Source organism: Mustela putorius, unplaced genomic scaffold (genome assembly GCF_011764305.1).
Source record: "Mustela putorius furo isolate JIRA1106 unplaced genomic scaffold, ASM1176430v1.1 tig00000450_pilon_pilon_pilon, whole genome shotgun sequence".
In the NCBI taxonomy this organism is placed as follows: domain Eukaryota; kingdom Metazoa; phylum Chordata; class Mammalia; order Carnivora; family Mustelidae; genus Mustela; species Mustela putorius.
The window spans coordinates 16,255,903-16,327,498 of record NW_025421385.1 but is presented as its reverse complement, the minus strand read 5'-3'; the positions used below and the strand labels follow the sequence as shown (position 1 = coordinate 16,327,498).

General features: G+C 45.9%; 2 protein-coding genes across 2 annotated transcripts; both read right to left on the bottom strand.

Moving 5' to 3' along the window:
• Positions 1-35,603: 35,603 nt before the first annotated feature.
• LOC101676594 (retinoic acid early transcript 1E-like) lies at positions 35,604-52,473 on the bottom strand. Its single transcript, XM_045080275.1, is given in 5 exon segments — positions 35,604-35,884; positions 36,064-36,233; positions 36,235-36,279; positions 36,915-37,077; positions 52,464-52,473. Coding segments are annotated over 5 exon segments (669 nt in total).
• LOC101676888 (UL16-binding protein 1) lies at positions 52,307-55,296 on the bottom strand. The gene is made up of 5 exons (XM_045080273.1): positions 55,158-55,296; positions 54,209-54,303; positions 53,814-54,138; positions 53,298-53,573; positions 52,307-52,642 (listed from the first exon to the last, which is right to left on the bottom strand). Exons 1-5 carry the CDS (start codon positions 55,294-55,296, stop codon positions 52,518-52,520), a joined length of 960 nt encoding a protein of 319 aa, XP_044936208.1. The 3' UTR covers positions 52,307-52,517.
• Between the last annotated feature and the right edge of the window lie 16,300 nt (positions 55,297-71,596).

Genomic DNA, 71,596 nt, shown 5'->3' with positions numbered 1-71,596 from the left:
ACCAGACTCCTAGAGGAGAATATAGGCAGTAACCTCTTCGATATCAGCCACAGCAACTTCTTTCAAGATATGTCTCCAAGGCAAAGGAAACAAAAGCAAAAATGAACTTTTGGTACTTCATCAAGATCAAAAGCTTCTGCACAGCAAAGGAAACAGTCAACAAAACAAAGAGGCAACCCACAGAATGGGAGAAGATATATGCAAATGACTTTATTTATTTGTTAAAGAGAATGAGAGAAAGAGCACGAAACAGTCTCACTGTAAGAAGACTCGATTCCAGGGCCTCAGGATCATGACCCAAGCTGAAGGAAGATTCTTAACTGACTGCGCCAAGGCATCCCTTTCCTCATCTCTTATTGCAGTCTTTGGTTCAAAATCGAATTTGTCTGATATAAGGATTGCTACCCCAGCTTTCTTCTGATGTCCATTATCATAATGGTAATTCTCCACACCCTCACTTTCAATCTGGAAGTGTCTTTGGTTGTAAAATGAGTCTCTTGTAGACCGCATATCGATGGATCTTTGATACCCTGTGTCTTTTGTTTGGGGCATTTAGCTCATTTACATTCAGAGTAGCTATGGAAAGTTACAAGTTTAGTGCCATTGTATTACCTATAAGTCACCATTTTTGTATATTGTCTCTTTTCCCTTATGGTCTATGCTATTTTGGGGCTCTCTCTTTGCTTAAAAATCCCTTTTAATTTTTTTGCAGGGCTGGTTTAGTGATCACAAAATCCCTTAGTTTCTCTTTTTTTTGGAAGCTTTTCATCTCTCCATCTATTTCAAATGACGGTCTTCCTGGGTAAAGTATGCTTGGCTGTATACTTTTCTCATTTACTACCCCGAATATTTCTTGCCTGTCCATTCTGGCCTGCCAGGTCTCTGTGGCTAGGTCGGCTATCAGTCTAATGTTTCTACTGTACATTAGGGACCTCTTGTCCTGAGTTGCTTTCAGGATTTTCTGTTGGTCTCTGAGATTTGCACGTTTCAGTATTATATGTCGAGGTGTTGATCTATTTTTATTGATTTTGAGGGGTGTTCTCTGTGCCTTCCGGACTTGAATGGCTGTTTCCTTCCCCAGATTAGGGAAGTTGTCCACTCTAATTTCCTCCAATATACCTTCTGCCTCTCTCTCTCTCTTCTCTTCTTCTGGGATCCCAATTATTCTAATATTATTTTGCTTTATGGTATCACTTATCTCTCAAATCCTCCCCTCATGATGCAATAGTTGTTTATCTCTCTTTTTCTTAGCTTTCTTTTTCTCCATCATTTTGTCTTCAATGTTGCTAATTGTCTCTTTTGCCACATTTGTCCTTACAGTAGATCCTCCATCTTTGATTGCTCCTCATTAATAGCCTTTTAAAAATTTCAATATGATTAGATTTTAGTTCTTTTATTAATCCAGAAAGGGATTCTCTAGTGTCTTCTCTGCTTTTTTCAAGCCCAGTTAGCATCCTTATAATCATTCCTCTGAACTCTAGTTCTGACACCTTACTTGTATCCATGCTGGTTTCACTTATACTCCTACAAACACATAGGAGAGCTTCTGTTATTCCATTTCCAGTCCACCCCTTTCCATAGATACCTTTAAAATGCTGTCAGTTTGATGCATATATAAGGCAAGCCCATTGTTCTTCATGTTATCTTGATTACTTGGGATGTGTTTAATGATTTAATAGGCTTATTAATAGTCAAAATAAATGAATAAATCCTTTATAAAAAGGGGGTGTGTCTCTGCGTGGCTCAGTCCATTAAGCATCTGCCTTTGGCTCAGGTCATGGTCCTGGGATCCTGGAATTGAGACCCACATCGGGGTCCCTGTTAAGTGGGGAGCCTGGTTTGCCCTCTGCCCTTCTCCTGACATGTGCTTGCTCTTGTTATCTCTCTTTCAAATGTACATGAATAAAATCTGTACAGTCTATGACTTGTTCTAAGCATTTGCCCAAATCTTAGGAGAATAAGACGTATTCTTATACATTTGTTGGAGCTTTTGGTGTATTCTGGACATGGACCTTTTGTTCATGAGGGAATAAATAACTTTTAGAAGCAGATCTGTTTATGCTGTGAAGACTCACTGTGCTCTGAAGACTCACTGTGCTCTGAAGGAGGATGACAGGAAAGTTAGTGTTGTAGGTAGCAGATCTGGAGGATCCGGAAAGATTCTCAATTCCATCTTCCCAGAATATTTGTTTATATTTGGCCTGTCAGGATCATGTTTGAGACTGACAGATAACAGTTTGAAAGTAGATTTTTGAGTGACCCTTAAAGTCTTTATTTCCATAAGAAATCTGACAGAATCACCACATATATTTACCCCATAGAGTGGAGGAAGAGCAAAATTCCACGAGTTCTTATGGGATATATAACAAATTCCAGGTGTGCCTGGGTGGCTCTGCTGGTTAAGCATCTGCCTTCAACTCAGGTCATGATCCCAGGGTCCTGGGGTCAAGCCTCCTGCTAGTCTCCCTGCTCAGATGGGATCCTGCTTGTCCCTCTCCCTCTGCCGCTCCTCCCCAACTCGGGCAGGAGCACATGCTCTCTCTCTCTCAAATACATAGATAAAATTTTTTAAGAAAAATTTAAAAAATTCCAGGGAGCCAGGGTGGCTCAGCCAGTTAAGCATCTGCTTTTAGCTCAGGTCAGGATCTCAAGGTTCTGGGATGGAGCCCCCGAACTGACTCCCTGCTCAGTGCGGAGTTTGCTTCTCCCTCTCCCTTTGCCCCTCCCCCTGTTTGTGTTCTCTCTCTCAAATAAATAAAATCTTTGAAAAACTAGTCAATAATCAAGGAAACAAATTTCAAATTAATGAAATGTTTTATAATAGATGTATGTTTATTTAGGTATATGTACATGGTCACAATCTATTGAAGAAAACAAGCACAAATTTGTCATTTTTAAAAAAATTCAATGAGATTGTTTCCCACTACATAGAAAAAAATGCCCGAGGTTCTACAGCTTTAAACAATCTTTTTGTTGGTACTGTCTGCAAGGATATGGTCATGATGCAGAGAAGAATCTGATATTGCACAACCAAAGGACAAGATGGAAACCATTTTCTCCATTGAGATTTCTAGGTCAAGCATTTAAATATCTCAGCACAAGAATTCCATCACCTAGCACCAAATATTCCATCACCTATCACATAGAATATGCCAAGGAAAGTGCTGAACAGGAGAGCCACCAAATGCAAGAAGGGACACGGGGGGTTCCTTGTCCTGCACCACGTGGTCAGACTGAAGTTTCTGGATTTATAAGCTTGAAAGTGCTGGTGGATTGAAAATGAACAGCATCTCATCCAAAGGCAGCTGGTCCAAAGCTGGTCCTACTGTCAGGAGATTCTTGGTGGACTTGACAGCCTAAGAAAAGAACAGGTGTTTGTCTCCATGGCTGAGGGAATCCTGGGTATCCCTTGTCCCGGGGCTGCCCTTCACCAGCACTCTCCACCCCAGAGCCCAGCCCTCACCCAGGGGCATGCATTTCCCTTCCAACCATGTCCCCAGCCCTGGGTCCAGCCACCTTTATGAACCTCCTTCCTCCTGAATCAAATCACTGAGTCAGTCTCAGGCCCTGTTATCGATGGTCTGGAATCAGGACCAAAAAGATTAAGAAAACAATGTGCTCATGTGACTCAGATTCTGATGCTCCCTCTCATAGCCGGCCCTAAAGGCCCTGCTAGGGGATCTGACAGAGTACAGGGTCTGCACTTGACACCTCTAATCTTAGGGAACACTGTGGGCAAAGGTCCTTCTTTTCTCTTCCTCCTGGCGAGTAGCACGCAGAGCTCTTCGTCTGATGATCCTGCCCCCATCCCATCCATTCCTGGTCGGGCTCAGCTGGGAGCTCACAGGGGAGCTCAGTTAGCCCATCCCCCCAGGTCAGCTCTGCTCAAAGCTGGGGCTGCTCAGGGGCTCAGGATCTGAGGTATGCAGGAAGCTGGCTGCCAGGGATGGCACCAGCCTCAGTCAGGGTTCCCACTGCATGGAAAACTGACCTCCTTCTAGTTCGATCATGCATAGTCTTTACTAGGGGCTTGATGCCTTACATGAGAAGACACTAGCCACATTCTGGGGGAACATGGCCCTACTGTCCTGTCCTTTGCGATTGTCTGCAGAGGCCTTCCCACTCCCTCTTCCTGGAATTAGACACTGGCCTCTATTCTTGTAACTGCCGGGATGGAATCCCCTTCTCCTTGAGATGTCCCAATAAGCCACCATGTTGCTCATACTCAAAGGGGAGTACGTCCCATGCTGTGTGTCCCTGCTGTCCCCAAACCACCCACCCTGGGTCCAAACTGACTCTCTCCAATGGAGAACAGGGTCAGAGCCAGGCCCGACTTCTGTCAATCCCTTTAGGCAACAGGCCTTAAGTAGTGGTGTGGGCCTCTCCCCTCTCCAGTGGCCTTAACAGTGAGTGAAGTCATGTCAGAGCTCAGGGCTGAGCTTGTCCAAGCTGTTGCCAACATGTGATATGAGATCTTGAGATCTCATTCACCTGGTCCCATTGCTCTGTGAGAAGGTTCAGACAGTGGGCAGGGGTGAGGCTGGGAATTCACTGTTCCCTGTGCTCACACCAGGCCATCTGCCCCTCCATTCCCTCTCAAACTGCTCTCACTACCTGTCCTTCTAAAGAAGTTCCACACAGAGTGTCGATTTTTGATGATTATGCAAATTATGATGACAACGATGATGATGACATCGGGGTTCAAGATGACTATCCAGATGTTCATGGTCTGGGCCACATCTGGCTGCGTTGTTGGTGGCGCTGAAATGAAACTGCAAGAATCAGAGACCCAGTTGGGACCCCAAACTGGGGGAGGCTTCCTCAGCTCCTGCTGGCCCAGGTGCATCCTACCAGGCAAACAGTGTCTATCACTGTCCTTGTGGTGGCTGCTGTGACCAGTCCTGATGTCGGGAGGGAGGAGGGATGCGCCCTGTCCCCCAGGGGCTCCTCCAGCCAAAAGGGGAAGCAGGGTTTGCAATGTAAGCAGTCGCTCCTGCTGTGACAGACAGGCGGTGACGCAGGACAAGGATGGTGAAAGGGACAGTCCAGGTGGCACTGAAGGATTTCCAGCAATACACCAGGTGGCATGGAAAAGACAATGATTCTCAAGAACAGGGTCAGTAAAAACACCATTTCTGGAAAAGACTGATGCTCCCCTGTTTGGGGCAGCAAGAAATCCAAGAAATGCCTGAGTACAAAGGTACATGCAGCGAGGAAAAAATTCCAGGAGGTGGGAAGGGAAAGGAAGGATGCTAGAACATTCCTGTGGCCATTATTCTGCCAGGAACATTTGCCATGGATGGATGAATATCTCTCTCTCTCCCTCAGACACACACACACACACACACACACACATACACACACACACACAATTCCACACTGTGGGTAGGTCAAGGTAATCTCAAGAGAACCAGCACTCCATCCAGTCTTCTGAGTTACCTGTGGTCTCCGCATTTCATCCCAGTGCTCGCATACGTGCTGGAGCCAGCTCTTACAGTCTCCGTTTGATGTCTGCGCAAGGAGCTTGGTCAGCTCCAGTCATTGTCCAATATACCCTTGAACTGTTTGCCTCCAGGGGGAGCCCTGTCCACTTTCCGTTCTTGGGGTCAAAGAGGTAGGTTAACCGCTCATTGAAGACAAACCGCCAGGATCCTCTGGTGTGTCTGTGGGCTCCAGGCTCACGCATCAGGCTGCCCTGCATGGTGAGAGAATCTGCCCCCGCCCCCACCAGGGAAAGCAGGTCAGCCTCTGGTCTTGAGCAATCCTTTGCCCCACCTGCTGCACACTCCTCAGCTCCCCTTCACCCTCCTGGTCCTGCTCTTGCTTCCTTGTCTTCCCTGGCTTCTGGGCCACATGTATGGGACCCAATTTGAAGTTTTACAAGAACACAATAACTCCCCAGCCCTGCCAAAGTGTTCTCCTTCTGCCCTGGGCTATGAGACTTACCACTCTTTATCAAAATCTCTGCTTTGATGTCCAGGAATTTCTTTCTGAGCTCTTCCCCCAGGACTTTTGGAGGCTCCCTCTCTGTCCCACAAATGCTGTGTCCTTCAGCTTCATCCCAAGAGAACCAACAGGTTTGACCTCCTTGCTCCCGCAGTCATAGAAAAGAAACTTGTTTCTGTTGACCTGGCCTTGAATCTCACACCATGATGGTCCAGGTGTGGGCTGAGATATGATGGAGAAATTGTAGGAAAGCAAGAGAGTAGCTGTGAAGGGAAAACAGTAGAAGCAGAGGTTGGGGCTAGAAGAAAAAGAGCAGCAGGCACCCCTCTGCCATGGAGGTGACAGCAGTGGCATCCCTGTAGGGCTGAGCTGGCAGAATAAAGACTACCCTTGCACAGCCCCCACCTCCAGCAGGAGAGGCTGGAACTCTTCCCCTGTTGGGATAGGATCAGGATGCCTCTGCCCGGCAGGAGGCCACATAGCCATTGAAATGTCCCCTGTGTCTATCAGGCTGATACTTAGCATCTCAGTCTTTCACAGAACAGGCATAGCAGGAAATGCCAAACACGAAACTAAACACATGTCCTCCAACTGTGCTCATGGACAGGTCTGGAGAACTCTTTATAGCAAAGACTTTGAGCTCATATACACAGAATAGATGCGCAGTTGGAGGAGGCAGGGTGTGAGGCATGGGTGAAACTGGTGAAGTGGGTCAAAGATAACAAACCCTCAGTCATAAAATAAATAAGTCCTGGGATGTGCTGTACAGCACGATGACTATAGTTAATAACACTGTACTGTGTATTTGGACATCACTGAGATTAAATCTTTACAAAGAAGTTTTCAAAGCCTTCCTCAAACAAACAAACAAAAAATTCTGATCCCAAGAAACGTGTTACTATGTGAGGTAACAGATGTTAATGAGGCTTGTTGTGGTGATCATCCCACACCCACAATATGTATAGATGTTGAGTCATTATGTTGTGCTTCTGGAACTAATATAATATTTTTTATAGTTCAACTAAAAACAAAAAAACCAACCCCGAATGACTCCTGGACGTAGGCCACCAAGGGGAGAGTGACTCTTTCTCATCTGTAGAAACTCTAGATCTACCCACATAAGCCTGAGGAAAATCAGTGGGAGGCGCCTAAACAGGCACACTTCCCCTCACTTGCTGACTCAGTTATCTCACGCAGGCCTCATTGCTGGGTGAGGTGGTTGCTTTCTGGAGCGAGTGAAGAATTTGTTTATTTTATTGTTATTTTCCTCTTTATATTCCTTCAAATTTTTAAAATTTTCTACCTGCACCTTGAGCTAAGAAAAGAAATAAAAAATTTAAAAAGTAATCTGAGTCATTAAAACAAGCCCGAGTCTTTTCCCTTGAGGTGTTTTGCCAAAAAAAGCAGGAAGAACAAGAGTAAGCTTCAAAACAAAGGATCAGAATCACTGTTTACTCGGTCCGAAAGTAAATTCATATAATAAACCACTTTTTCAACCATCACTCTTGTGGTGTTCTTCTTACAACTCTTCCACCAGCTTACAGATATTTTGGGAACAGGAGTAGAAAAACATTCTGAGAGATCTCCTCATGGAAATATTTGTGGTCGTTACAGTGACATCACGAAGTACCTTCATGTCCACTGACGGGTCACCCTGCAGCAGTGTCCACTCGTACTGGATGATGGCGTGGTCATCCGTGCTCTCGCAGACGTCCAAAACGTAGGTGGTGGCAAGATCACATCCTGCCCGGCCATGCTAAGTGGGGGCTTATCCTTTTCTGTGAAAGAAAATCAACAGTTCACAAGAAAGATGATCCCCTATTTTTAAAAATAATTTATTTAAAGAAGTATCTTGTTGGGTAAAATAGATGTAGTCCGGCGAACAACTATTAAGAGATTGCATAGAAACTAGAAGTCATTTTCTTGCTGGTTTTCATCAGATTCTCTTTACATAATGAACAATAAAATAGCAACATAGTAGGAATATGGACTTTAACTATAAAGTGGAGACGAGGCAGTGTAGAGTATCAGCTAGTGGCAGTAGCTAGAACAAGGTGGTGGGTACAAGACCCAGTACTAGACTATCCAATCTGGAGTACTTTTATTCTCTAGAGTCAGATTTTCACTTAATTCATAAATAATTTAAGTTCAAAATTCTATCAAATGAATTTATCAAGAAAAGACTTCTGAAACACATCTTTTTTTTTTTAAATCCTCCTCTGATACAGATTTTTTTTTCCTTATCCTCAAGTTTTTAAAATAGAAGTGATATAAAGTGTTCAATGTGTAGAAAGTAAAGTTTGGAAAGTTAAGGCAAGTTCTTGGATTCACACAATATAAAATTCACTTAGAAAGTTTCCAGAATATAATTTTTCATCTTGGAACATAGAAAACATTCACAGGTTCTAACAACTAACCGTTATTTGTTTATTTTTTAATTCCTTTTTAGAAAGATCTTACATATTTATTTACTTGACAGAGACATAGAGAGAGAGAGAGAGAGCGCACACAAGCAGGGGAAGCGGCAGGGAGAGGGAGTAGCAGGTCCCCGGGAGCAGGCACCCTGGACAACTGATTTTTATAACAGAAACTGGCACAGAGTTTCTGTATGGCAGCAAAAGAAGTACGTATTTACCTTTGATCTGGAATGGTACTAAATAATTCAAGGCTAACTTGGAAGTAGTGTTTGCTAACCACTAATCTTTAACTGATGGCTGCTTTAGTGCTGATGGGTAGGAGAAGCTGCATACAGAAAACATATCTAAGAGCAGAGATGTGAATATTTTACTGATTTAGGCTTATTAGTAAACTTTCTCAAATGCGCTTATATCTTAAAGAAATTTAGTAATTTAGTAACTGGGAGGGAAATCTGTAGGTTCTTGTAATATATCCTTTTTGGCATCCACTATTTCCTCTCTCCTGCAGCGCTGAAGCTCTACACAGATTCTGGCCGGGATTTGTTCTTCCGAAATTTCTCTGAATGACGTTGCTGAGACACTGCTCTCTTCCTCCAGAGCCCCAAGCTGCTTCCCAAGCAAACATCTAAGGGCCAACCCAGATATCCCAGCACCTGAGGCTAGCAGCAATCCTACATGTTTCTCCCTAGGCCACAAATGTGTCACTGTGGACACACTACAGCTAAAATGACTTCTCTGAGATTCTAATCTGATTGGGTTATCTCCCTGCTTAAGAAAAACCCTTCAACACTTTACCATGACCTTTCAGATGTTTAGAGACCTGCTGGTCCAGCCCTATCTTCTCATCCACTGATCCTCCCAATACCCAGACACAGAGATTTTCTCTAAGGTGCCAGCAGCTCTTAGAACTGTGGCTTTTCTGAGTCAGAATGCTGTTGGTAGCCTCAAAGAGAGATGGCTTTTTTATGAGCCCATTTACAGGGAATAAGCACATGGGCTACTGCCAATGGTGACATTTGTCTACTGAGAAGATGAGTCCCATGTGTTGTTGTTTGTTTTTTGTTTTCATTTTTGTTTTTTAATATTTTATTTATTTATTTATTTATTTATTTATTTGAGAGAGACAGACACAAGCAGGGGGAGTGAGAGAGGGAAAAGCAGGCTTCCCACTGAGCAGGGTGCCTGAGCAGGGATCATGACCTGAGCTAAGTCAGACACTTAATGACTAAGCCACCCAGGCTCCCTGGTGTTTTTTTGTTTGTTTGTTTGTTTTTGTTTTTTTAAGATTTATTTATTTGAGAGAGAGGGGGAGGGAGATTGGTTAGGGGAAGGGTCAAAGGGAGAGGTGGAGAGGTTTATTTATTTATTTTTTTTCAGTGTAACGGAATTCATTTTTTATGCACCTCACCCAGTGCTCCATGCAATATGTGCCCTCCGTAATACCCACCACCTGGCTACCAGGACCTCCCACCCCCCCGCCCCTTCAAAACCCTCAGATTGTTTTTCAGAGTCCATAGTCTCTCATGGTTCATCTCCCCTTCCAATTTCCCTCAATTCCCTTCTCCTCTCCATCTCCCCATGTCCTCCATGCTATTTGTTATGCTCCACAAATAAGTGAAACCATATGATAATTGACTCTCTCTGCTTGACTTATTTCACTCAGCATACTCTCTGCCAGTCCGTCCATGTTGCTACAAAAGTTGGGTATTCATCCTTTCTGATGGAAGCATAATACTCCATAGTGTATATGGAACACATCTTCCTTATCCATTCGTCCGTTGAAGGGCATCTTGGTTCTTTCCACAGTTTGGTGACCATGGCCACTGCTGCTATAAACATTGGGGTACAGATGGCCCTTCTTTTCACTACATCTGTATCTTCGGGGTAAATACCCAGTAGTGCAATTGCAGGGGTCATAGGAAAGCTCTATTTTTAATTTCTTGAGGAATCTCCACACTGTTCTCCAAAGTGGCAGCACCAACTTGCATTCCCACCAACAGTGGAAGAGGGTTCCCCTTTCTCCACATCCCCTCCAACACATGTTGTTTCCTGTCTTGCTAATTTTGGCCATTCTAACTGGCGTAAGTTGTTATCTCAATGTGTGTGTGTTTTTTTTAAACACGTGCTTCTCTTGTTTCTTTCTTTTCTTTTTTTTTTCTTTTAAGATTTTATGTATTTGACAGAGATCACAAGTAGGTAGAGAGGCAGGCAGAGAGAGAGAGGAAGGGAAGCAGACTCCCCGCTGAGCAGAAAGCCCAATGCGGGGCTCGATCCCAGGACCCTAAGATCATGACCCAAGCTGAAGGCAGAGGTTTTAATCCACTGAGCCACCCAGGCGCCATCCTCAATGTGGTTTTAATTTGAATCTCCCTGATGGCTAGGGATGATGAACATTTTTTCATGTGTCTGATAGTCATTTGTATGTTTTCATTGGAGAAGTGTCTGTTCATGTCCTCTACCCATTTTTTGACATGATTATCTATTTTGTGTGTGTTGAGTTTGAGAAGTTCTTTATAGATCCTGGATATCAACCTTTTGTCTGTATTGTCATTTATGAATATCTTCTCCCGTTCTGTGGGCTGCCTCCTTGTTTTGTTGATGTTTACTTTGCTGTGCAGAAATTTTTGATCTTGATGAAGCCCCAAAAGTTCATTTTCACTTTTGTTTCCTTTGCCTTTGGAGACATATCCTGAAAGAAGTTGCTGTGGTTGATATCAAAGAGGTTACTACCTATGTTCTCCTCTAGGATTCTGAAGGATTCTTGTCTCACATTGAGGTCTTTTTTCCATTTCGAGTTTATCTTTGTGTACCGTTAAGAGAGTGGTCAAGTTTTATTCTTCTTCATATAGCTGTGCAATTTTCCCAGCACCATTTATTGAAGAGACTGTCTTTTTTCCACTGTATATTTTCTCCTGCTTTGTTGAATATTATTTGACCAGAGTTGAGGGTCCATATCTGGGCTCTCTACTCTGTTCCACTGGTCCATGTGTCTGTTTTTATGCCAGTACCATGCTGTCTTGGTCTCAAGACACTTGGTCACAGCTTTGTAGTAGAGCTTGAAATCAGGTAACGTGATGCTGCCAGTTTTGTTTTTCTTTTTCAACATTTCCTTAGCAATTTGGGGTCTCTTCTGATTCCATAAAAATTTTAGGATTATTTGCTCCAGCTCTTTGAAGAATACCGGTGGATTTTTGATCAGAATAGCATTAAAAGTATAGATTGCTCTAGGCAGTATAGACATTTTAACAATGTTTATTCTTCCGATTCAAGAGCATGGAATGGTTTTCCATCTTTTTGTGTCTTCTTCAATTTTTTCATGAGTGTTCTGTAGTTCCTCAAGTACAGATCCTTTACCTCTTTGATTAGGTTTATTCCCAGGTATCTTATGGTTCTTGGTTCTATAGTAAATGGAATCAATTCTCTAATTTCCATTTCTGTGTTTTCATTGTTAGTGTATAAGAAAGCAACTGATTTCTGTACATTGACTTTGTATCCTGCCACATTACTGAATTGCTGTGAGTTCTAGTAGTTTAGGGGTGGAGTCTTTTGGGTTTTCCATATAAAGAATCATGTCATCTGTGAAAAGAGAGAGTTTGACTTCTTCATTGCCAATTTGGATACCATTTATTTCTCTTTGTTGTCTGATTGCTGTTGCTAGGACTTTAAATACTATGTTGAACAAGAGTGGTGAGAGTGGTCATCCTTGTCGTGTTCCTGATCTCAGTGGGAAGGCTGTGAGCTTCTTCCCATTGAGGATGATATTTGCTGTGGGTTTATCATAGATAGATTTTGTGAAGTTGAGGAATGTTCTCTTTATCCCTATACGTTGAAGCGTTTTAATCAGGAACAGATGCTGGATTTTGCCAAAAGCTTTTTCTGCATCAATTGAGAGGACCATGTTGTTCTTCTCTCTTCTCTTCTTGATTTGCTCTATCACACTGATTGATTTGTGAATGTTGAACCATTCTTGTAACCCAGGGATGAATTCCACCTGGTCATGGTGGATAATCTTCTGAATGTGGTGTTGGATCCTATTTGCTAGGATTCTGTTGAGAATCTTAGCATCCATATTCATCAGTAATTATGGTCTGAAATTCTCCTTTTTGGTGGGGTCTTTGCCTGGTTTGGGGATCAGGGTAATGCTAGCTTCATAGAAAGAGTCTGGAAGTTTTCCTTCTACCTCAATTTTTTGAACCAGCTTCTGAATAGATGTTATTTCTTCTTTGAAAGTTTGGTAGAATTCCCCAGGGAATCCGTCAGGTCCTGGGCTCTTGTTTTTTGGGAGGTTTTCGATCACTGCTTCAATCTTGTTACTAGATATCGGTCTATTCAGGTTGTCGATTTTTTCCTGGTTCAATTTTGGGAGTTTATAGTTTTCCAGGAATGCATCCATTTCATCTAGGTTGCTTAGCTTATTGGCATATAACTATTGATAATAACTTCTGGTGATGGTTACTACTTCCTTGGTGTTAGTTGTGATCTCTCTTTTCATTCATAATTTTATTAATTTGAGTTTTCTCTCTTTTCTTTTGGATTAGTGTGGCTAATAGTTTATCAATCTTATTGATTCTTTCAAAAAACCAGTGTCTAGTTTCATTGATGCGTTCTATTGTATCTCTAGTTTCTATCTCATTGATCTCTGCTCTAATCTTGATTATTTCCCTTCTTGTGTGTGGAGTTGGTTTACTTTATTGTTAAATATCCAGTTCCTTAAGGTGCAGATACAGCTGGTATATTCTGGATTTTTCAATTTTTTTGAGGGAGGCTTGGATGGCTATGTATTTCCTCCTTAGGACTTCCTTTGCTGTATCCCATAGATTTTGGACCAAAGTGTCTTCATTCTCATTGGTTTCCATAAATTGTTTCAGTTCTTCTTTGATCTCCTGGTTGATCCCAGCATTCTTAAGCAAGGTGGTCTTTAGCTTCCAGGTGTTTGAGTTCCTTCCAAACTTTTCCTTGTGGTTGAGCTCCAGTTTCAAAGCATTGTGACCTGAGAGTATGCAGGGAATAATCTCAATATTTTGCTATCAGTTGAGCCCTGATTTGTGACCCAATATGTGGTCTATTCTGGAGAAGGTTCCATATGTATTTGAGAAGAATGAGTATTCTGTTGTTTTAGGGTGGAATGTTTTGTATATATCTATGAGATCTATCTGGTCCAATGTGTCATTCAATGCTCTTGTTTCTTTATTGATTTTCTGCTTGGATGATCTGTCTAATACTGAGAGAGGTGTGTTAAGATCTCTTACTATTAATGTGTTCATATCAATATGACTCTATCTTGATTAACAGTTTTCTTATGTAATTGGCTGCTCTCATATTGGGGGCATATATTTTTACAATTGTTAAATCATCTTGTTGGATAATACCTTTAAGAATGCAAGTTGGTGCAGCCACTTTGCAAAACAGTGTGAAGATTCCTCAGCAAATTAAAAATAGAGCTTCCCTATGCCCCTGCAATTGCACTACTGGGTATTTACTCCAAAGATACAGATGTAGTGAAAAGAAGGGCCATCTGTACCCCAATGTTTATAGCAGCAGTGGCCATGGTCGCCAAACTGTGGAAAGAACCAAGATGTCCTTCAACAGACGAATGGATAAGGAAGATGTGTTCCATATACACTATGGAGTATTATGCTTCCATCAGAAAGGATGAATACCCAACTTTTGTAGCAACATGGATGGGACTGGAAGAAATTATGCTGAGTGAAATAAGTCAAGCAGAGAGAGTCAATTATCATATGGTTTCACTTATTTGTGGCGCATAATAAATAGCATGGAGGACATGGGAAGATGGAGAGGAGAAGGGAGTTGAGGGAAATTGGAAGAGGAGGTGAACCATGAAAGACTATGGACTCTGAAAAACAATCTGATGGTTTTGAAGGGGCAAGGGGTGGGAGGTTGGGAGAACCAGGTGTGGGTACTAGAGGGGGCATGGATTGCATGGAGCACCGGGTGTGGCGCAAAAACAATGAATACTGTTACACTGAAAAGAAATAAAAAGAAAAGAATGATGTAGTGTCCTTCTGTATCTCTGACTAGTCTTTAGTTTATAATCTAATTTATCTGATATGAGAATCACTACCCCGGCCTTCTTTTGAGGACCATTGGCCTGAAAGATGCTGCTCCATCCCTTCACTTTCAGTTTGGGTGTATCCTTAGGTTCAAAATGGGTCTCTTGTAGACAACATATGGATGGGTCCTGTCGTTTTTATTCAATCTGCAAGCCTGTGACGTTTTATGGGTGCATTTAGGCCATTCACATTGAAAGTGATTATTGATAGATACGTTTTTATTGACATCATGTTACCTTTGAAGTATTTCTTTCTGTAGATTGTCTCCATATTTCTGTTCAAAGATATTCTCAGGATTTTTCCTCTTTTATAGAACCCCCCTTAATATTTCCTGCAGTGTTGGCTTGGTGGTCGCATACTCTTTTAAGCCTAGCCAGTCTTGGAAACTCTTTATCTCTCCATCCGTTTTGAATGTCAGTCTTGCTGGATAAAGTATTGTTGGCTGCATGTTTTTCTCATTTAGTGCCCTGAATATATCTTGCCAGTCCTTTCTGGCTTGCCAGGTTTCTGTGGACAGGTCTGACGTTGTTCGGATGGGCTTTCTTCTCTACGTAAGGTGCCTCTTTGTCCTAGTGGCTTTTAAGATATTGTATCTACAATTATGATTTCTCAATTTTACTATTAGGTGCCTTGATGTTTTTTTAGAATCTATAATCTTGTGGGGGAGGGACCGTTCTGCCTCTAATACATGAAAGCTGGTTCCATTCAGAGTTTGCAATAATTTTCATGGAGAATTTGTTCCACTATATCTTCTAGATTTCTTTCTTTCTTTTCTCCTTCAGGGATTCCAATAATTCTGAATTTGGCATGTTTCATGGCATCATTTATTTCCCTAATTTTGTTTTTGTGGTTTCTAAGCTGTTTGTTACAGGCTTCTTCCTTGTCCTTTCTCTCTATCTGTTTGTCCTCCAGATCACTAATTCTATCTTCTGTCTCAGTTACCCTAGCTTTTAGAGAATTTAGATTAGATTGGAACTCATTGAGAACATTGTGAACATCATCCCTGGTGGCTTTCAGTTCTGTCATAATCAATTCCATTTTGTCTTCCATGGCTTTCTCCAACCTAGCTATTGCCTGGGTAATTGTTAGTCTGAATTCACTTTCTGACACATTGTCTATGTTGATAGCCATTAGCTCTGTGGCAGATGGCCCAGCCTCTGAATTTTTCTTCTGTTGGGCATTCCTCCTCCTAGTCATTTTGGTGAGAGATGGCTGAATGAATGTAGCTGGATGTATTGACTGTGGTGCAGTAGAGGTGCACCCTGGAACTTCTGAGCAATCAAGAGTCCCAACCCAAATGAAAGAAAAAGGAAGGAGAGAAAAAAGGAAAAAAAAAGGGGGGGAGGGAGAGACAGACAGGAAAAAATGAGAGATAAAATAAAAGAGAAGGCCCAGTCCAAATGGGCCCCAAGATAAGATTTATGAGGTAAACAAACAAAAACAGACAAATAAAAAGACTGACAAAAGTAGATGACAAGAGAAAAAATATATATATAAAGCAAGACCAAAAAAAAAAAAAAAGAAAGAACCTCGTCAAAAAGAACCCCAAGTATAAGACCAAGTATAAGATTTATATACTACCAGGACAAACACAAATACACAGAAACACTGGTGGGAAAAAAAGATGGGAGAGTGGTTATAAATTCTCAGTGTGGGGCAGGAGGGTTATTTTGATTCTTCCTGGATGTATCTTGATATCTTTGTTAAGGGACTGAAATTTCCTAAGATAAGGGGGATTAAAAATTGGTTTACCTATAGGGGTAGCAATGATTGGGGAAAGGGGACTACCCTGAAGTTTAACTCTATATGAATATTAATTAAAAAAAGAATAAACTAAACTAAAATGAAATTAAAAAAAAATTTAAAAATAGAAAAGGAAAAGAAAAATGCGGGTACATGTATCAAAAAGTTCAGGTTAAAAGGTTATTATGGAATTTGATGTCCTGGATATATCACTATGATGGTAAATAGGTTAAAAAATTATCTATAAAAAAATGAACATTCCCAGTAGAATGTCGGACTGATATCGGAAGATAAACCATAACAACTTTTATTTTTAATTCTTTCCCACCCAGAATGGTGGGAAAGAAAATAAAAGTTGTGGGAATTAAATGGTGGGAATTAAAAATAAAAGTTGTGTCTAATAAGTAGTGGTGGTTGTCCGCTTGTCTTCCCTCCCCCCTTCTGTCTGGCTTTCTGGGGAAAGGGCCCGCCCCACGGGTTTTCAGGCAGTGTTTTCAGAGCTAAGTCCTCCCGCCCCCCTCTAGGGGGTGGGCTCTGAGGAAACCGGTTTTTCAGGCTTTTGTTCTCTGGAGGTTTTTTGTTTGTTTGTTTGTTCATTCTTCTCTCTCTCCTTGACAGCTTTTAATGGTTTTTGGAGGTTTAGAGGAAAGCAAACTGCACCCCAACCGCCGCCTCTCAGAGAGAAGTCCCAGTCTGTTCCCCTCTGGGTGCTGCAGGGCACTTAAGTTCCCCCCTCGGTCTCTGGCAGAGCATGTTCAGAGTCCTGGTCCCTGGGGACACACGAACTCCTGCTTGTACCCAAAACCACAATAGCAGGGGCTGTCCAGGCAGCTCCAGATAGCCAGGGAGGTTCCAAGCAGCGGTCACACACTGAAATATTCCCGCTGGGCGGGCAGGGAGTACTCAGCCTTTCCCAGATGGAGAGCACCAGGTTGCTGCCTGCGTGCACCTCTCTCAGGGGAGGGTGTGGGGCACATCTCAGGCTCTGATAGCACAGCATGGCACTTGCATGGGGACTGCAAAAAGGCTGTGCTTCTGCCAGCTGGAGAGGCTCCCAGCCCCTCCCAGGAGTCACACCCCACACATTCTCAGACACACTCGTGGCTCAGGGACCAAGACCTGGTTTCTTTGCCTCACTCTCTCTGGCTCAGTGCCAGGGGTGGCTGTCCTGGGTCTGGGGCCTTAATCCCCTGTCCCTAACTTCCCCAATTCCCACAATTTCCCTTCAGGATCTTTTGCTCTTTTTGAGTGCTTTCAACCAGACTCCAAGTTAATGCTGGTCCCCAGACACAAGGCACTCTCATATTGGAGTATTGCTTTCCAGTGGGTCACTTCTGGTGGCTCCCTCCCTCTTTTGTTTATCTTCCGATATCAGTCCGACATTCCCACTCTGCTTTACCTGTTCACTGGCATCTTCTGCCCCCGTAGAAATCCAGACGTGTATAATTCTAATCTCAGGCTGATTTCATGGGTGATCGGAGTTCTTTGGTAGGTAATCAGCTCACTTTAGGGTACAGGCTGAAATGGCGCTTCCTCCTAGTTCTCTGCCATCTTGTCTCCTTGAGGAAGAGAGTTTTTAAGCAGAAAGAGAGTTTTTAAGCACTGAAAGCAGAGAGTTTTTAAGCACTGAAAGCAGAGCTGGATGGAGCTGGACATAGGGCATGACCCTGAGATCACAACCTAAGCTGAAATGAAGAGTCGGATGCCTAACTGACTGCACCACCCAGGCACTCCAACCAAGTCCCATCTTTAGAGTTATTTAAAACAATGAGGAGTCATAACTCAAATTTAAATAAGCCACAAACAACCTTTGCTTAAGAAGAAATTTGTTTTGCCTTTTCCATCTCAGAGCAAAGACCTAGTGTCTGAGGTCTTTACTCTGCTTCTCCCAGGTAAGGAAAGAGGTGACAATTTCACTACTAATAGGCCATTTTACAGAGTGCAACAGAGAACTTTCTTTTGGCTCTGGAAAGGATTTACCACTTCATAATTCTGGAAATCATCTTATAATCCACAGTAATACATTATAGCTTGCAACTATATGCATGAAAATTTATTTTAAAATACTTTTTATAAGTAAACAAATGAAAATATACCTGCATGATATAAACAACAATGAATGCTATATCTTTAAGCTCTCAAAGATGTAATTTAAGCTCTCAATGAATGTTATATTTTTAAGTTCTTGAAGTCTTAAATTGGAAAAATTAGGTAAGTTCTAAAATGTCCCACATAACTACAAAACTAATTTTTCCTGCCTCTCCTGGAAGAAGTAGAAAAAAAAAATCATTCTTTTATTGTTTGCTTTTCTTTAGGTAAGCTTTAAGATATGATTTATGAGCATAGCAAAAGCCTCATTTCTTCCACACTATTGCAACCAAAGCAAGAGAGGTACATTCCCTCCTCAGTTCAAATCTGGGCAAATTATACTGCATAATGTATTCTGAAATAAGTCAGAGCTTAACTACTCAGGAACACATCTTAAAAATAAACAACGATCAGAAGAGGAAAGGAGTGTGCTATCATTTAAAAGTATTTGACTTGCTGGGTCACCTGGCTGGCTTTGTCAGTGGAGAGAGGGACTCTTGATCTCAGGGTTGTGAGCTTGAGCACCACGATGGGTGTGGAGATTACTTAAAATCTTGAAGGGCTGCCTGGGTGGCTCAGTCGGTTAAGTGTATGACTTTCGATTTTGGCTCAGGTCATGATCTCAGGGTCCTGAGATGGAGACCGGCATGGGACTCTGCACAGACCATGGAGGTTGCTTGAGATTCTCTCTCTCTGCCTCTTCCACCACCCCCACTCTCCCTGTCTCCACAAAAAAAAAAAAAAAGTCTTTAAAAACACTTGACTTGCTGATAAAAACAAGATAAAGGTAGATTTGAATTTTCATCGTAAACTGCAATAAATAAGTGTTACTACAGAAACACTGATTTCTTTTGAAAACTAAACACACTTGGTCAGAGGCAAAAAAGACTCAGACCAATTTTGAAGCATATCAAGTTAAGACATTTTATACAGATAAGAATATTTTTAAGTAATTTGATTTACAACACTCTGCTGTGAATGGAGCCTTAATATCAAGGAGGTTTTGCAATCTAGATCTGTACTGTGTGAACACAGGTGATACAGTGGAGGTTGAGAAATTAACAGAGCCTCCTGAAGTCAGGACTTAGCAGTGGGGCCAGACTAAGGGAAGAGGCTTAGACACTATGTGTCAAAAATCCATGTAGTTGGTTGGTTTCTATGATTTTCTTTTTTCAGTGTGTCTTTTTCCTAATTGTAACACTTCAGGAAAAGATTATTCACAACTGCAGTGTGACTATCATCATTTTTGGTGTTTATCGTTATGGTGTTTCTCTGTATGAGCTGATGATAATAAGTAAGAGGTGCCATTTATTGAGTGATTTCTTTGTACCAGGCATCAGGCACCATGCTCATGAACCTTAATGTCACTCAACTTAATGTCACAAATGTCAGGGGGGTATTATCATTGCATTAGACTCGTGAGGAAATGAGAGTCAGAGGCTTCGTTGCCCAAGATGATAGAAATGATCAATTTGTCAGTTTGGATGTCAGCCCAGATCTTTCTAAATATACTTTAGGGGTTCCTAAAGTATATCCAGTTATAGGAAATATAAATTTATATCTTCAATTAGTCTATGAACTTGTCAATATGTTCTACTTATTGATATTTATTAATATATTCTAGTAACATTAACATTAATAACAATAAATATTGCTATTAATAGTAAATAACAATAAATAATTACATTTACTTATTTATTCTAGTAACATACCTAGTTATGTTACCACATAAACTTCACAGTTGCCTCTTTAATTTTTAACCTCTGTTATCAGACATACACTTTATCAATTTTTTCACCATTATAAATAATGGCACGATAAATTTTCTGGCTCCTACTTTTTCTTTAGTATGGATCACTTTCCCATAAAAATATCCCAGAAGAACAAATGACCATTTTAATGGTGTCTGCTACGTATTTCTCCGAGACACTTGGACACGGCTCCATGACTCATGTGTGGCAGGGTCCTTTAGGGCAGATTGCTTCCTCTCACAGTCTTCCAGTACACTGGGGATCATAACGGAACCTAGATCTTTGGCTGGTGTGAGGAGAGTGAGTTCATGTGTCTAAGGACCTTACAATAATGCCTAACACCCAAATCAGCAGCCGCGACAAACATGGCTGATGAGTTCAGCCATAAATTTGTGCCATCTCATTCCACCTGCCCCCATCATTTCATGATGGTTTTATTCATCTCAAATGGCCCCCTGACAAATTCTCTGCAAGAGCTTTTCTAAACGATATTCATGCTCAGTTAGCCTCCAAGTCTGAATACTCACAAGATTTGGAAAAAGAGGCAGTTCTAGAAGGAAAAATATACAAGTTTCAGAAGCATAAAGAGCTTCAAGAGGTTAACCATCTAGGCAAGGCAAATTCAGGGCATGTGGGTAGATAGATCTTTGACCTGACTGCAAATGAGGGCACCTGGGGACCCGAGCTGCACCCTTCTAGTAACGTGTTGCTGGGGATGTGAGTATGACAGTGTTTTCCAGAATGAGGACCAAACTCTCCGGTCACACATTTTTATCCCTAACATCTACATAATTGGATTCCCAGACAAACATCCCCTAGGGAAGGGAAGAGCAAAGAAGGAGGAGAAAGAAAAGTGACTCAGAAACTCCTACTAGTACACTTAACTTTTTTTTTTTTTAATTTTCACTTGCTTATTATCCTTTTGATTTCCCCTAACTTACAAGAAAGCTCCTTTGGTGAGGTTGATTTCTTCCAGATGTGCTTTGAGAACAAGAGAAAGCGATTTTGTTTCTTTGATGCTGGGATTATTTTAGTCCATGTTTGAGCAAGGAGGAAGGATGTGTGTGTAATAGCCATGGAACAGGCTCTGGGATGTTGGTGGAGGTCCAAGTGAACGTGTCTCTTGCTTTTGCTTCAAGGAGAAAACTCTGGGGTTCTTTCCAATGTCTGCCTCAGGACTGAGCAGTCACAGGGTGGCTTTTGATGTCTGTTCCCCCGACAAGGGTCCTGAACTTTCTCTCAGGTGGAGGTGAGTAAGGAGATGGGCCTTTGTTGGTATGGTTTCCCAGACCCTTCTCTTTGGACCTTGAGGTCCTAGAGACTCCAGATTTCCCAAGTGGCTGAGGCTCCCCCAACTACCCCCAATGTCGCTATATCATTTTTATGTTATCATAACTCAAAGAGCAGAATGCAATGAAACACACAGCCAACCACATGTGGGCCCAAATGAGGTTTTATTGCCTCAGTAGCTTTAATCTCCAACTACCATATTTTTTGTGTGTGCCACCTGTATGGGCCTTGACTATCATTCAGAGCATCTGCCAGAAGTAAAACCACGGAATAACAAGAAAACAAAAACAAAACAAAACAAAACAAAAAAACCCCAACCCCCCCCCAAACACTTCATTATTAACTTTTTAAAAAAGAAATCTGCCTTCAACATCCTCTTTCAATTAAATCAAATCCCTTCCTATCCCCTTTTTACAAAAGGGACTGTAGTTCATGGGAATCAGCTGGACCCACTTCAAAATTTCAGACACCAAGTTTCCCTTCTCATTTTTGTCTAATGAAAGCCACTGCAGATGGAATCATGAGTCGTGAGTGCCAAGCTAAGAAAGGGTGTACCATAAGCAGTCTGGCATCTAATTAAATTTTGTTCCTGCGATTACTCGACACAAACCACTACTTATAAAAATCTGAGCGTAGAGGCTCCTGGGTGGATCAGTGGGTTGAGCCTCTGCCTTTGGCTCAGGTTATGATCTCAGGGTCCTAGGATAGGGCCCTGCATTGGGCTCTCTGCTCAGTGGAGAGCCTGCTTCCCCTTCTCTCTCTGCCTGCCTCTCTGCCTACTTGTGACCTCTGCTTGTCAAATAAATAAAGGCAATCTTTATTTAAAAAAATTGAGCCTAAAGTAAACTTATTTTTTTTCTCAGAGCTTTTCTCCTCTTTTAAATAGAATTTCTGTGAATCCTTTCAGATTAGCCTCAGGCTAGAAAATCCAAAAGCAGGCCATGGTGCCTTCTCTGCCCAACCTTCCGGGTTTCTCAGAAGCCATCTATAAAATAGGAGTTGATAAAGTTCTAGAACATAGGTGAGGTTTGGTGGGGTGAAGTCTGGAGTCGATGACCAAGAAAGAATTCTTGAGACATCTTTGGTGCAAAATGGTGGTTTATTAAAGCACGGGACAGGACCCATGGGCAGAAAGAGCTGCTGCCCCGCTATCCTGAGGAGTTGCTGATTATATACACAGGAGTTGGGTAGGTGAGGACAAAGGGATGATGTTAGTCTCTAAGGAATTTTGGAAGCAAGGTCTCCAGGACCTTGAGGGGTAGCTATTGTTGGGAGAAAGGTAATTTATTAGTAAATTAGTAATAAAAATCTTAGTAATAAAAATCTTCTCCTGAGATCCTTTAGATGCATATCAGTGGGTCATATGCTTGGGAATGATTGCTGACACTATCTAGGAGGTTTAGGGATAAAGTTTAACATTCCTCCTATCAAGTGTCCTTGTTAGTGAGATTTGGGTTTAGAAGAAATCTAACTTGATTTTCATTTCCTTCTACCTTACCTCCTTCCGTTTTATGGAGGGGAGGGTGATGTTAGGGCTTGAGGAACTGAGTTATTTGCCTCTGGAAATTGTGCTATTGTTAAGAGAGCTTCTTTGTTGTGAATCTCTAGGACACTTGTGAACCAAGGGAAACTCCTGTTTGCAGGATTGTGATCTCTGCAAGTTAACTATTTGTTTTTCTTTTAGGGCAGCCAGGGGTGCCTGAGGAATGTCACACATATTACTGAGGGGAGCGGGTGGAGAAGGGGTGCAAGGTGCCAGCTTTTGCTTTGTCCTCAGCCAGCCTCCTGCTCCCTCATCACAGTCAAAGCCACTCCTCTGGATGGCCCCGAACTAAAAATCCCTTGAAAGGAGGATGCTTCGTCTCTCACTTGGCTCTACTGCCAAAGTGTACTGCCCAAGTGGTCTCCTCCTGGGCGCCACTCAACAGGTGCCAGGGCAGCAGGACCTGGAGGTCTGGCCCGGCCTCCTCCAGCGGAGTGCTCACCCGTGTGCCGTGAGGCTCCCCGGTCTCCCCGCCGGCGGTAAAAGCGCGGCAGAGGCTGCAGCTGCTATAGCCCCGGTGCAGCGCGAACTTGCAGACGCTGCGGCCACGTGCGGTGCAGTTGACGAGGCAGCAGCCAAGCGCGGCGGCGGCGGCGGGCGACGCGGGCCGCCGAGGCAGCTCCACCACGGCCATAGAGTAGCGCGGCTCCGAGCAGCAGGCCGCCGCGCACGGCCGCCAGTCCCCCATGGTTGCCGGCGGGCTCAGGAAGCGGGCGCCGGCCGCCGCGGAGTCCTTGGTGCGGATGATGGCGTCCGGCGTGGCGCTGTAGCTCCCTCCTCCGGGAGCCAGACGCCCGCGCGCAGCTCCCGCTCCCGCTCCTCCTGCGGCCGCTCCTGCTGCAGCAGCCGGCGGAACTCCTCCAGCAGCGGCTCCACTCCCGAGAGCTGCGCCTGCAGCTCGGACGGCGGCGCGGACGGCGGGACGGCCCCACGGCCCCACGGCCCCTCGGCAGCCACCGGCAGAGCAGCCGCAGCCCGCGCAGCGCAGGGTTCCTCGGCGGCCGCCCGAGCCCGCGCTTTCCCGAGCGGCGAGGGCCACGGCAGCCGGCAGCTGAGGCAGCGGGCCTAGAGGCGGCCGCAGAGCGCGAGGAAGGCGGGCGAGCGCGGGACCCTGTGCCGCTCCGGTGTGGCCGCGGCCGCTACGCCCCGGCGCCTCACAGCGCGGCCACCTCGGGCCCCGGTTGCGCCCCCGAGCCGCGGGCGCGCGGTCGCGGGCGGGAACCACAGCCACGAGAGGCACAACCGGCCCCGCCTGGCACCGCCGCTGGTGGCTGGGGAGGCTTCCGTGAAGGCCCGCGCCTCTCCGCCGGGCCCCGGGCGGTCTCTGAGGAGACGGTCTCGGTGCGATTCAGCACCGGTCCTGTGAACAGCGGCTCCGGCGTGTTCGGAGGCGCGCCAAGCCCCGCCCAGTTCCCCCTCCCTCCGCCCACGTGCGTTCCCGCCCCCGCCTCCGACGGCCCCGCCTCCGACGGCCCCGCCTCCGACGGCCCCGCCTCCGACGGCCCCGCCTCCGACGGCCCCGCCTCCGACGGCCCCGCCTCCGACGGCCCCGCCTCCGACGGCCCCGCCTCCGACGGCCCCGCCTCCGACGGCCCCGCCCCTCTCGCGTGCAGTTTTGCTCCCAGCTGGCAAAGACCACAGGCGCACACCGCCCTCTGCAGACTCCTCCAAACCGGGAGCGCGCAGGAGGGAGACCTGCTGTGTGAGATTCTAGGGGTGCTGTGTGTACTGAGCCTGCATGGGCGACCGCGGCCCTCCGAGTCTGGACGGGGGACTGTGCCTAAATCCACTCGGCTTTATTGACATGCGACCGTGCTTGGGGAAGCTCAGATCTTTGTGACCTCAGGGTCTGCTTTAGAAAAGGGACTTGAACTGGGGAACCAGTTCAGACAGTCTTTGGTCCTTCACTTCCAATATCCCCGTCACGTTCGGGTCCCCAGATGCACTTGGGTAGCACAAGGCGGGCAACGCTGCTGAAAAATATAAAAATCAAGTAGTCACGTGCAGTCGTATTTCCACTGACATAACCGGACATCCGAACACACCCAGTTACGAGGACCTGATGATCTCTATATGGAGTGTAGAGAGGCCTTCAGCTTGGATCATGTAAGATCTCGTGAAGATGCATTTTATTTAATTAAATTTAGCAGATAACCTTTTCCTTTACGGAGATACGCTTGACATATAACAGGTTAGCTTCAGGTGTACACAATGATTCAGCACTTGTATATACCGTTCACGGATCACCACCATCTGTCACCATACACGGTTACAAAACTGAGCACTGTTCTGTTCTGTTTTTAAAGTTTTATTTATTTGAGAGAGAGAGAGAGAGAGAGAGAGAGAGAGAGCACCAGCGGGAGGGGCAAAGGGAGATGGAGGGAGAATCTCAAGCTGACAGCCCAGCTTGGTCAAGGTCTCACCGCCCACGCAGGTGGATCCCGTGACCTGGAGATCCTTACCTCAGGGGAAACCAGGGGCGAGCGGCTAATCCCACAGCGCCACCTAGGGGCGCCAGAGCAATAGTGTTTTAAATGGCTTAGTAAGGTTTATCAAAATCCCATCCCCTGGAGACCACACCTGCGTTGTAACTGCCAGCAGCTTCTACATCTCTTTTTTCAGAGTTTCTATCGATTCATTTTTCTCCTGATTATGGAGCACAATTTCTTGCTTTTTGGCATGTCCAGAAGTTTTTTTTTTTTTAAAGATTTTATTTATTTATTTGACAGAGAGAAATCACAAGTAGATGGAGAGGCAGGCAGAGAGAGGGAAGCAGGCTCCCTGCTGAGCAGAGAGCCCCATGCGGGACTCGATCCCAGGACCCCGAGATCATGACCTGAGCCTAAGGCAGCGGCTTAACCCACTGAGCCACCCAGGCATCCCCAGAAGTTTTTTTGATTGGATGCATGAACATTGTAATTTCCACATGGTTCAGTATCCTTTTTAGAGGGAAAGAGAAAATAATTGGATAGAAAATAGTTTCTGAATATATATATATATATGGTTTTAGAGTTATATTTAGGCACCCATTGCTTTCAGATCTAGAACAGAGAAGGAGATAGAACTAAAGGTAAAAATACAAAAGAAGACAAAAGAAAATAATCCATTATTTCTTGTTATTCCATGAAAAGGAAAATTCATAGAGTTCATGAGGTTGTGTACATGCATGGGTCTGAAGCTGAAATATTGACCTCTTAGCCGTACAGGGAGTGGCCCACTTTGGGTTACAGGTTCTTCCACCTCAGAGATATTCACCCCATGCAACTGAAGCCACTTAATGATGTCCTTGACAGCATAAGGATTCCTTTCACCTTAGACCTCAGAGAGCTCCAGTAGGCTTATGATAAGGAGAAACTGTCTTGGTGATAAAAAAGGATGCTGAAGGTATAAAAGTAGATCCTGAAGGTAGCATTCAAATCTTCTAAATATGAGCTGTGATAAAATAATTATTAATAAAATAGACATATATGATACTAGGCTATAGCATTAATTAACAACTGTAATTATTTCAAAGTTTGCCAAGCACTTTCAGGTACGTGATTTCATATGGCCTTCACAGAGATCTTAAGAAGAACACAGGACGGGGCGCCTGGGTGGCTCAGTGGGTTAAGGCCTCTGCCTTCGGCTCAGGTCATGATCTCAGGGTCCTGGAATCGAGTCCCGCGTCGGGCTCTCTGCTCGGCAGGGAGCCTGCTTTCTCCTCTCTGCCTACTTCTGATCTGTCTCTGTCAAAGGAATAAATAAAATTTAAAAAAAAAAAGAAGAAGAACACAGGATGTTTGCTTGTGCTATTGGGACAGTGGAAGAGAAGTCAGTACAGAATGAGACTCAGCTCATGTGCTCCACGGGGGAGATAATGAGGGACAGTGGGAGGGACAAGGTTCCTCAGGAGCATTCATTTCCAATCCTGCAAGCACTGCTAAAGTTGCCCCCTCTCTAACTTCAACAGGGTCCCTTGGAGAAAAGTGGAAATGACTTAATGTGTTTAGTATGAACCCTGGTTATTTCTGGGGTGTGAGATGGGAACAGTGGAGGGGGATAGGTACTTTTTTACTTTATAAGACTTCATATCAGTTGAAATCTTTTCAAGGAGGTTGTTGTCACAAAGCATTTTACATTTTTTAAAAAAGCAGTCCCTTTCTTCTTCTGCAGTCATAATAGAACAAAGGGGTTAGATTTAGCCTATGAAGTTAGATGAAAAATCCAGAAAAGGGGACGCCTGGTTGGCTCAGTCGGTTAAGCCGCTGTCTTAGGCTCGGGTCATGATCCCAGAGTCCTGGGATCGAGTCCTGGATCAGGCTCCTTGCTCAGAGGGGAGCCTGCTTCTTTCTCTGCCTCTGCCTGCCACTTTGCCTGCTTGTGTGCTCTCTCTCTCTCTCTGACAAATAAATAAATAAAATCTTAAAAAAAAGAAAAATCCAGAAAAAAAGGATAAAAAGTAACAATGTGCTTTGGACATCAGATGATAGGCAGCAGAGCACCCAGGAGAAGGGATACTAAGGAAGGGATCCTTTCGACTGTCCTGGCTTCCTACCCAGGGAGGGATTCCAAACTGCAGGGCTGGGCGGGGAACCCAAAGGGAGCCTGGCAGTCTCTCTGAGCAGAGCAGATGGAATTGAGAATTCAGAGGGGTTGGCCAGGTGCCTAGAATCCACGGAGCAGAGTACCGGAGGGGAGAGAACTATACAGAAAGAATTCTGGAGATGTGCAGAGGCCCCCTCCACCACCCCAAGCCTTCCCCAGAGTACTGGTCGACTACATGCATGTGAGGAGAACATCCAAGGCCAGAGAAAGAACCACTGGAAAGAAGCAGACAGAACAATTTCCCAGCTGCACAGGCCTGGGAATAGTCGATGTTCTGGGCAGCCTGAGTGGAGAAACCTGTAATTCCAGGGTGCAGGGGTGGAGGGGTGGATGTCAGGGGGAAGGATTACAAAGACGTTCAAGGACACTTGAGCTAGCAGGTGATAGACAGATGTTCATGCCTTGACTGTGGTGATGGTCTCACTGGAGCATGCGTATGTGAAGCCCCATCAGACCGTATACTTGAGTACATATAGCTTATGGTCTTCAATCACACTTTAATAAAACACTGAAAAAACAAGTATCTTTGCATGGTGTATTAGGAGGGAGGATTGGGCTGATTCTAGTTTGTGATAGAGCAAATAAATCATGTATCTCCAACTTCTGGTTTTTCTCCTTTCATTTTTATCCGAAGCAAAATATCTTTGTTTTGAAAACATAAACATCAACACCTTATCGATGAATGAAGCATTTGTATGTGAGGACACATATGTCAAAAACTACAAAAACTAGGGCTCACAGAAATGAAGGAGATTCCCCAGGATTAGAAGGCATGTGACCCTTCTGAAGCCTGACTCTCATACAGCCTATCAGCCCGACGGTCATTATACTGTGATTCCTCCTTGCCCAACACTTTCAGAGTCTGCTCTGCCCACTTCCCTGGAAGAGGCAGCCCTAGCTTCCAGGTGCCCTGCGCATGTTGGCTCAGGGAACCAGTAAGGGGCACCAGGGCCAAGCGGAGCCCCTCAGATTCTCTCTCCCAGGAGCATCCAGTACAGAATCCAGAAACATGGAGTCAGAGAGAACAGCATAACTGGAAAGCCAGGTGAGCTCCCGGGCTCTGTGGAAGGGGAGGATGGAGCCGAGAAATGGCTCAGCAGAGGATGACAAAGGGAGCAGTCTGGAGGGAGAACAGTAAGCACACAGCCCCAGACAGGAACAGAGTGAAGGCAAGAGCTGCCTGACAATGTTAAAGGCCCAGATGGCTTCGCTAAGAGCCTCCTTGCTTGGCTTTAAACTTGGGGTGCTTTTCTCCCTTGCAGGCTGAAAGGTCCCCCAATAGTGAGTCTGTGATCAAAGGAGCAAGGCCGCAACAATGTGAAGGTCAAGCAAATCTTTATTTCGTGGCCAGCATCGAGAATCAAACCGACCGACCGGTAGGGGCCACCTCTTACAGAGAGGGCGACCCCTCCCAGCCTCACAGACTAACTTTTATAGAGCAAAGGCCATGTGGTTGAGCCTGGCCACACACAGGTGGCCAATGAGATTGCAACACACAGAGAATGCTGCACAGTCATGCTAGGTCACACGCGGGTGGCCAATTGAATTACAGTTCACCCCATAGTAGCTATTTGAACTAGCCAATCACCTTGGTCAGAATTGGTGCTGAAAAGGCACCCAAAGTCAGGGCCCACACCCCTTGGTAGCTAGGGAGACAGTATGCATGCCCCACTGATTGGATGTCTCCACCTGGCCTGACCCGCCCTTGTATTTGGCTTTGGTACCTGGGACTGGTTTCCCAGACTTGCTTTTAAGAAAGTTCCCCTGGGGGAGGGGGCAGTGTCAGTTTAAGTTTTACTGCATAAACAACAAAATCACTGTTTAACCAGATGGAGCCGCTCTGGCTAAATAGGCCCTTACACAGGCAAGTGATGCAGGTCTGGCCTGATTAAATCTCTGCGAGGCTCCATGTAAAAGAGCCATTGTGCATAAACCTGCGAGATGACTCAGAGGTAGGGCAGATGGGCCCTGAAGGAGGGCCTAGACCCAAAGTCCAAGAGCTCAGAGCAACCCGGCAGCTGGTCTCCCAGGGAATATTTCTCCTTCCTAGGACCAAGCGGTCTTGGATCTCCCTCTCTGTCCGCACCCATGACTCCTGCTTCGCTCAGTCTGGCCTTTTCTGCCCTCCTTGTGCAAAGCCCGAGTTTACCTCACCTCAATTCCAGGAAAGCACAGAAACTGAGTCAGCAACAGTTGGTCCCGGGAGGGAGGTTCTGTTGAGTCTGGTTTGGCCCTTTGTCCCCGCCATCCCCCCAGGGGCCAGTGACTGAGATGCAGAGAACATGAAGGTGAAACATGGCTTCTGGCCCTGCCTTCCCTCCCCCACCGAGGACGGAGTGAGACAAAGGCAGTGGTAAGAAGCTGAGGAGTTTCTTGGAAAGTTGTCTAATCACTGACTAAGTCAATGCCCAGTGTTTGCTTGGACACTTCCTTGATTTTTATTTTAAACTTAAGAGACACTTATAAGAAGTGTTGTGTTGAACCATGAGAGACTATGGACTCTGAAAAACAATCTGAGGGTTTTGAAGAGGCAGGGGGTGGGAGGTCGGGGTACCAGGTGGTGGGTATTAGAGAGGGCACGGATTGCATGGAGCACTGGGTGTGGTGCAGAAATAATGAATACTGTTATGCTGAAAATAAATAAAAAATAAATAAATAAAAAATAAGTGTTGTGTTAGGTAGGGGCTGCCAAGAACTGTTTTGAGTTCTGCGCAAATGCTGACTTCTTGACTTACAGCTGAAAGACCCTTGATCCGCACCCAAGAAGCAGACACCAAGCCTCCACTGGATGCAAGTTGCAAGAGGTTTATTGGTTACACAGGCGCCTGTGGACACATCAGCCTTTGTGGGCTGAGCGCGCCGGGATAGATTGGGGAGCAGATTATATAGGGCAAGGGTTGGGGTGACGGGAAGCGAGCTTACAGAAGCAGATGCTTGGTTACAGGGATCTGATTGGTTAACTTAAATCAAGCATTGTCAGGCACTGGGTTTAAGGCAAGGACACAACGGTTTGTTATGGTGGGCCTTGGCTCAGCACTCTGGAAAGTCCCAGGTACACTCTATTCCTCATTTGTCTTTTCTTTTGACAGACCGGGTGATCACAGACAATAGACATCCTGGTATGTGTTGCCATCGGGCTATGGGAACAATCAAGCCTTCAGCAAGGGGATAGGGGGTGCTTTTGGGAACATCAGGTTACTTAAACAAACCTTTAGCAAGGGGAGAGGGGTCTTTCACAGCAACCTTACGCCGCATATGCCGTGACTATCCCCGAGTTATAGTGGGTGGGAATATCCTACTTCACGTAGCAAAGCCAGTCCATTTCTGGGCAACTCTATTATAGTCATTAGAAATATTTTTCCTGGGGCACCTGGGTGGCTCAGTGGCTTAAAGCATCTGCCTTCAGCTCAGGTCATGATCCCAGGGTCCTGGGATTGAGCCCTGCATTAGGCTCTCTGCTCAGCGGGGAACCTGCTTCTCCCTCTCTCTCTGTCTGCCTCTCTGCCTACTTGCGATCTCTGTCTGTCAAATTTAAAAAAAAAAGAAAAAAGAAAAAAGAAATGTTTTTCCTTATATTCAGTTCTAATCACTTTGTACTTGTCCTAGTTCATTTTCTGGGATCTCTCAGAGCAATCTCTACCTTCTGCCAAGTGGCAGTCCTTCAGATATTTAAAAACTGGCAAAGGACTGCCACTTCTCTCATGCAACTTAACCTGCTTAATATAGCACAGTCTCAAGTTCTTGGTCAGCAACACCTAGGCCAATACTTGCTGGTTGTGTGGCCTTGGGGCAAGCACCTACTCTCTTTAAAGCCCAGGTTGTTTACCTATAATATAGAAACAATGATCTAACCTTACCTCCCACACTGTGGTGAAGTGGGTAGGTAGGCCATTGGCCTCAAGGAATGGTGGGCAGGGTGTGGGGGTGGGAGGGTCTGAGGGGTTTGATGGGCAAGGGACAGGGACAGTGGGTGGGAGCTGCCTGGCTCGCAGAGGGAAACCACCAGCAAAGCCCTCTATTGCTCACTCCCTCCCCTCCCTTTTGCACAAGTTCATTTTCCTGTCAGCTCCACCATTGTAACTGGTTTACCAAGACTTCCCAGGCTGTTATTTGCAATCATCTTTTGAGAACTTAGGGATGCCTGTGCCTTTAGTTTTTGTATGTCCTGCGTGTCTATTTGCTAGGCTTGCTGCAACAAAGTTCCACTAAAAAGGTTTTGCACTCAATTCCACTGATGGAGGAAAAAAGTATGTCCCGGCCCCAACAAGCAATTCTCCAGACAGTAAGTAGGCAGGTAGCTTACAATTTAATTCCATTCTGACACGGATTATGTGGAAATGGCATTAGATCTCACAGTACAAGGGATCAATCCTACAAGGCTTCCTGCCTCAACATCCTTCAGATGCCAACTGCGAGTCCAGATTGTCACCCGTGCTCCTGACCAATGATCCCTCAGGTTAAGTGGGTTAAGCCTCTGGTTTCAGCTCAGGTGGCCTGCATCAGGCTCTCTGCTCAGCAGGGAGCCTGCTCCTGCCCCACTCTCTGCCTGTTTGTGATCTCTGTCAAATAAATAAGTAAAAAAAAATATATATATTTTAAGTTCTTTTGGGGGGCCCTGAGCCCTTCGTGGCCCTGAGCCCTGAGCCCTGTGTGGCTCTGTTGGTTGGGCGGCTGTCTTTGGCTCAGGTCATGATCCCGCGGTCCCTGGATCAGGTCCCGCATCTGGCTTCCAGCTCCACGGGGGTGTGCTTCCTCCTCTGACCTTCTTCCCTCTCATGCTCTCATTTACTTGCTCTCTTGCTCAAATAAATAAATAAAATCTTTTAAAAATATAAAAAATAAAAAAGTTTTTTTTTAAAAAATGAGAAGACTGAACATTAGTGTTCTTTTGAACAGCTCAAAGAGCTGAATCATCTCCTACAGCGGTAACATTGCTCCTTGTTGAACCATAGATGGAGTGAGTTATTTTTGTCATCAAAATCATATCTTTGGGAGGGCCTGGGTGGCTCTGTCGGTCAAGCGTCTGCCTTTGGCTTGGGTCATGATCTCAGGGCTTGGGATTGAGCCCCATGTCAGGCTCCCTGCTTCAGTGCAGAGTTTGTTTCTCTAACTGCCCCTCCCTCTGCTCCCGTGCCCGTCTGTCTCTCTCTCTCTGTCTCTCTCTCTGTCTCTCTCTCTCTCTCTCACACACACACACACATTTTCTCTCTCTCTCTCAAATAAACAAATACAATCTTTAAAAAAAAAATAAGAAAGAATCTTAACTTTGGACTCCACAGAGAGCCCCAGGAACTTTGACTTTAACCCCAGAGCTGCCATCTTTTCTAAATTGCTATACTTCGGTTTGTGAGGTCTGGGTGAACCTGGGGAGGACATTATGAGGATGATGACAGCGATGGCAGAAAGAAATAAATTTGGAAGGTTAGAGCAGTGATATAGGTAGGGGACTAGTCAGTGGGCTCTGATGCTGTCTGGCATGTTATCACATTCTCTCTGTCCATCTGAGTCTCTGTTTTTCACTGTGTATATATCTGATTCTATTCAGAAAAAAATGTATAATGTATTTATAATTTAATTCACCATTTAAAATATTCATGACAAGAAAACTACCAGCCTGTCAAGACATTAATGAAAACTGAAATATCTACTTAAAATTTAAAAAAAAATTTCTTGTTGAAATGTAATATTCTTATATGGTAAAGTGTATAAATCTTTTTAATGGTCAGCTTGATGTTTTATTAAAGTGAACTGTGTCTGCATAATCACCTGTCAGATAAGCTTATAGATCGTTTCCTGATCAGGGTCCACTATTCTGACTTCTATTATCAAGGATTAGTTTTGTTGATTTTGAAATTTACATAAATAGAAACACAGAGTATATATTCTTCAGTGTCTGACATTTTCCTCTGAATTTCCTATCTATGGGAATCATTCATGTTTTGTGTAGCAGTTCCCTCCTCATTGATTTCTCCATAGTGCTTCATTTGTAAATATGTCACATTATTATTTATCCTTGCAACTAAGCCAAGTGCTATAGGGCACATTAATATGTAAACAGATAAGTTAACTCCCACATGTCACTTTGCCATGTGGCCTTGTACCTTTGTGTTATGACATCTAGTCAGTTGGCACGGCGGACCTGTGGTTTCCGCACAGCAATAATTTATCTGCACAAGAAAATGTATGTGAACACATAAACATTTCTCATTAAGCCAAAATAAATATATCCCTAGCTCATTTTCCTCTCAACTGAATTAAAAAAAAAATGCCAGCAACCTCTCCAGGTCCACCTGACATGGGCAACATCTGATGGAAAGAGCTTCAGAGTAAAGCGAACAGGCCCAAATGATGAACAAATAGCTTCCTTTTGCCAATTCTTCAAAATGACCAAGTCAGCGCATTGCAGGGCCCCTTCAAGGGCCATAGCAGAAGGAGGCTGAGTAAAAGAAGGGTTCTTTTTTTGTCGGTTTTTTTTTTTTTTTTTCAGATTTTGTGTACTTATTTGGCAGAGAGGGAGACAGGGAGCACAAGCAGGGCGGGGGGCAGAGTGGGAGAGGGAGCAGCAGGCTCCCCACTGAGCAGGGAGCCCCATGCAGGGCTCGGTCCCAGGGCCCTGGGATCATGACCAGAGCGGAAAGCAAACTCTTAAAGAGTGAGCCACGTGGCGCCCCTAAAGGAAGGGTTCTGAAGCTGAAGACTCATCAGCTTCTCAGTAAACCCACCCGTGGTAAAAGATCATGTATTGGATTGGCAGTCAGATCAGTGTCAGTTTTTGCCAGCTAGGGTTGGTCTAATGCTGCAACTACCTCCTAGTCCAGAGAAGAAATCCCTGATTATAGAACAATTATTGTGACATTACAAAGATTGTTGAGGACATCATACTATCCTCACAGAGCAATCAATTTTTTTCATCAAAAAACTGGGGGAATCCTAGGATAGAGTGCAATAAGACAATACACTATCCAGGAAGTGGATCTGAAACCCTGCCCAACTGTAGGACTAGACACAGTTTCGCCCCTCCCCTCACTGTCCTATTGTGCCACCTGGACCAGCCTCCATCCGCCCCCACTTCAGAGTAACCCCAGCTCTAGCGTGGGTTGTGGGGCTCAACACTAAGAAAGGGCATCATTTCTGCGTGGAGATGGATCAGTGGACAAGAGCTTGGGTGAGACCCATGGTGCACCTCTCCCAAGTCTTTACTAGACTTTGTCCTCTCCCACAGCTAGAGACAGCCTGCTGCACACTTACTTTATTTCATAAAGATGCCAAAGAAGATCCAAACTGAGCTGATGAAGATTGCTAAAACAATCCTTGGAGTTTCCCAGATGGACGAAGACTTGGGTTCTGAGACATTTACTGATGCTGCTAAAACAAACAAAAAGTCAAAGTCCTGTTCAACCTAAGAAAATACCTTCCTGATGATCGCCAGAAGGGATCCTTGCAGGTAAAGGGGCTTAAGAATCTACGTATGCAAATGAGAACTGCAAAATGTATAAAATTGTTGAATCATATTATACATATGAAATTAATATATTCTGGATGTTAATTATATTTCAATAAAGATAATAAAATACCTTCCTGAGCACCTACTTGCCCCAGGCAGCCCATGTCACCTCCAAATTTATTGATTCATGATGTGGCAGCTGCTCTATCTGATCCTGGAGTCTATGGAGGAATGCAGGGCTCTGCCCTGTCCTCATGGAACTCATATTTCTACTGAGGGGACAGCTGATGTCCATCTGATTATCACAGAGTGTGAGATATACACTGTGTGCAGAGCTTTCTGAGGATGACAGAACTGGGGGTGCTTCATTCTGTCTGGGGGAGGTGGGGAGGGCTTCCTCAGATGTGGCCTTTGTACTGCTTAAAGGATAAGTAAAACAGAGGAAGAAGAGAAGGCTGTAAGCACCATGTAGCTGGTAGACTCAGGGACCACCTAGAAGTTTCGAGTGACTGGATCATTGGTTATGGGGGAAGGGGGCCCCTGCACAGAGGGAGGGGAATGGAAAGGAATGCGATAAGAGGGCCTATGGCGGTCACTGCATCTCCGGTCCACCAAGAGCTCAGTTAGTTGACTAATCCATCAAATCAGTTGCACACTCGTACTCCTATCCACACAGAGAAGGAAGGTATTTAACCTTCAAAGAGAGCAACCACCTCACCCTGCTCATTTATCTGGGGGCTCCAGCACTTTCTCCCAGTGTTCTAAGTATGCCCCGAGCCAGTGATTGCAGTCTCCCATGGAGATCCTCCTGAAATAGTCAGACAGCCCCTTGTCCTCCCACTCCTCCTTGATGCCTCTGGCTCCAGGGTTCACGACTGTCCAGGTCATGCTCATAGTGTCAAAGAGGAGGGCCGCCTGTCCATTGATGTTGAAGTGCCAGGAAACAGTGGGGCACCGTTCTGCTTCATGCTGACAACACAGCTGGTTGTCCAGGGAGGGAGGACCTGCAATCCACACACAAAGTCATCTGCTTGGACTCTTAACACCATGATCTCCTATGAGGTCCAGCGTGTCTCTGAGGTGGAGCCAGTGTTGAGTTCTTGTACAGGAGCCCCTTCCCTTCACATGCTCCTTGTCTCTCTTGCTGACTGTCTCCCTCGCCCCAGCCCCTTCCCCTACTCACCCCTAGTCATGCTGTTCTCCAGTTTTATGTCAGGCAGGATCATCCAGAGCTCTTACCCCACCTCTTCCAGTGTCTCTGTCAGTTTTGTCCATGCTTTGGTGGCATTCGCCTTCCGCGCCAGGAGACCCAAAGGTCTGAAATTGTTGTTGTCACTGTCATACTGAAGGAAGCTTTTTGTCCACTGAGCCCTGAACTTCATAGCAGCGGTGTCCAGGTCTGGATTGAGATGTGACAGTGAGGTCAAGGCAGAGAGAGTGAGAGTCTGTGAAAGAAAAAGCCTGCTGGGGCCCCAAGACTCCCTCTGAAAGGCTCACTGCAGAGGGAGGGGAAAGGCGTCTCCATCCCAGCCCCATCCACTTCTGGATCCTTAGTCCCCACCTTTTACTGTCTGAGCTTCAGGAAAGTACTTTGGTGTTACCTACCATAGACCCCTCAGGGATGCATACTATTACCAGGAGGATACATCTGACAAATACTTTTAGTGACATCTGTCAAGTTCTTAGGTAGAAAAACTACAAAACAGTGTCTGTCTTCCTGGGACTTAAAATCTAGGTCACCAGACAGGACTTTCAATAGAAAGGAAAAAAAAAAATAAAAAGACAGTATAGGACACATGCCAAACTCCTGATGGCTCCTGGGGGTAACCAGGAGAGGCTTCCTGGAATAGAAGGTGGGAACTGGCAGGAGAGGGGGAGCTGCCCTATGGAGCACCGTAAAAGGAGAGTGCCTTAGCCTGGGGTTCTGGTCCTTCAGAGCACATGGACAGGTTGGCACTTGCCTGAAATGTGGGGAAGCCCTTTTCTCCTGTCTTCCCTCAACCCAGCTAGGTCCCCAGATCTCAGGACACTCACAGCTCACTGTCTTCAGGGCTTGTACCAGCAGCGGCAATAACAAAACAGAACCTGCAGTGTAAGATACTGGCAACATTCCTGAGGAGCAGCCCCTTGGACAGCACACTACAGGACGTGGTTGTGGGGCCCTTTCCAATGTTGTCATACAAGATGGCTGACAGTCCTGCAGGAATCTGACAGAAGCAAGTGGTGCTGAGGGAGAGTTTTGTACCTTTCAAGATAAGATTATTCATTTAAGACAAGAAAGAGAGAAGACATCACAAAGCAAATTTCACTTGAAAAAAATCCCTCTCCACTCTCCTCAAAACCACTCCCAGTCTAAGTGGGGATTGTTGGCAGTGAAGTGAGTTCCTTTCCCCTCCCCCACTCCCCCATGCTGCCACCAACTTCCTGTCTTCCCACACTGCCTCTTCTTCCCTCCCTGATCTTCCCATTTCCTCCTCTGTCTTCCCACATTTTCTCCACTCTCCCCTTTCACACCCCCTTCTATGTCTACTGGATCTCATCCCTCATGTCTGATTGAGATTCACACTTACCAAGTGCACACAGGTTAATCAAAGGACCTGGAGACACAGGACACCTAGTCTATCATCAAAGACAGGTTGACAATCTTGAGTCCAGCAATGCTATTGGAGTCAACACGTGTAAACCCAAGAAAAGCAAAGTATTTTATCATTAGAGAAAATCTTGGGGTTCTGGTGTTTGAGTTGTGCAAATTAGACTAAGAACAAAGAAATCTTGGTGTCACTGTGACATTTCTCATGTCATTTTTTCTCTTGAAAGTGCCTCTGAAGACTTAATGCTTTTCAGCGCATTCCCTCCCTCACCTTTACAGCTATTCCTCCGCCCCATTTCATCCAACCATCTTAGCAAGCTCAGGCTGCTATAACAGGATAGCACATGTCAGGCAGCTGAGAAAGCAAGTGTCTATTTCTTAGAGTTCCTGAGGCTGGGGAGTTCAAGATCAAAACATCAGCAGATCCTCTGTCCAGTGAGGACCCCTTCCTAGCTCGAAGAAGGCAGTTTTCTCCTTGTGTCTTCAACCTGGTGGATTGTAGCAGGAAACAATAAGAACTTCCTTTTCTTTTTATAGGCAGCAGTGAGGGGCAGCCTCCTATCCTAATTACTTCTCAATGACTCACCTAATACCTTTATGTTAAGGATTTCAACAAGAATTTCAGAGGATAAAAATGTCAAAATGTCAAATACTATCTGTCCCTCCCACAGTTAGGTTTTTCACTGTATGCCTGGTATTCTGCTGGTTATTTAAAATGCAAGTCACTCGCATGTGGTGATATCTTGTGAGTCTGGCTTGAGGGCTCTCCTGATGCCCAGTAAGTGGGCTGCATCACTGACCTTCCTTTAACTAGATCAAATGTTTTAGAATCAGCCATCAGTTTTCAACCACCTACCTGGAGGCTACCAATCAGGAAGTCAGGGGCAGCTCTCAAGAGTTATCAGGAATGTCAGGGGCCTGCCTGGTTGCACTCCACAAGGACCCAGATCAAACCAGTCAGACCCAAGATGGCGGGTGCCAGGACAAGGAACCCTTGACCAAACAAGAAGAAAAAGCAGGAAAGCCTGTATCACCATCCCAAGTAATAAATATTCCACCCCTAGTTAACAACTGTCAATAATGATAGAAACCCAACCCCTGTGCATTCTCTCTCTCTCTTACTCTCTCTCCCGCTTTCACATTTTGAGAGAATCTCTTTAATAAACTCTCCTGCTTGTGTCATTCATCCACTGTGTTGAATGTCTGTCCTTGAATTATTCTCAAGACATGACCAAGAACCTTCAGTGACTCCTTGGGATGGGCTGGGTCAAGGTCCCTGAGGCACAGGGTCTCCCCAAGTCGCCTGGCAACAAACAAACTTCAAAGAAAGTAACCATAGACTATGTGCAGGGCTTTCTCTCTGGGAAAGGGACTTATTTGCCCAGACGACTCAGGGTCAGTGTGTCTGAAGGGGTCTGGAATTACATCTAACATTCCCGACTAGTAAAACCGGAGGAACTCTATCTGAGAACACGTTTCCACCCTGGTCCGGCAGAAGGACCACAGCTTCCTGTTGGAGCACGTTCCGCGTATGGTATGCTACTTGTGGGCAGGAAGGGTGACTCGCGCAGCTGCTAGAACACTCAGCGGGTTAGGCTCATGGACAGGCTATGTGTGACCTTGTCCATCTTAGCTTATAAAGGGGCCAGCATTTTCCACAGTCACTGAGTGAGTCTGAAGTCCCAAACCTAAGCCTAAGCTCTAGCCAGTACCTTTAATCCATATGTAGACATACATAGGACTGGTAAAAGGAGCTACATAATAAACATGACAGACACTACACATTTACTCTTATTTGTAATTAATTTTTTTAAAGATTTTATTTATTTGTCACAGAGAGTGAGAGAGCACAAGAAGGGGAAGCAGCAGGCAGAGGGAGAGGCAGACTCCGTATTGAGCAGTGAGCTTGATGCAGGGCTCAATCCCAGGACCCTGGGATCATGATCTGAGCTGAAGGAGACTCTTAACCAACTGAGCCACCCAGGCATTCCTGTAATTGTTTATTTCCTGTTGATTTTCAGAAAAATTGAGACATAATTGACATATAATACTGTATCTATTTCAGGCTTACAGCATAATGATTTGATGTCTGTATATTTGCTGTCTGATTTAAAAGACAATTGCATAAGCACCAGTGATAATCCCCTTTGGCTTAAGAGGTATGTGGATTTAAACTGTATAAAGAGGACATCAGTATAACAATGATAGCACAAAGAGGGAGAGGAAATCAAAGGATAATGGAGCAAGGCTGGTGTTACTCTGAACTAGACTTGTTTAGGTAGAGCTATTAACTCTAATCCCCAGGGCAACTACATAAGAAAAAAAATTGTAGAAGAATACAGGAAATGAAACATTTACTGCTTTGACATATTGTTTATTTTGAGAAACAGCTAATGCAGGGGGAGGCTGTCTCTGAACTCCCTTCCCACCCCCCACCCCCATTTGTCTGAAAAGAGATACTTGGAAAGGAACTCACATGTCCACAGTCTCCTGGTAACCAGGATTTACTCATCACAGGAGTGGAGACTAGAAGTCCACAACATACCCAGACAGCTTTGTCACAAACTATTATACCTCTTATCTATTCTTCCGAGGGTTCATTCATCTTTTCTAAAAAATCAGCTACTCTCTCCTAAAACGACCATAACCCTGCTCCCCATTTCTCTATTAAATATGCCACTTAATCCTTGCTTTTTAGCCCCTTCCAGGAGTCACTAATTTTTCCCTGAATATCTCCCCTGTGTACATTCAGCATATATTTTATATAAATTGTATATATTATATATGTATATGTGTATTTTTTTTAATAAACTTCAGTTTGTTGAGGGGCTGAGGGAGAGAATCTTAAGCAGGGTACCCACATCCCTGAGACCATGACCTGAGCCAAAATCAAGAGTTGGAAGCTCAACTGACAGATTCACCCAGGTGCCTCACCTTGATTCTTAATCTCCGTAGCATCTCCTGAATCTGGCAAGAAATGAAAAGGATATAATCTCCAACAGGCAGGAAACCACCTTCTTATCCACCGCCTTCTTGTCTTAACAGTATCTGGAGTTCTCCTAATGATTTTTTCTTAATTATATTTGGCAAGTAATGATTGCTGAGATTACTCCATTCACAGACCTAAGGCAGATGATGGAAGTGTGGATGGGAGTGTTGCAAAGGCAAACAGAAAATGAAAATCCTTATCTAGACTTGAGTACTACAACGAAGTTGTTCCCAGATCCTGGTGTTATCAGTTTAATGAAAACACTTTGTTCTTTCCAAATTTACTGATCCTCTATCATGAATAGTCACTAACCATTTTCTGGGACACACAAGTGGACAAGGGATGGGCCCCTTAGGAAGGAGCTCACGAATCAACAAAGGAGACAGACACATAGCCTAATTAGGACACAATGGGGCACTTTCTGGGCTCAGAGCTTTCAAAGCTCAGAAAGTGGGTGATGCATTCTATCTAGAAGACGTGGAACATTTTCATCGGAGGTGATTTTTGAGTGAGTCTTCAAGGATTATTAGAATTTGACCAAGTAGTGTGTATGGAGAAAGAGAATTCTAGGCAGGGGATGAGCATGAACAAAAGGCCAGAGGCGTAACTGTGCACTTTGATTTCATGAATTCCAGGTGACCTATCTGTCAGTTATTGGGATAGAGGATCTGCCTGCAGTGGGGGTATTGGATGGTGGGGCCTTGGGGAAGTGACTAGGCCAGGAGGACAGGCCATGAACAGGCCCCGAGTTCCCTGGATCCTTCTACAATGTGAAGACACAGTGAGAAGACAGCTCTCTACCAACCAAGCAGTAGACCCTCACCAGACACCTGCCAGAGCCTTGAGCCTGGACTTCCCAGATGCCAGAACTGTGGGAAAACTTTTTCTGTTATTTATAAGCCACCCAGTCTATGGCAGTTCGACACAGCAGCCCCATGGGATCACGAGAGGGAAGAAGGGAGTTTGAATCCTAGTGTCTGTGATACCAGGTACCATGCTTCTGGAAGGTAGGACTGGTGCGGAGGAGAAAGGCATCTTTTCCCAAGACGCTCACACAGTGTACATACTGATGCCCACACAGTAGGTCTAACAACACGTGGGGAAGGCACCGGCTATGTTGGGAGAATAGCATCAACGCAGCCAAGGCCCCCACAGTATCTGCTCCTGTCTAATAACATAGCCGAAAAAATGAAGCCCGAACCAGAAAGTACACACATATTTTTCCATAAATACCCTGGAGTTGACTGGTTTCTGGCCAGGAAGAGCCTTTCAGGAAAGCTGGGAGGCCAGCCCTGAAGTACCTGGAGGATGAATGGGCATGAGGGGGGTGTGTGGGCTGTTTTGCCTCTGATTTTCCCAGAGCTTGCCTGTGGGCAGATGCCTGGACTTGGTGTGAATAATCCTCCACAGGGTGCAGCTAGCTGGGAAAGCCATCCACCAGCGCTGGCCCAGGGCCCAGAATCCTCTCCCTGGGCCACCCACCGCTGTTGCTGCTCCAGGAGGGCGCTCCGGGATCAACATGGCCTTTAGTGTCCAAGCGTGGGGCCTGGGGGTCAGCCAGCCCTCTCCCCCAGTCCCCCTGTCACCCTTTCTCCCACAGGCAGCGCTGAGGACTAACAGGAGGCAGGAGACCTGAGCAATCCTGGGGAGGAGGAGTAAAGTGGAAAGGGAGAGGCTGGGGAGCAGGGCAGGGGCATAGGAAGGCCATGGGGACTGAAACAGGAAGTCTCCCCACGAAAGCGGGCAAACAGCAATGGGCAGGGTGGGCTTGGAGAGGGGCGAAGGCTGGAGGGCTGGGCCCCCACTGGGGTTCGGGCTGGCACCTGTCAGCTGTCCTGCCTCACTTCCAGCAGCCATTGTCCCTCTTCCTCCCCCTGCCTCCTTGCATTCCCTTAGCCCACTTCTAATTTTACACCCCCACCCTACATTTTTTTAAAATTTTTAAATTCATTTTCAGCGTAACAGTATTCATTGTTTTTGCACCACACCCAGTGCTCCATGCAATCCGTGCCCCCTCCAATACCCACCACCTTGTTCCCCCAACCTCCCACCCCCCCGCCCCTTCAAAACCCTCAGATTGTTTTTCAGAGTCCAGTCTTTCATGGTTCATCTCCCCTTCCAATTTCCCTCAACTCCCTTCTCCTCTCCATCTCCCCATGTCCTCCATGCTATTTGTTATGCTCCACAAATAAGTGAAACCATATGATAATTGACTCTCTCTGCTTGACTTATTTCACTCAGCATAATCTCTTCCAGTCCCGTCCATGTTGCTACAAAAGTTGGGTATTCGTCCTTTCTGAAGGAGGCATAATACTGCATAGTGTATATGGACCACATCTTCCTTATCCATTCGTCTGTTTAAGGGCATCTTGGTTCTTTCCACAATTTGGCGACTGTGGCTATTGCTGCTATAAACATTGGGGTACAGATGGCCCTTCTTTTCACTACATCTGAATCTTTGGGGTAAATACCCAGGAGTGCAATGGCAGGGCCATAGGGAAGCTCTATTTTTAATTTCTTGAGGAATCTCCACACTGTTCTCCAACTTGCATTGCTTGCACCAACTTGCATTCCCACCAACAGTGAAAGAGGGTTCCCCTTTCTCCACATCCTCTCCAACACATGTTGTTTCCTGTCTTGCTAATTTTGGCCATTCTAACTGGTGTAAGGAGGTATCTCAATGTAGTTTTAATTTGAATCTCCCTGATGGCTAGTGATGATGAACATTTTTTCATGTGTCTGATAGCCATTTGTATGTCTTCATTGGAGAAATGTCTGTTCATATCTTTTGCCCATTTTTTGATATGATTGTCTGTTTTGTGTGTGTTGAGTTTGAGGAGTTCTTTATAGATCCTGGATATCAACCTTTTGTCTGTACTGTCATTTGCAAATATCTTCTCCCATTCCATAGGTTGCCTCTTTGTTTTGTTGACTGTTTCTTTTGCTGTGTAGAAGCTTTTGATTTTGATGAAGTCCCCAAAGTTCATCTTCGCTTTTGTTTCCTTTGCCTTTGGAGACATATCTTGAAAGAAGTTGCTGTCCTACCCTACATTTTACACTTCAGAGAGAGAGAAAGGAGAGAGAGCAAAGGAGAGCACATGAGTGTGTATGGGGGAAAGAGGCAGAGGGAGAAGTAGGGTCCCCCTGGAACCCCAGGTGGTGGACTGATCCCAGGACCCTGGGATCATGACCTGCTGAGCCACCCAGGTGCCCCGGCCCCCCTTTACTTTCTTGTGGGGCAGGAGATGGACCCCCTTTCAGCCCCTTGGAGGGTAAGAGGATTGAGGAGTCTATCACTGCTCAGGCAACAGGCAGACTGAGGAGCAGACAGTAGCAGGGCAGACAAACCAGTTCAGTCACTGGGCATGGGTGGGACCAGCTCTGTGGGGGAGCATTGCTGAACTCCGGGGCACCACGTGGCAACTGCTCCTTCAGCCTTTGTTAGGTAGAGTTTTTTGGAAATCAAGGCAAATCACTCTCCCCCTCCTCCTCCTCCCCCCAACACACACCCACAAAGAAACCAGAAAAAAATCAAAGGAAAATGACACCCAGTTTCTCCACCATCCCTCCCCTTCATTGGCTCCATTATAATTTCACTGTGAAGCTATCCCACTTTGTTGATGATCAAGGGCAAGATGAGTCAGAGGGGGACCACCCAACACCCCATGCCTCTTTAGTAGACTTCTTTATACACTAATTGTCATCTGTAATGACCCTGCCCTTACCAAACCTGAGTCCCCTTTCCACACTTAGACCTCCTCTATCAGACACGCATGCACCCCTACCTCCTGCATTTCACACTATCACCACCCTCCACCCTGACTGTGTGACTCCACACAGCCTGCACCCCAAAGCCCCACAAAGAAACATGTCCCCCTACATAGCCTTCCTGTTTCTTACTCACCCTCCTTCGGCACACACACACAAATCACCCCTTACAATGCCTTCAGTACAGAGAGTCTCCTCATGCCCCCTCTACCGCATATCCTTTCTCCCCTACTCTCCAGCCTGCTTGCCTCACACACCCAGTCCACACCCCCTACAAACACACACTTGTTCCCCCCTCCCCACATACCTTTGCTTCCTCATACTGGGTACACACGTACACACTCCTTCTACACATTTCTTGCCCCGCCTGCCGCAAAATTCTTCCACACAAAAGATTCCAACTTACTTCCACTGCAGTCTCCAGGGACTGTTCTCTCACAGGCATTCCTCTGACACACACTTCCTGGTACACACACGGTCCTGCCCAAGTTCATCCCACTCCCCACGTGGTAGACATCTACCACACCTTCCCCTTCCATCCCATGCTGGACCTGTCCAGAGACGCAGATGCAATTTTTCAAGACACTTCTGGGAAGCACTATACACACACACATGTGCACACACACTCACACACAACAAAACTCGACAAAGTTTTCTCACATAAGTTGATAGTTGTCTCTCACACATATCCAGGGCCATATGAACTTTGAAAGTCAAAAACCAGTTATTTTATTAGCAAAACAAGTTTATTCAGGAATAGCAGAGGAATTGCAATTTGAGACAAGCAAACTGTGGTAAACCATAGACAAGCCTGAATAGAGAAAGGAAAGGTTCTTTGAGGAGGGTTGAGGAAGAATTTGGGGAGGGTTGTTTTGAACAAAGTTCATTGGAGAAGAGCATGTGTTTGGGGTTGTGGAGATTTCTTTTTGGTGCCAAGTGGTGGTTAGTGGGTTGTTGCTAGGGTCGAGGGAGATCTTCCTTCTTTTTTTTTTTTTCTTTAAGCTTTATTTATTTATTTGACAGAGAGCACAAGCAGTGGGAGCACCAGGCAGAGAGAGAGGGAGAAAGCAGGCAGCCCAACTCATAAGAGTTGTAAGAGACTCTTTTTTTTTATTAATTTATTTATTTTCAGAATAACAATATTCATTATTTTTTCACCACACCCAGTGCTCCATGCAATTCGTGCCCTCTATAATACCCTCCTGGTACCCCAACCTCAAACTCCTCAGATTGTAAGAGACTCTTAATTTCACAAAACAAACCAAGGTTTGCTGGGGGGTCGGGGTGGTAGGGATAGGTTAATGTGTAAGTCTGATGATTCACAGACCTGTACCCCTGGGCAAATAATACATTATATGCTAATAAAAGTAATTAGAAAATAATTAGAAAAAAAAAGAATGATCTTTCTGCCTTCTCTTGGTATGCAGCTTGCAAGGAATGACTTGTGTATGAGAGTGCCCCTACAGGGCTTCTGCCTCCATTTTTAAAAAATAATTTTTATTATTTTTACAGGTACCTGAATTATCAGGCTTACACATTTCACAGCACTCACAATAGCACATACACTTCCCAATGTCCATAAACCAACCACCCTCTCCAGCCCCCTCCCCCCAGCAATCCTCAGTCTGTTTTGTAAGATTAAGAGTCTCTTCTGGTTTGTCTCCCTCTGGATCCATTCTTGTTTCATTTTTTCCTTCCCTACCCTCCAACCACGCCTTCCACACTCTGCCTCTCAAATTCCTTGACTCCATTTTAAATGAGGTTGTTTTTTGTTTTTGTTTTTGTTTCTTTTCATACCCGAGACACACCCCTGGTGTTCAGTCACTCTCCTGGCTCTCACTCTTTCTCAGTCACAAGTAAATTAGTGTAACTGCCACAATACACTCACCTCTCTCCTGCCCCTCTCCCATCTGGACAATCCCTCCCCCAAAACACACAACCTGTGAGTCGGAGGGACACCATGACCCTCCCCCCATGCTTTTTTAGTAGCCTTCTTTATACACTGGTTGTCATCCCTAACGACCCTGCCCAGAGGTGGTCTCCCTCTGAGTCATCCTGGCCTTGATCAGCAACAACGTAGGATGGCTTCATACACCCTGACCAGTCCTGCCCAAGATACTGGGCCTTCAGGAGCCTCAGATCACACTCAGGTCTTCAGGTAGTTTCTTCAGGGTCTTCAGGGAGGCCAGGAGTTCTGCCCCAGGACTGACTTGGAAATCATTAAGTGTTTATTTAGAACCTACCTGGAACAATGACTGCTACTTTCGATGTTCCCACCCTATTTTTCAAGCTGCTGCCTAGGCTATTCTCTTATGGTCAGGACAGCCTTGACAGTCACCAGAGGTTGGGAAGGGCCACACCCTCCCCAACTGCCTTCTCTCACGGATTTAACTCCTTGAACTCTGGGTCACGTCTCTCCAGCTCTAGCGTTAGGTGTCTCTTCCCAATGGCGAGATCTGTAGGGTGCTACAGCTGCCCCACCCAAGTCAGAGCACGGCACACATGCCCCTGGCCTCCCTGAAGAACCTAAAGAACTTGCTCACATGCTGAGATTCTCACCACCCACCTGTGACAGGGCCCTGATGGATGCAGATGAGAGTCTGACTTTTCTTAACTCCCTCCTACACAAAAATGCAGAGTGCCTGCTCAACACACGGCCGAGCTCTGAATCAGAAAGGGCACCAAGCCTTGGTGTAGACTAATGCCCGTGGACTGTATGGACTCTTAAAACTTGTTCTACTCAAAGGACGGCCATATGAAGTAGGAGGGCTTAGTCCACTTTTCTCAGCCCTACAAGGAGAGGGCTCAGCAGAGTGTGAAAATGGAGCGTGTAGCATGGGGGCCGGGGAGGCTCAGTGGGTTAAGCCTTTGCCTTCGGCTCAGGTCATGATCCCAGGATCCTGGGATTGATTCCCTCATCAGGCTCTCTGCTCAACTGGGAGCCTGCTTCTCCGTCTCTCTCTGCTTGCCTCTCTGCCTACTTGGGTACACCGCCTGTCAAATAAATAAGTAAAATTGTAAAAAAAAAAAAAAAGGTGCGTGTAACAGACAGAGACAGAGATGGTTACTGAACCATGATGTAAAGAGGGGGGACTTCAATATAAAACAGGGACTGTAACAGGAGATGCCATATGGTAACCCAGGATCTCAGGGAAGGGGGGAGCTGAGGAAGGACATACTTAGAAGCTCCTCTACTGCTCACTCCCTGCCCATTCATTTTCCATCTGTTCCTTTATTTGTCAGTCCACTATTTTCTCCGCATGGCCCAAGAATTCCCCAGGTTGTTGTTTACAGTCATCTTTTAAGACATTTGTGATATCCAGGGGCAGCTGGGTGGCTCAGTCAGTTGAGCATCTGACTCTTGATTTCAGCTCGGGTCATGATCTCAGGGTCGTAAGACTGAGCCCCATGTCGGTCTCCACACTGAACCTGGAGCCTGCTTGAGATTCTCTCTCCCTTTCCCTCGGCCCCTCCCCCTACTTGTACTCATGGTCACACATGCTCTCTCTTAAAAAAAAAAAAGACCTTAGTGATCTCCATTAATTATTTCATCTTTAATCAACATAGAATCCATTTCTGTATTGTGTGCTAGAGATTCCCTGTGAGTTATGTGGAGAATGAGTTGTCCCTGTGTCATATGATGGTTAGCCTGTTTTTCACCCATATTTCTTGCCACTTCTATCAGATATCAAGTGTCTGCACATACTTCGGTCTTCTTCTTGGCTCCCTTTTCTGAAACTAATCTTTTGCTTTCCTTCCTGGATGCCAATCCCCTTTGCTACTGGGAATGCAGCCTAAACCCCAGACCTGCTTGGGGAAGTTAAGTCATTTTCTGTCACTTTCTATTAAAAATGACCATGAACTGGGTGGCTGAAAACAACTAAAATATATTCTTTCACAGTTGTGGAGGCTAGAAGTCTTGAAGTCAAGGTGTCAGTTGGGCAATGCTCTCTCTGAAGGCTCTAGGGGTGATCTTTCCTTGCCTCTTGCTAACTTTTGGTGGTTGCCAGAAGTCCTTGGCACTGTGTAGCTCCAAGGTCTGCCTGTGTCCTAACATGGCCTTGTTCTTGTGTATTATTGTCTGCATTCCCTTCTTTATGTGTCCAAGTTTCTCTCTCCTTAAAAGGGCTCCGGCATAGGATTAGGGCCAACCCACGTCCAATATCACTTCATCTTAATTGGTTTCCATCTCCAAACATCCTAACTCCAGGTAAGGTCTCAGAATGGTAAGGGTAGACACAATTCAGGTCTCAGCATCCATACTGTGTTGGTAGTATTCTATAGAACTATGCCCTAAAAATAAAAGAATTTTAATAAATGTTCAGGCAATTCTCATCTAAAAGAGACAGCACATGTATTTATAATTTTTTTAAAGATTTTATTTATTTATTTGACAGATAGAGATCACAAGTAGGCAGACAGGCAGGCAGAGAGAGAGGAGGAAACAGGCTCCCTGCTGAACAGAGAGCCCGATTCGGGGCTCGATCCCAGAACCCTGAGATCATGACTTGAGCTGAAGGCAGAGGCTTAACCCGCTGAGCCACCCAGGTGCCCCTGTATTTATAATTTAATTCACCGCATCATTGAGTATATTCCTGGCAGAGAAAAACTTCTGGTTTGTCTCGACAGTAGTGGAAACTGAAACCTCTACTTAAATATTTTTATTTATTTATTTTTGAAGATTTTATTTATTTATTTGAGAGAGAGAGAGAGAGAGCACAAGCAGGGTGGGGGAAGAGGGACAAAAGGAGAGTGAGAAGTAGACACTGAGCAGGGAGCCTGATGTGGGGGATTCCAGGACCCCAAAATCATGACCTGAGCCAAAGGCAGACAGTTAACCAACGGAGCCACTTAGGCACCACCCTCCCCCTCTCTCAAATATTGTTTAGAAAACTTTCTTGTTGTTGAAATCTAAAATGCCCCCACAGGGATTTGCACAAACCTTTAATAGTCAGCTTGATATATTTTTATTTTTATTTATTATTATTTATTTATGTATTTATTTTTGTGAGTAAAGCAATAGGAGTTTATTAAGTGAACATATAGAAAAAAACTCTCAAGAGTGAGAGTGGTCCCGACAGGGTTATTTAGCTTGATTTATTTTTTAAAATGGAATTTGCGGGGCACCTTGGTGGCTCAGTGGGTTAAGCCTCTGCCTTTGGCTTGGGTCATGATCTCAGGGTCCTGGGATCGAGCCCCGCCTCATGCTCTTTGCTCAGCAGGGAACCTGCTTCCCCCTCTCTCTCTGCCTCTCTGCCTACTTGTGGTATCTGTCTGTCAAATAAATAAATAAAATCTTAAAAAAAAATGGAATTCGCCTTGGGGCACCTGTGTGGCTAAGTTGGTCAGTCATCTGACTTTGGCTCAGATCACGATCTCAGGCTCCTGGGATTGCACCCCATGTCTGGCTCCTCACTCAGTGGGGAGTCTACTTGTACCTCTCCCTCTGCCCCTCACCCTGCTTGTACTCTATTTCTCCCTCTCTCCCTCTCAAACAATAAAAAATGGAGCCCACCTGTACCATCACCTATCAGATTAATTTAGAGATCATTATCAATCAGAATTCACTATTCTTGATTTCTATTACCAAAGGTCAGTCTTGTCTGTTTTTGAAACGTACATAAATGGAATCATAGACTATATATTCTTTAGTGTCTGGCATTTTCCTTTCAATATTTTGTTTAAGAATTAACCCATGGTTTTGTAGTAGTTTATTCTTTATTTCTATTTAATGATTCCTCTGTAAGTCCATCACACTTTACCCTTTCTTCTTTGTGGGGTGACAGAGAAAATTTCAATTGTTTAAACATGGACATTGATTGCCATGTTAATCCAACCTGCAGTCTCTTGCCCCATGTTGTGACATTGGTCCGTCAGCACATTTGACTCTAATTTGTGCTGGTGTACTAGTTGACTAGGTCTATAAGGGGAAACTGTTTTTCTATACTCACAATACTTCTGACACCAATTATGTTGATTTCCCACACTAAGCAATTCTCACCTCTCTGGAACTACCAACTGGGTGTCCTACAATTTAATTCAATTCTGATGCTTACTACCCAGAGTCATTGCAGATCCTACAGGTTAAGACTCACTCCCCAAATATACCCGTCCCCACCTGCTTCAAATACATTTGCAGGGAGTAGGTCTGCATATTACTCAGTTAGAACTGACTTGGGAACAAATCAAGAGTTCCCATGATTGCCACCTTGATAATTTGCTATAGAGTTTTATAGAATTTAGGCAAACAATTTACTATTTTAAATGCAAATATAATACAAATTGGCCAGCTAGATGAAAAGGTGTATAGATCTGCAGGGGTGCTGAGTGCAAAAACTGTCCCTGTGGAGCTTGGGGTGTACAACCCTCTTGGCACATGGATATGTTTGCCAATCTGGAAGCTTTTCAAACCCCTTCCATGAGGGTTTTATGGAGGTTTTTTTTTTTTTTTTAAAGATTTTATTTATTTATTTGACAGAGAGAAATCACAAGTAGTCGGAGAGGCAGGCAGAGAGAGAGAGAGAGAGGGAAGCAGGCTCCCCGCTGAGCAGAGAGCCCGATGCAGGACTCGATCCCAGGACCCTGAGATCATGACCCAAGTCGAAGGCAGCGGCCTAACCCACTCAGCCACCCAGGCGCCCCGAGGTTTTATTATGTAGATATGGTTGAGTAAATCATTGGCCATTGGTAATTAGCTCAATCTCCAACCCTTCTTCCCTCTCATGAGTGTTGCCTGTGTGTGTGTGTGTGTGTGTGTGCCCGTGCATATGTGCGTTCATGTTTGGTCTGTGTTCTACCTTTTAATCACATGGCTCCTCTGGCAACCATCTCCCATTCTCCAAGGTCAGCTCATTAGCATAAACTCAGGTGTGGTGCAAGGTGCTTATCATGAGTAACAAAAGATACTCCTCTCATACCTACCACACAGGAAGTAACAAGGATTTTAGACTCTGTGCCAAGGGAGGTCTTGCTTACTCAGTTGGTAGAGCATGTGACTCTTGATCTCAGGACTGAATTCAAGACACATGTTGGGGGTAGAGCTACTTTAAAAATTTTTTTGGAAAATAATAAATATACCTATCTTCCATAAAGAATCTGTAAAAAAATGATTTGTATATTGATTTATTTTAAAGAGGGAGAGAGAACACACAAGCAGAGGGGCAGAGAGAGAATCTAAAGCAGACTTCCTGCTGAGCACAGAGCCTGATGCAGGGGTTGATCTCACAACCCTGAGATCATGACTTGAGCCAAAATCAAGAGCTGGATGCTTAATGGACTGAGCCACCCAGGTGCTACCCCAACAATAATCTTTAAAAAAAAAAAAAAAAAAAAAAAAGAAGAAGAAATTCTGTCAGGAATTAGGACTAAGACCACATATACCTACTTTCCTTCCCTCCTTCCTTCCACATTTTTCTTTTCTTTTTCTTTCTTTCTCTCTTTCTTTCTGTCTTCTTCTTTCTTTCAATATTTATCTATTTATTGGAGAGAAAGAGAACAGCAGGAAGGGGAGAGGGAGAAAGAAACTTTAAGCAGACTCCGCACTAAGTGTGGAGCCCAACGTGAGGCTTGATATCAAGACCCTGAGAACATGACTCGAGTCTGGCATTTAACCAACTGAGCACTCATTTGCCCCTACATACATATTTCCTATTACATCACATCACTAGCTGCCAAAACAAGATACCACAGACAGGTCTACAAAAAACATTTTTTATTCGTAGTTTTTCACATTTCCTAGTTCTGGAGGCTAGAAGTCTAAGGTCAAGGTCTTGGTGGGGCAGGTTTCTTCTGAGGTCTCCTTGGCTTATACTTAGACATCTTTTCCCTATGTCTTCACAGGACCTTCCATGTGACATATTTGCTCTACTTCCTCTTCTTTTAAGGACACCAATGAGGGGCACCTGGGTGGCACAGTCAAATTGAACAGTTGACTCTTTGTTTGGGTTCAGGTGGTGATCTTGGGATCCTGGAGTTGAGCCCCATGCAGGCTCTCTTTCAAATAGACAAGCAAATCTTAAAAAAAAAAAAAAAAAAAAAAAAAAAAAAAAAGAACTAGGACTATACCATAATAGCCTCATTTTAATATAATTACCTTTTTAAAGTCCTTGTCTCTAAATATGGTCACATTCTGTGATACTGGGGAAGGTAGGGCTTTACATGTGAATGTGAGGGAACACAGTTCTGGCCACAAAAGCAATAGGACAAGGGCTGGCCATTTGCATTTCTCTGTGCTCACCTCGGGCCATCTGCCTCTCACTTCTGACTCAGTTCTGCCCACAGTACCTGTTACTCAAAGGACCATGCCTTGGACAACAAGGAGGATTGAGTGCGTGAGGACCACATGGAGGACGGAAGTGATCGGCCTGATGGCGGCGCCTTTGATCAGAGCTATAGGCAGGGTTGTGGCCGGTGCTCCTGAAATGAAAACACAGTAGTGAGAGCCCTGATTAGGGGCCCCAAACTGGAGACATGAGTCTTTAGGAGCTGCTGCCTCATGTAATCCTACAGCCCAGATGTCCTCCTGCCACTATGTTTGTGGCAGCCGCTATGACTGGTCCTGAGGATGGAAGTGGTGGATGGTTCATGCAGATCATTAACTAATGGGGGAAGCAAGGCTTTCCATATAGACAGTCACTCCTGCTGTGACAGAAGAGAAGGGGACACGTATGGATGATGACAGAGACATCTTGTCAGGAGCTGACATTTTACCTGGCACTGAAGGATTTCAAAAAAGAGACCAGGGGACACAAAAAACAACAATGAGGCTCAGAAAAGGGAGCAGTAAGAAGTAAATCTCTGGAAACAGAATGAGGCCTTCAGGTTGGGGCCAGGAAGAAATCCAGAGAGAGAACTAAAGGTATGTGCAGTAGGGAGAGATGCCAGGAGGTGAGCAGGGAAAGGAAGGACACTAGGACACACTAGTGGCCCTTGTACTACTAAGAACAACTCATCATATATGCATCATCACACACACTCACACACACACACACACATTCTCACATACACACACTATGGCGGGGTCAGCCAATCTCTTCAAGAGAACCAGCACTCCAACCAGTCTTCTAGTTACCTGTGGTCTCCTGCATCTCATTGCTGTGCTCCCGCAGTTTCTGGAGCCATCTCTTACAGTCTCCGTTTGCGATCTTCATGAGGAGCTCAGTCAACTCTCTGTCACCGTCCAACATGTCCTTAACCTGTTGGCCTCCAGGAGAAATCTCTATCCACTTTCTGTTCTCCGGGTCAAAGAGGTAGATTAACTGTTCAGTGAAGACAAACCGCCAGGATCCTCTGCTGTGTCCGTGGGCCCCACGCTCACACATCAGGCTGCCCTGCAGGGTGAGAGAATCTGCCCCCATCCCCCGCCAGGGGAAACACATCAGCCTCTGGTCTTGACCAATCAGCCTCTGGTGTTGACCAATCCTTTGCCCCACCCACTGCACACTCCTCCACTCCCCTTCACCCTCCTGGTCCTGCTCTGGCCTCCTTGTCTGCCCTGGCTGCTGGGACCCACTTTGAAGTTTTACATGAACACAATATCTCCACAACCGTGCCAAAGTGTTCTCCTGTCCTGGGCCTTCGGACTTACTGCTCTTAGTGATAAACTCTGCTTTGATGTCCAGCAGTTTCTTTCTGAGCTCTTCCCCCAGGTCCTCCAGAGGTTCCATCTGTGTGTCCCAAAATGCTGTGTCCTTCAGCTTCATCCCCCAAGGACCAACGGATATAACCCGCTTGCTTCCACAGGCATAATAAAGAAACTCGTTTCCATTGACCTGGCCTTGAATCTCACACCACGGTTGTCCAGGCCTGGCCTGAGATGTGATGGAGAAATTGTAGGAAAGCGAGAGAGCATCTGGGAAGGAAAAACACAGGTGGAACTTGGTGCTGGAAGAAAAAGAGCAGCAGGCACCCCGCTGCCATCCAGGTGACAGCAATAGAATGTGTGCAAGACAGAGCAAGGACTGTCCCCGCACAGAGGCTCACCCTAGTGTAGAGGCTGGCGCCCTTCCTCTTTTGAGATAGGATCAGGATACCTCTGCCTGGCAGGAAGCCACATATCCCCAGATGGGAATCCGCGCCTAGCAGGCCACAAGCTGCATCAGTCACTCTACCCAGTGCAGGCACAGGCCAGCCTGGCCATAGCAGAGGAGGCCTGCATGTCACAGGACTGTCAGGAGGCAGGCAAGAGTCCTGTAGGAAGATGAGGGGTGCGTGGGTGGGGGGTGGTGCTGCTGAGGAGCTAGGGCAGGGTTGGGGGACAGTGAGGATAGAATCCAAAGTCAGAGAAGGGAGAGTTCAAGACCATAGGTCACAGGATTCCTTAGGGCCCAGGAGATGGCCCTAATGGGCTCCAAGGATGAGTCCAGGCAAAGTGAAGAAAGGCCTGTCCCCTGTTGCACGGACTAGATTATCAAGAATTTTCTGAGCAGACTAGAGGAAGGGATCACAAGGCTCAGAGAAATGCACAAGTCAGAATGATGTAAAATAGAAGCAAAACAAACAAAAACTCCCCAAACAGGAAAACCCAAAAAGGTCCACAAAATATATCCAGGGGGAGCGCAGAAGGGCGGGGGTGGTGACTCATGGAGAAGTTGCTTCACTGCCAAAGTCGCAGGGCTGTGGGGGGTCCAGGCCCTGTGAGATCGCCCTGTCCTGTACGCAGGCCGGGGCTCCAGGGCTGGGCTCCTGCTCCCCGAGGGGGCAGGCGGGGCAGGCGGGGGCGGTGGCGACAGCGGCCTCCCCCCCCCCCCCCCCGCTCCACTGCCCAGAGCCGGGCAGTCCGTGGTCGCCCAGGTCCCCTCTTTTCTGTCCCACAGGGCGACAAAGTCCCGGCGGACTCCGCGGAGCGGGAAAGGAGCCCGCGGGCGGAGACCTGGCGGGAGGCGAGGGCGGCCTAAACCGGCGACAAGATTCCCAAGATCCCGGGACTCACCTGTCCCTGCTCCGCCGCGCCTCGCGCCCACGACCGACCCGGCCGGCGCCGCCGTGATCCCACGCGGCAGCCGCAGGAGAAACAGCAGGAACAGGAGCCCCGAGCACTCCGTGAGCGTGGCGGCGGCCGTGGGCTCCATCGCGACCCCGAGCCGGGGTGGGGGTGCCAGGTGAGGCGCGGAGCGGCTTCCGAAGGAGCCCGGTGGGAAGCAGACGTGCTTGCTGGGCCGGGCGGGCTGCGCGGGAGGGCGCCTGTCTCCCGCCGAGAGGGACGCGGTCTCTGTCCCGGAGAAGCTGCTCACCGTCGCCCAACTTCCCCTTCTTAACGCTTGCGGCAGAGGCGAGAGAACACGCGCGGACGGAGGCGGGAGAGGCAGAGGAAGCGGCCGAGGACCCAGCCAAAGGCGGAGCTGCCAGCTGAGCGAACTCGCTGGGCGACGCTGCCAGCTGGAGGCAGCGACGGACTGAATCATCCCCCGCGACTGCAGTCGCCTGCGTCCTGATCTCTGGGAGGGGGCGCGGATGGCCGGGGCCCGCGCCTGTGCCTATGGGTATGACAAGTTAACTGGTTCCTTTTTGGGCACTAGGTCATTTTTACCTCCTCTTTTCTAAGAATCAAGTTTGGTGAGATATAATTTATAGGCAATTCTCCCTTCTTTTTGAAGACACGTAGCTTCAAGTCCCTTATCTCTGCAAGTGTAGGAGAAGCATCTGGGCCTGTGGCCAACTTTTAATGCACATTCTCAGGCTCTGGAAGTAAAAGCAGAGGAATGCTATTCCTCCCGCTGTGCAACCTCTTAGCAACCCATACATTCTACAGAGAATCCTATTTCCAAGCAGTGCTACCTTCAGGTTTGCAGAGGAGGAAAAAAATGAGTGATTTTTTTTTTTTTTCAGTGACCACACTTCAGCTCTGAGACAAAGTGAGTGTTGGAGCGAGAGTACATCACTTTCACTCACGATCATCTTCCTATCCTATAAATTGCATAAAATCAGCCACATAATGCTCGACTTATTGTAAGTATGATAGATAATAAAGTATCCCATCCCCTTCAGTCACTGGAAACACTCTTGTTAGTTCTGGGCTTTGAGAACTAAATAGCCACGTTGTAAACAACAGCACGTGGAGGAACTCAGCTGACTGAATCAGGTGTGACCCCATGTGTGAGGGCTGTAACAGAAGCTGGATGAACTACTCTAGCCTACATTTTATTTATTTCTTTATTCATGGAACATAGATTTATCTACTTTGGTTTCCTTTTACAGAGTAACTCAGGATATGTGGGTCTGTAGGTAAGCATGTCCTGTGTCAAATTGGAAAATGTACTATGAGAAGTCACGTGTTTCTAGAAATCGTGAAAAGAATTTAAAAATCTGCAAATCAGCTAGGAATGCTGGGATAAGAGTACACTACCGTTTACTTCTCAATTTTCACCAGAAATTTAGGTTTTTAAGGGTTAACAATTCTAGTATAGAAGCTTAATGAATAATTTTAAATAGCTTAAAATACATTTAAAGAATATATCTACACTGTGTGAATTGTAGTAATACTTTGCTTGTTGAGGAGAAATCACTAATATTGTTTACTTTTTCCTTTTTTTTAAATATTTAAATTCAATTAAGTGACATATAATGTATTCCTGGCTTCCAAGGTCGAGGCTAGTGGTTCATGTCTCACATGAACAGTGCTGACTGCACCATGTGGCCTCCTCCCCCACAGTGTCCACCACCTAGTTTGTCCATCCCGTTGCCCCTCTCCCCTCCAGCAGCCCTCAGTTTGTTTTCTGTGATTAAGAGTCTCTTATGGTTTATCTCCCTCTCTGGTTTCATCTTGTTTTATTTCTCCCTCCCTTTTACCATAATCCTCTGTTTTATTTCTTAAATTCCACATATGAGTAAGACCATATGATACTTGTCTTCTCTGACCGACTTACTTCGCTTAGCAAAATAACCTCTAGTTCTGTGCTTGTTGTTGTAAAAGTCAAGATCCCATTTTTTGCTTTTAAAGATTTATTTATTTATTTATTTGACAGACAGAGATCACAAGTAGGCAGAGAAGCAGGCAGAGAGAGAGGAAGGGAAGCAGGCTCCCTGCTGAGCAGAGAGTCCGATGTGGGACTTGATCCCAGGACCCTGAGATCATGACCTGAGCTGAAGGCAGCGGCTTAACCCATTGAGCCACCCAGGCACCCAAGATCCCATTTTTTTGACGGCTGAGTATATTATACCACATCTTCATTATCCATTCATCTGTCGATGGACATCTGCACTCTTTCCATAATTTGGCTATTGTGGACATTGTTGCGACAAACACTGGAGTACAGTTACCCTGTCGGTTCACTACATTTGTATCTTTGGGGTAAATCCCCAGTAGTGCAATTGCTGGGTCATAGGGTAGCTCTATTTTCAACTTTTTGAGGAACCTCTATACTGTTTTCCCAAGAGGCTGTACCAGCTTGGATTCCCACCAACAATGTAAAAGGAACGGTTCCTCTTTCTTCACATTGTCACCAAATCTGTCCTTTCCTGACTTATTAATTTTAGCCATTCTGACTGGTGTGAGGTGTTATCTCTAGGTAGTTTTGATTTGTATTTCCCTGAAGTTGAGTGATGTAGAGCATTTTTTCATTTGTCGTTGGCCATTTGGATGTCTTCTTTGGAGACATGTCTGCTCATGTCTTCTGCTCATTTCTTGATTAGACTGTTTGTTCTTGGGTGTTGAGGTGGTAAGTTCTTTATAGATTTTGGATTATAGCCCTTTATCTGTCATTTACAATATCTCCTCCCATTCTGTAATGGTCTTTTGCTTTTGTTGACTGATCCTTTGCTATCCAAATGCTTTTTATGGAATGCCTGGGTGGCTTAATTGGTTAAGTGTCTGCCTTCTGCTCAGATAATATTCTGAGGGTCCTGGGATTGAGGCCTGCATGGGGCTCCCTGCTCAACAGGGAGTATGTTATTCCCTCCCTCTCTGTCCCTCCCCCTACTAGTGCTCTCTCTCTGAAATAAATAAATACAATCTTTAAAACAACAATAACAACAAAACCTAGAACTTTTTTATTTGCCTTTGGTTCCCTTGCTTCTGGAGACATGTCTTATAAGATGTTGTTGCAGGCGAGCTCATAGAGCTTGCTGTCTGTGTTCTCCTCTAGGATTTTGATGGATTCCTGTCTTACATTTAGGTCTTTCATCCATTTTGAGGCTGTTTTTGTGTAGGGTGTTAGAAAATGGTACAGTTTTGGGGCGCCTGGCTGGCTCAGTAGTTAAGCCTCTGCCTTCAGCTCAGGTGATGATCTCAGGATCCTGGGATCAAGCCCTGCATCGGGCACTCTGCTCAACGGGAAGCCAGCCCGCTTCTTCCTTTCTCTTTGCTTGCCTCTCTGCCTACTTGTCATCTCTCTCTGTCAAATAAATAAAGAAAATCTTTAATAAAAAATAGAAAATGGTCCAGTTTCATTCTTCTGTATGTGGCTGTCCAATATTCCCAACACCATTTATTGAAGAGACTGCCTTTTTTTTTTTTCCATTGGACATTCTATCCTGCTTTGTCAAGGATTAGTTGACCATGGAGTCAAGGGTTCATATCTGGGCTCTCTATTCTGTTCCATTGAACTATGTGTCTGTTTTTGTGCAGTACTATACTGTGTTGAGGATTACAGCTTTGTAATAGAGTCTGAAGTCCAGAATTGTGATGCCACCAGCTTTGATTTTCTTTGCCAACATTGCTTTGGCTATTTGGAGTCTTTCCTGGTTCCATACAAATTTTAGGATTACTTGTTCCAGCTGTGTGAAAAAAGGTGATAGTATTATCATAGGGACTTCACTGAATGTGTAGATTGCTCTGGGTAGCACACTTAACAGTATTTGTTCTTGCAACCCATGAGCATGGAACATTTTTCCAACTCTTTGAGTCTTCCTCAGTTTCTCTCATAAGTGTTCTGTAGTTTTGTATAGTTCTGTAGTTTGCTTCTTTGATTAGGTTTATTCCTATATATCTTAGGGTTTTACGTGCAACTATAAATGGGATCACCTTTTTTATTTCTGCTTCTTTTGTCTCATTGTTAGTGTATAGAAATACAACTCATTTCTATGCCTTGATTTTATATCCTGTCAGTTTGCTGGATTTCTGTATGAGTGCTATCAATTTTGGGGTGGAATCTTTCGGGTTTTCCATATAGAGTATCATGTCATCTGTGAAGAGTAAGAGCTTGACTTTTTCTTTGTCGATTCAGATGGCTCCTTATTTCTTTTCATTGTCAATTGCTGAGGCTACGAATTCTGGGACTATGTTGAACAACAGTGGTCAGAGTGGATATCCCTGCCTTCTTCCTGAGCTTAGGGGAAAAGCTCTCAGGTTTTGCACATTGAAAATGATATTCACTGTGAGCTTTCCATATATGTTTATGGTACTGAGGTATATTCCCTCTATCCCTACACTGTGATGAGTTTTCATCAAGAAAGGATGCTGTACCTTGTGAAATGTTTTTTCTGCATCTTTTGAGAGGATTGTATGGATCTTGTCCTTTATTTTATGAAGGTAGTGTATCACATTGTTTGGTGTGTGGATGTTGAACCACCCCTGTAGCCCAGGAATACCAACCACCTGGTCATGGTGAAAAATCCTTCTAATATACTGCTGGATCCTATTGGCTGGTATCTCAGCTGTCACACTGATGTCCTCCCAGTTTTGGTGATGTCCCCTGATGCTGACATTTTAGGATACCCCACACCAGGACATTCATTTGGGTCACCACAGGATCAACTCCTAGTAGGTCTCATGGTACCTGAGGGCCTCCTCATCCTTAGACTCTGCTTTGTATTGTTCCAGGAATGTCCATTATGGCCAAAGAGATCAACATTTTCCATTTCAATTTCCATTTCCATTTCCTGGATGTGCTGAAGATGAGGGTTAGAGTGTTTTATTTGCCTTGTTGGTATATTGGCTTAATCTGTAAATGTAGGTGAAGAGATTCAGGGGTAGGAGGCCACTGGGAGAGTATGTTGCCCATAAGTTCTCTATATTTGAAAGCTTTGTTCATCTGGTATTTTGGCTTACTTTTGTGTCATTAACTGACAAATGTTCAGATTATTTAGTCTTAAGTAGAGAGAAACAGAAATCTCCTAACACACTGCATATATTGTATCTCAGTTGGATATCATATGGCTAACTTTTTGCTATGACACATAGCACCACAGTAAACAATCCTACATCTCTATTGCTTTTTGGTCCCCATGTATTTCCGGCTTCGAATTAACACTGGCATTGCCATGCAGTGGGATGAACACACCAATCACTGTCTGGATAGGGTGAAGTATATGGCAACAGAGTGATTCCATTTAAATGCCTACCAACACACAAGAGACTGCTTGTTATTCCATTTCCTGTCCACCATTTGCTATAGCTCTCTTTAAAATCTTATCAGTTTGATGCATGTATAAAGCAAGCCCATTGTACTTCATGTTATTTTGATAACTTGGGATGTGTTCAGTGATTTCTGAGGCTGATTTATTGTCTGTGACTTGCTCTAAGCATTTGCACTGGTTTTAGGAGAGCCAGACATACACATATTTATTTGCAGGAGCTCTTTGTATATTCTGGATACCAATCCTTTGCTCATGAGGGAATAAATCAACTGTTAGAAGCAGATCTGTTTCTGCTGTGAAGACCCACTGTGCTCTGAAGAAGGTGAGTCGGTGCGGAGGGATGACAAGAGAGACAGTGGTGGGGGATCCAGGAAACTCAGAAAGATTCTCAACTGCTTCATTTCCAGAACATTTGTTTGTAGGTGGGCTGTCAGGATCATGTCTGAGATGGACGGATGGCTGCTGGAAAGCGAATTTCTGAGTGATCCTTCAATTCTCTATCTCCACAACAGATCTAGCAGAATCACACTTTTATTTACCCCATACAGTGGAGGAAGAACACAATTCCATGTGTTCTCTTGCAATATAAAAGAAATTCTGGGGCACTTGTGCGGCTCAGCCAGTTAAGTGTCTGCCTTCAGCTGAGGTCATGATCCCAGGGTCCTTGGATGGAGTCCCACAACAGCTTCCTGCTCAGTGGGGAGTCTGCTTTTCCCTCTCCCTCTGGCCTTCCCCCAGCTTGATATCTCTCTCCCTCTCTAATAAACAATATCTTTGAAAAAAATAATAATAAAATTTCAAATTAAATATATTGTATAATAAAGATAATATTTATTTAAATATACATACCTGGACATAATTTACTGAAAAAAACAGTCACAATATGTCATTCTCTTTAAAAGTCAATGAGCCTGTTTCTCAGTACATAGAAAAAAAAGTCACTGAGGTTCTAGAGCTTCAAAAAATATCTTTGTGATGATACTGTCTGCAATGACATGGTCCTCTTAGAAGAATCTGATATTGCACAACCAAAGGACAAGAAGGAAAGTGTTCTCTTTGTAGAGATTCCCCGTTCAAGTATTTAAACACTTCGGTGCAGGAATTCCATCACTTAGCACCGGGAGAAAATGGCATAGAATATGACAGTGGAAAGTGCTGAACAGGGAAGGCACGAAATGCAAGAAGGGACATGGGAGGTTCCCTGTCCTGAACCAGGTGGTTGGACTGAGGTTCTGGATTTGTAAACTTGGAAGTGCTGCTGGTCTAATGATGAACAGCAGCTCATCCAAAAGCAGCTGGCCCAGAGGCAGAGTCGCTGCGCTGGTCCCCACACTGAGGGGCTTCTTGGTGGACTTGGCAGCCTAAGAACAGAACAGGTGTTTGTTTCTGAGGCTGAAGAAATCCTGGGTCCCCTGTCCTGGGGCTGCCCTTCACCAGCACTCCCCACCCCAGAGCCCAGTCTTCACTAAGCCATGTCCCCAGCCCTGGGCCCAGACATGTTTACAAACCTCCTCCCTCCTGAACCAAATCACGGAGTCAGCCCCAGGCCCTGTTACCAGGGGTCTGGGCTCAGGACCAAAGTGAGTAAAACCAATGTGCTCACGTGACTCGGCTTTCCAGGCTCCCTCTCATGGCAAATCCTAAAGGACCTGCTGGGGGATCTGACAGAAGACAGGGGCCTGCACTTGACTCTAAGCTTGGCGACCCTGTGGCAAAAGTTCTTTTTCCTTCCTCCTGCAAGCAGCACACAGAGCTCTTAGTCTGATGATCCTTCCCCCATTCCTGGTCCAGCTCAGCTGGGAGCTCACAGGGAAGCTCAGTTAGCCCATCCCCCAGGTCAGCTCTGCTCAAAGCAGGGGCTGCTCAGGGGCTCAGGATCTGAGGTCTGCAGGAAGCTGGTTGCCAGGGACGGCACCAGCCTCAGCCAGGATTCCCACTGCTGCACGGAGAACTGGCCTCCTTCTAGTTCCATCATGCACAGTCTCTACTGCCCACATGCTGCTTCACATGCGAAGACCCAAGCCACGTTCTGGGGGAACACGGCACTACTGTCCAGTCCTTTGAGTGGGTCTGTAGAGGCCTTCCCACTCCCTCTACCTGGGATGAGACCCTGGGCCCTGTCCTTGTAACTGCCCGGATGGAGTCCCCTTCTCCTTGAGATGTCCCATGGAGCTGCCATACTGCTCTGTCTCAAAGGGGAGTACAGCCCATGCTGTGTGTCCCCGCTGTCCCCACACCACCCACCCTGGACCCAAACTGACTCTCTCCAATAGAGAACCTGGTCAGGGCCAGGCCTGACTTCCCCCAATTCCTTTAGCACCAACAGGCCTTAAGCAGTGGTCTGGGCCCCTCCCTTTCCCCAGTGGCCTTATCAGTGACTGAGGCCATATCAGACCTCAGGGTTGAGCTTGTCCAAGCTGTTGCCAACACATGATATGAGATCTCATTCATCTAGTCCCACTGCCCTCTGAGAAGCTTCAGGCAGTGGGCAGGGGTGAGGCTGGGAATTCACCATTCCCTGTGCTCACACCAGGCCATCTGCCCCTCCCTTCCGTCTCAATCTGCTCTCACTACCTGTGGATCTAGTGGTCTCCGACAAGGATGCCCATTATGACCGCACAGCTGAGCAGCAACGGGAAGATCCAGGTGCAGGGTCCGATGGCCGTGGCCTTGCCTGGGGCTGTACCTTGTCGCGTGGCTGGTGGCACTGAAATGAAAATGCAAGGATAAGAGCCTCAGTCAGGACCCCAAACTGGGGGAAGCTTCCTCAGCTCCTGCAGGTGCAACCTCCCAGGCAGACGGTGTCTATCACTGTCCTTGTGGCGGCTGCTGTGACCAGTCCTGATGTCGGGAGGGAGGAGGGATGCGCCCTGTCCCCTAGGGGCTCCTCCCACCAAAAAGGGAAGCAGGATTTGCAATGTAAGCAGTCGCTCCTGCTGTGACAGACAGGAGGTGGTGCAGGACAAGGATGGTGACAGCGACCACCTCTGAGGAGCTGACAGTCCAGGTGGCACTGAAGGATTTCTGACAATACACCAGGTGACATGAAAAAGACAGTAATTCTCAGATAAAGGAACATAAGACCATCTCTGGAAACAGACTGATGTTCCCCTGTTTGGGGCCAGTAAAAAATCTAAGAAAAACCCAAACACAAAGGTGTATGCAGCGAAGAAGTGATTCCAGTAGGTGAAAAGGGAAAGGAAGAATTCTAGAACATTCCTATAGCCTTTATTTTGCCAAGAAGAATTTCCCATGGATGGATCAACTTCTCTCTCTTCTCAGACACACACACACACACACACACACACACACACACACACACACACACACTGTGGGGTAGGTCAAGGTCATTTCAGGAGAATCAGCAACTCGGTCTTCTGAGTTACCTGTGGTCTCATGTGTTTCATCGCAGTGCTCCCATACTTGCTAATCTCCGTTTGACTTCTGCACAAGAGGCTTGGTCAGCTTTCCGTCATTGTCCAACGTGCCCTTGAACTGTTGGCCTCCAGGAGGAACCAATGTCCATTCTCTGTCCTCCAGGTCAAAGAGGTGGATTAACTGTCCATTGAAGGCATACCACCAGGATCCTCCGGTGTGTCCATCGGCCCCACGCTCACACATCAGACTGCACTGCATGGTGTCAGAATCTACCCCCACCCCCAACAGCGGAAACAGGTCTGCCTCTGGTCTTGACCAATCCTTTGTCCCACCCGTTGCACACTCTTCAGCTCCCCTTCTGCCCTCCCCGTCCTCCTCTGGCCTCCTTGCCTGCTCCGGTTGCTGGGCCATGTGTGTGGGACCCACTTCAAAGTTTTACATGAACACCATAGCGCCCCAGCCCTGCCAAAGCATTCTCCTTCTGCCCTAGGCCTTTGGACTCACTGCTCTTAGTGACAAACTCTGCTCTGATGTCCAGCGCTTTCTTTCTGAGTTCTTCCCCCAGGTCTTCCTAAGGTTCCATCTGTGTGTCCCAAAATGCTGTGTCCTTCAGCTTCATCCCCCAAGGACCAACGGGTATGACCCACTTTGTCCCACAGGCATAATAAAGAAACTTGTTTCCATTGACCTGGCCTTGAATCTCACACCACGGTTGTCCAGGTCCAGCCAAAGATGTGATGGAGAAATTGTGGTAAAGCGAAAGAGCATCTGTGAACAGAAGACACAGGTGGAGGTTGGGGCTGGAAGAGAAAGAGTGGCAGGCACCCCGCTGCCAGCCAGGTGATAGCAATCCCCCCAGGAGGGCTGACCTGGCAGAGTAAGGACTGTCCCTGCAATATGGTTCCCCATAGCCTTGGAGGCTGGCGCTCTTCCCCTGTTGGGATTGGATCAGGATGTCTCTGCTTGGCAGGAAGTCACACAGCCCCAGAAAGGGACCCACGCCTACCAGGCGGACACCCAGCATCTCTCAGTCTCTACCCAGTGCAGGCACAGGCCAGGCTGTCTATGGCAAGAAGAGGTCTACATGTCAGAGGACTGTCAGGAGGTAGGCCAGTGTCCTGTAGGAAGATGAGGGGCACGGAGGGGGCTGCTCCTGAGGAGCTGGCACGCGGTGGGGACAGGGTGAGGACAGAATCCAAAGTCAGATGAGGGAGAGTTCCGGATCATGGGTCACAGGACTCAGCAAGGCCCTGGAGATCCTGATAACCTCCCCATAGGATGGGCCTTGAAAGCCTGGAAAGGGTGGTCCACATGTCACAGACTAGAGCAGCAGGCATTGCCAAGGCAGATAGAAGACTCAGAGAAGTGCATATGACAGAACAGATAGAGCAAGAAATGCCAAACACAAAACTAAAAACATGTCCTGCTACTACGCTCATGGAGCGGTCTGGAGGACTCTTTACAAAGAAAATGAATAAATAGGAAAGCATCTTATCCTGGAGCAAGGACAGAGATGAGTACCAACCTTAAAGCCTCTCTCAGGATGCAAGGATGTGACAAAAGCGATTGGATTTTAATTGAAGTGTCAGCCTGGTGCAAAGATTTTCTGTGTCTACTGAATATTGGATAGGACTCTGCTGTAACCACTCAACATGCTGTTGTAGCCGACAAGCAGTCATAGACAATCCATGGATGAAGGTGCAGCAGGACCAGCTCCTTGGGCCCCAGGACCTTTAGCATCCACCCCACAGAGCCCTGTGGGAAAAGAGGCTCTAGTGCCCTTTGTGACATCCTGATTTGAATATCAGGAAGAGATCCCCAGTGTTCTGGGGAGCAATGGCACTCACAGGAGGGTTAGTCACACCCTGTAAAAGAGGCTGAGGGCATGTGTGCTCCTGGGACAGGGAAGGAGGAGGTCTCTGGCCAGAGGACATCAGAGCTGTGCACCCTGAGCTGGGAGGTGCTGGTGAAGGAGCACCTGGAGTCCCACGGGGAGCTGGGAGGGGGTAATCCACTGTCCAAGTGTGTAGGCAAGTTCAACCACTTCGACTGGTTGAGGGCAGTGGGGATGGTGACTCACACAAGGAGAACTTCAGGAGAGGCTTTGAGGCACAGGATCCTGTGGCAGTCCCCTCCCTGGGAAAGCCCTGAGTCATGCCCAGAGTTAGGGCTGGGGGACTCCTGTCAGGCTGGTCTCTGAGGGGAGGCTCCAGGGACTGGGAGGACCAGAGATCTCCAGCGGGGCCCTCTCTCCCTCCACCATGCTCCTGGCCCCCTGCGCCTGGCCGAACCTTTGAGGTTTCTCACTATCCCTCAGCTTCCTCTTCCCCCGCTTCCGCCTCCTCACCCTGCCTTTTTAAAAGATTCATTGATTTAGAAAGTGCAAAGGGAAGGGGCAGAGGGAGAGAGTGAATCTCCCACAGAGCTCAAACTGAGCACAGAGACCCAGGTAAAGCTCCATCTAGGGACCCTGAGAGCAGAACCTGAGCCCAAATCAGGAGTCCCGCGCTTAACCCACTGAGCCCGCCAGGTGCCCGGAAGCTGCCTCTCTTTTCGGTCCCTCTCCTGGCCCAGGAGACCACCGCCCACAGACACCCTCCAGGCAGGAAGCGGCCCGCAGGGAATAACTGAGGAGACCGGGTCTGAAGACGAAAACCCAAAAACGCTCCACAGACGCCGGTTCCGCTCCCCGGTCTGACCGCTCACTCCCCAACACCCCGCTCCCACCCCGGGTTCTACCTCTGAACTCAGGGCTGCAGCTTGCTGTAGCACAGACCGGCAGGAGAAAACAGAGCAGGAGGCCGAGACCCCGTCCGCTGGGGACCCCAGTCCACCCCGTTCGCCCCGGGAAGCTCATCGCAGCTCTACTGCACCGCGATCTGAGGTTTCTCCAGAACATTTCTCACTTGGGGCTTGACTCCGCCCCGGGACCCGCCCCCTCCTGCCGTATTTCCTAGAATATATCAGTCCTTTCTGGTGCTGCTGGTCTGCTACCCTTTCACCCATTGTCCTGACCACCCTATCTTTCCCATCTTCATTTCCACTATCAGTATCTTCCCTTCTTATGGCCAACAGGTATTAGCTTCCAGTTATGAACTTAAAAATTCATGTGAGGGGCGCCTGGGTAGCTCAGAGGGTTAAGCTTCTGCCTTTGGCTCAGGTCATGATCTCATGGTCCTGGGATGGAGCCCCACATAGGGCTCTCTGTTTAGCAGGGAGCCTGCAGCCCTCTCTCTCTTTACCTGCTGCTCTGCTTACTTGTGATGTCTTCCTGTCAAATAAATAAATGAAATCCTAAAAAAAAAAAAGTCATGTGTATATAGTGTACAGCATGTTCACTGCAGTTAAAGATTCTGTGTTATATATTTCAAAGTTATTGAGAGTGGATCTTGAAACGAGACTTATTGTGCTGACCACTTCACAATATATACAAATATCCAACCACTACATTGTACATCTGAAACTAATATAATGCTGTATATCAGTTATATCTCAATAAAAAATAAATTCAAAAGGAAAAAATAATACAAAACGGAATTTTCTTTCATTCCCGTTCTGAAGGCTGAAACATTAAGAGCAAGGCATCTGCAGAGCCCTGTTCTGTCTCCCAGCTTCTGGGTGTTTCCTGCCATGCTTGGCATTCATTGGCTGTGGTCGGCTGCCCTCTGATGTCTGTCTCTGTTGTCACAGGGCCGGCTGCCCTCTCTGTCTCTGTGCATCCACGGGACCTCCTCCCTGTTTGTCTCAGGTAGGACAACAGTCCTACCTGATGGTGTTTCACCCTAATGACCTCATCTTCATGTGGATATAGCTGCACAGACCCTATGTCCAAATAAAATCACTTTCCCAAGACCAGGAGTTAGGATTTCAGCATAACTTTTGGGGGAACACAATTCAACCCATAAAAAAAGCCGGGGCACCTGGGTGGCTCAGTGGCTTAAAGCATCTGCCTTCGGCTCAGGTCATGATCCCAGGGTCCTGGGATCGAGCCCCGCATCGGGCTCTCTGCTCAGCAGGGAGCCTGCTTCCTCCTCTCTCTCTCTGCCTGCCTCTCTGCCTACTTGTGATCTCTGTCTGTCAAATAGATAAATAAAATCTTTAGAAAAAAAAAAAAAAAGCCAGAGAATCTGTCATCCCACTGCTATAGCACCAAAAAGAGAATCATCCCTTCTTTTCATTTACCTTTAAAGTGACTTATTGAGATATTATTGACATGTAACAGATTATTTTGAGGTGTACAAGAGTTAATATTTGTATATTATTAACTATAATTATGCACCATATTATATATTTTACATCTCATGACTTGTTTATTTTATAACTGGAAGTTGATACTTTCTGATCACAAGAAGGGATGATTTGGAAAGTGGGAATGAAGACAGAAAAGAGAGGTTGGGAGGAGAATGGGGTGAAGAGGGAAAGATGGGCAGGAGAGACGATTGAAATATTCCAGGAAATATGACCTGGCAGGAGTAAGCAGGTGGTTTGGTGCTGGCCTGCGTCCCCGAGTGCCCTGTGACAAGGTTTCCTCATAGCCTTCTCAGATTGCTGAGGAAATTGTCTACCACACTCCTGCTGGAACTATTAGGGAGAGGGGACAGGGTTAAGACTGGGGCCAGAAACCATATGGGCAGTTAAAAACCCTGTTGCTGGCTACGCTCCTCTCATCAGTCTTCCCCAGCTTTGCTCCTGCCTCAGGGTGACTTTGGCCTCTGGACAAAAGGAAGATGGAAAAGATTATTTCTACCTGAAAAAAATACTGCCAGGAGATAGGAGTCAGAGGGCAGGAGAGGAAGAGTGCCTGGTGGGAAGCAAGGCTTAAGACTTCTCTATGCTGGGGGCTCCTGGGTGGCTCAGTGGTTTAAGGCCTCTGCTTTCCGCTCAGATCCTGGGCATCAGGCTCTTTGCTCAGCGGGGAGCCTGCTCGCCCCACCCCACCTGCCCATTTGCCTACTTGTGATCTCTGTTTGTCAAACAAACAAACAAACAAAAAAAAACAACAAAAAAAAAAAAAAAGAAAAAAAAAAAAAAAGACTTCTCCAAGCTGGAGGGTTTTAGAAAACTCAGCCCAACTCCACACAGATTATTTGCCAGGTCAGGAGGGTCGGGGGGAGGGCAGAGGGCAGGCACACCTGTGGCTGACATTACTCCCATTTGGGTGAGAACAGCACAGGCTCCCTGTGAGATGCCAACTGGAAGAGGGGTCCATCCAGGTTCTAAGAGGAGAGGGTCCAGGGTTTAATCCCAGGAAAAGGAGCTGCACTCACAGCATATACAGCCTTCTTTCTGGATGACTTGACCTCACTCCTGCAATGCATTACTACCTAGCCAGCAGTGGGACTGTCCAAGAGTCTGCCAAGCCAGCTGCTTCTGAAGGATGGGGAACATGGTAAGGCCAGTAAGTCCATGAGCAATGGGCCCACCACCATATTTCTTTTCTTGTGAAGAGAGTTCCTTGATCAGAGCAGCAGGGCAGGGAAGACAGTGAGGGTGGAGTAAAGAATTATATAGGTTCATGGATGGTAGTTTTGGCAAAATCATTGCAGGCAAAAAAGATAACCCAATATCCACGGTGAGTATCTATTTCAAAAAGAGGAATGCTGTGCCTTACTGTGATGAAAGCGGTGCAGGGTCATGAACTTGCCAGTGGGCTGATCATCCCGGGGAATGGTGCCATATCAGGGCACAGTGTCAGTCTCTGCAGCTTGCAGGCTGGGCACTCAGCAGTGGGCATGGCCCCCTCAGCCTCGGTGAACGCAGGTCTGTACTGCTAAGCCCGTGCCTGACATCCATTCCTGCCCCTTTGTTCTGAGGCCACTGGGCAATAAGGGCTGTCCCCAGGGAAACAGGCTGACTGATAGCCCCAGAATGGTCATCTAGCAACTTGAATCCTAAAATCCTCCTCTTCTGAGGTCACTCTTTGGGGACCATTCCCGTGGGACACAAATATTCTTCTGTTTTGAGACTTCTATCCACAAACCTCTCTTCCAAATTTCTATGTCACAAGTTTCCATTTGGATTTTCCAAGTCCCTGGCCATCCAGCCAAACCATTGAAATGGGCATCGCATTGCATACATGTGCATTTCCCCTTCCCAGCAAAGTGTACCACCTGGGGTACCACCCAGTGTTGTGCCCACTGAGAACATTTCCCTCACCCACTGTCCTTCAGGAATAGTCTGGAGAAGGTCTATAATGCTGAAGCTCTTCCCTTTCAGGAGGGAACTGTGGATCTTACTGAAATATCTGAAAACTCGGCCCCTGTCTTCTATTCTCTTGTCACCGATAGTTGGGCGCTTCCCATGAGGCCGTAGATATAAACTGCGAGAGAGGAAGCTGTAGACTGTCACGAAACAGTCTCTGGTTCTGGACCTAGAATACTAAGAATGCTGTAAACTACAAGCTTCTTCAGGGAACTTGCTTGTGCCCTAGGGCCTGATCAGGCCAGATCATGTACCTATCACTTCCATTTGATGATGGAGGGCTGCTGTGTTTACCACCCTCAGGCTGATGGGCAAGAAATCATCCAGCTGATGAGGGGCAGATCAGGTCACCTGGTGACTCAGTGGCCCAAGGTCAGTTTTCCATCCCCATGAGGGCCCTGGGCAGGCCAAGATTGGTTTTTCAAAAAGAGGGTAGCTCTATGTAGGTGATGGCAGGGCCTTGCTCCCCATCCTAAGAGGCCTACACTGTGCCTTACCCCTAGAAGCTTGCCAAAGGCTCCAGTATCATCTTTACTTAGAATAAGATATGCATTGTATCCATGTCAATATCCTGGGTATGATATTGTACTACAGTATTTGTAATTTGTTACCCTTAGGAGAAACTAGGGAAAGAATACCTGGGGCATCTCTATATTATTTGTAAGAGCTATCTATGAATTCATTGTATAGTTATCTCAAACTAAAAATTTAAATGAAAAACTTTCAATCTAAATAAAACCTGTTCCCATGTGAGAAATGAAAAAAAGATCTGTAGAAACCAATAACATCCCTATCTACCATTGATACTTCAGGTACCATTAAATCTGCTGGAATGTATGCCGATGGCAGAGTGGCTCATACAGCACCTTGGATGTGTCACGAAACAGTCTCTGGTTCTGGACCTAGAATACTAAGAATGCTGTAAACTACCCCTTTTGTGCTTGGGGTGGGGAGAGAGAAAATATATGTTAGGAAATGCAGAATGTATGTATGTATGTATGTATGGATGAATGTATGTATGGATGTGTGTGTATGATATATGTATATGTGGATGGATGATTGTATATATGAATATATGTATGGTGGATGGATGATTGGATGTATGGATAGATGGCTGACTGGCTGGATCGGTGGATGGATGAATGGATGTGTGGATATATGCATGGATGGATGGATGGACGGATGGATGAATGGATGGATATACAAAAGGACATATGGTTGTATGTATGAATGTATGGATGGATGTATTATTGGTAGAATGTCTTGTGGATTTTCTCTGTGTAGCATCTATGACTCCAGATATTTCCCACCTGTTCTGCTGACACCTCTCTTTGCTATAAGATCTTCTTCTACAGTGACTCATCGTCCAGTCATCCTGATCTCAAGACTTTTGACTCATAGATGCCCGTAAGATCCTTAGTTTGCCTTCATTCTTTCCCCAGAAATCACTTTCCCCTTGTCCCACCTGGCTAAATATTATATCCCCATTCCTGTAAT

What these genes read in the sequence shown, in the direction of transcription:
- LOC101676888 (XM_045080273.1), bottom strand. Translation starts at nt 55,296, where the DNA reads ATGGAGCCCACGGCCGCCGCCACGCTCACGGAGTGCTCGGGGCTCCTG. An exon ending in GCGCGGCGGAGCAGGGACAG is followed by an intron (nt 54,304 to 55,157) that starts GTGAGTCCCGGG and finishes GTGGCCTGCTAG; the next exon opens with GCGCGGATTCCCATCTGGGG. An exon ending in GCGCCAGCCTCTACACTAGG is followed by an intron (nt 54,139 to 54,208) that starts GTGAGCCTCTGT and finishes CCTGGATGGCAG; the next exon opens with CGGGGTGCCTGCTGCTCTTT.